The sequence below is a fragment of the Monodon monoceros genome, unplaced genomic scaffold (genome assembly GCF_005190385.1).
Source record: "Monodon monoceros isolate NGI ecotype Baffin Bay Population unplaced genomic scaffold, NGI_Narwhal_1 Super_Scaffold_18, whole genome shotgun sequence".
Taxonomy (NCBI): Eukaryota; Metazoa; Chordata; class Mammalia; order Artiodactyla; family Monodontidae; genus Monodon; species Monodon monoceros.
This window is the reverse complement of record NW_021703774.1, coordinates 6,178,066-6,250,154: the sequence shown is the minus strand read 5'-3', so window position 1 is coordinate 6,250,154 and position 72,089 is coordinate 6,178,066. Positions and strand designations below refer to the sequence as shown.

Below are 72,089 nucleotides of genomic sequence, written 5' to 3'. Positions count from 1 at the left end.
CATTAGATTTGAAACATGCAATGTAAATTATAGGTATTAAGTCAGTTCTGATTTTGTGTAGGATTTGACAAATTGATTAAAATAACAGACTATAGAGCAAAGAGTCAGATGTATACTTTTATGTAAATTCCTTTTATGATAAATATTTCTTTGCAGACAAATGTGGAAAGGATGAGCATTTCAATAAATTTGCTGGGGCAACTGATTTTCCATACAAAGAAAAAATGAACCCTGATCATACATAATCCAGCAAAAAATAATTTTAGGAAAGAATATGAGTTCAGGTAGGAAGATTTCATAAGTGACACATAAGACATGGACATAATAAAGGGAATATTTGACTTTTTAAAGTGCATTTTATATAATAGTTCATAATAAGCAAAGACATGATAAAGACAAGCAACAAATTTGGAGAAGTCATTTGGAGCAGTAACGATACATAAAGGGTTAAATATAAAGAATAGGTATATTGTCTGAATTAGTAAAAGAATATAAATAATCTACTAGAAAACAAAAGGAAGAGAACAGAAATTTTGAAAAGATGAAGCAAAAAAGCATCAATTTAGAAAAACATGGTATTAACCATTAAGGAAATGCAAAGAAAAACCATTATGACGTGTTAATTACTTCTTCAGAAAAAAATATCCAAGTCTGGTAACACTAAGTGGAGCAAAGAGAGCCCTCATTTTCTACTGGTTTTGATAATATAGACAAGTAGAACCTGTTTGGATACAGTCTGGAATTATTTAATAATTATAAAAACATTTATACCCATGAATATTAGTACGTTGGTCCACATTTGTACAGCTTAGTAAGTAGTTGATTGCTGGCCTACATTCTGATAGGGTGCTGCCAGTGACATTACAGTGGTTAAATATTCTGAATACCATTCCTGCCCAAACTTTATAACAGAAAGGCTGTTCCCAGGTGAATATCTGTAAAGTCTTGCCATTGTCTAAAGCAGTGTCATAGCCCATCTTGGATGCTATAACAAAAACACCATAGACTATGTAGCTTATGAACAACAGAATTTATTTCTCATAGTTCTGGAGGCTGGTGGTCCAATATCAGGGTGCCAGCATGGGCAGGTTCTGTTGAGAACCGGTTTCCTTGTTCATTGATAACACCTTCTAGCTGAAACCTCACATGGCGGAAGGGAGGAAGGAGCTCTTTCAGGACTCACCTACAAGGGCACAAATCCTATCCATGAGAACTCCCCCCTCATACCCTAATCAAATCCCAAAGACTTCACTTCCTATACCATCATCTTGAGGGTTAGGATATCAACATACGAATTTTGGGGAGACACAAACATTCAGACTATAGCACATAGACATGTCCAAAAATTTTTATAGTAGTATTTTTTAATAATAGCAAACTTTGGAAACAAAGAATTGTCTAGAAAAGAACAGAAAATTAAATTATTGTATATTTATCTATTGTCATACTATACAAAAGAAATGTCACAGAAAAATGTGAACAGTGTGATATTTATATACACTACCCTAACATGGAAAGCAGCCTGATACATTTAACATTCTATCATGGGTGATAGTGTCATCCATGATGTGATACTTTTTCCTAAATTAAGATCAACTTTTGATAAAGATCCAAATCAAAGTACAAACTTAATATAAATGCATTCCTGGAAAATTCAGTGTATGTTAAAACTGTGCAAAAAATATATCTATAGGTTAAATTAGGCTAGGATTTAGGATCAAATAATTATAAACCATTTTTCCCCTGCATAGAAACTGTGTACATATTTTCTATATGTAAATGACTCTCCTGAGCACTTCAGGAAAGCTAGAACTAGAACTCCTGGCCCTTGCCAACTGAATATCAATAAGGACCCCCAATCACTGTAACCAGAAAAGTACACCTTTTCCAACATGACCTCACATGATTACCAGCCCCATAGAGGATCACTGCACTAGTAACCAAGTAAAATCTAGGTGATTTAGGCTTTTTTAATGAATAGAATATGGCAAATAGTGATCCAGCTAGAGTGAAATGTCAGTACCCAAGAAAAGACCTATGGATAGGCTAAACGTTAGACTTCTTTCCTCAGACACTTTTTATTTTGGGGTTGCCGTGAGAATAAAACTGGAGAAGACATTTTACAGTTAACAAAAAATATGTGTAAGTTTGCCTCTCTGAGACTAATTTGTACTGGGCATTGCTTGACATCCAAGGTTTGGTAGCTTGGAATGTAGGCAATAATACATCCTGAAGTTGTTTGAGCTAAATCATGTCTCTCTATATTATCCTGAGACTTGGAGTTGCCAGGGTAATGGCAGGATGAGCACTCCTTCTGGCAACAGCTAGATTTTCCACCTCCTGGGATGCAGTAAGTCTGGTCTGATAGTTCTAGAAAATTGTATGTATTCCATAAAACAAGGTTAAAAACTGAAAAGAAAATACTATGACATTATTTTTCTTCTTTGACAATAAAAATTACTTAAGGAAAATAGAGGGATGAAAATGATCAAAATGAAGACTGAAACATGAAAAAAATTCACTTTTACACCATAGTAATATCAGAATACATGCAGGAAAATTATAAAAATGAAAACTGAAATATGAAAAAAATGACTGCTACTCCCTAGGGATGACAGAATGGCAAGCCATCAAGAACATAAGTCTCTGATGACTTATTCTCTACCAGGCCTGGACAGCTGACTTCTGAATCTTTAACCCGGAGACTTAAACCTTATCAGTTTAAGTTTCTGTTATTTGAACTTTTATTCTTTCACTCATCACCAAATTGAACCTTAATTAATATAGAATTCCATACCTGGACACAGCTTATTATAAATGACTATAGTCTACATTAAAAATGCTTCACTTAAACAAAAATCTGTGGTATTAACTTAGTAGGTAACATGGACTTAAGTTTGTAAGCTGACAAAGTGATAATCTTTATTGCTTTGTAGAAATATTTGTAGAAAAATATTTGATCCAAACTTCAGTCAGCAATACCATGGTGCTCTGGTCTGGATGTTGACTGCTTCTACTAGATTTTTGCAAACTCCTAGAAATAGTCAGTTCATAGACAGAGATGACAGGAATATGTCTGCTCAGGGTGATCTCTGTTCTACAATCTAAGTTTTGCTGTTTTAAAACCATCTGTATCCCAAAGAGAAATGATGATAGTCAGTTGCTCATAATGGTGTCCTTAACATCACGGTCCCCATACATTTTTTAAACGCCTACATAAATAGTCCCATACCAGGCATCAGGGCCAGTATAGTGGCAAAGATCTGATTAAGAGTGTCATTTGCTTCAGATGACCACAGAAGAGCTACCAGTCAGGCTGTGGTGATGGTGGCCATGATACTAAGCCCAGTAAGTAAAAGACCAGGGTCTTCAGGCTTTATGTCTGTATAGTATTTGCCTATGGTTGCCCATTTGCAGAACTGCCCTGAAGCAAAACAACTGAAGTCTGGAAATTTTGTGGAAATTTATTGCCACAGAGATAAAAAGTCTAACCTGAAATATTCCATAGTTATTTAATCCCTGAAGAAACTCTTGGGCTCTCAAATGTGAACATATGTGTATGTATAACTGATTCACTTTGTTATAAAGCAGAAACCAACACACCGTTGTAAAGCAATTATACTCCAATAAAGATGTAAAAAAAAAAAGGCATAAAAAAAGTCATCAATTTATATACTTAAAATTTGTGAATGATATGTAAATCATACTTCAATAAGCATAAAAAATATAGGCACTAAAAGAAAACAAAAAACACCAGCAGGATAGAGGCCATAAAGGCTTTGTAGCTACCAAGACAATCATGTGCTCAACGCCCACTTCTTATTCTTCTGTGTGGGTTACTGAGGATAAAGACCTTCCCAAAAAGCAGAGTCATGGTCCCTGGAGGACGCTGGTGAAAGGAATTTCTTCCCAGAAAAGAAGCAGGCAGTGCCAAATGGGCTAAATGAGAAACTTCGTCCCCTGCACAGAAAGGGATCTTTACAATTTCAGCTCAGTGGAATTTGAGGGGACTCTACCTAATGCACTGTGGTAACCTAAATGGGAGGGAAGTCCAAAAGGGAGGGGATATCAGTATATCCTGTATATCTGTGTATGGCTGATTCATTTTGTTGTGCAGTGGAAGCTAACCCAACACTGTCAAGCAACCATACTCCAATAAAAATGAATTTTTTAAAAAAGGGCTATGGATCAGTGACTGCTCTGTTTCCCACACTCCTTTCCGCCAAGTAAGTCTTGCCAGGTGCAGTTGTTGTTTTTTTTTATTTGTGTTAGGGACAGTAATATGTCCTTTATTATAGGTCACAAGACCATGAAGAGTTACAGCTTTTGACGAGAAGGCTAAATATAATCCTGAGATCATGAACTTTGAGCTGAAAGCAGTAACTGGATTGCACGTCTTTTTTAGGGAGGCGAGTATAGGCATTTACGGGTATCCAAATAGAGAGGCTATGACAGAGATTGATAGTTGTTCCACAATATCTGTTCTCTTTTATTCTATCAAAAAAACCTCAAATTTTTTTGTGGGCATGTGGCTGCCCAAAATAAGAGTCCATTTCTTAGTTTTCTTAGCAGCTGGATGTAGTCATGTGACAAAGTTCTGGCCAACTGTATGTGAGCTGAACTTCCATGAAGCATTCTTAAAACCAGGGCAATGCCCTCCTCTTCCCTTTCTGACTTCCTGATGGCTAAGGGTGGGTATGAAGCCTGGAGCTGCCACAGTCATTCTGAAGCATGAGCATAACTGTCAGAGCTTAGTTAGGACAGAACTGAAGGGTAGAAAGCTTTTGGTTTTTTGACAACCTTGTGAACTGCCATAATCAGCCACAGAAGAGTAATTTCTGGACAGGAGAGATTTTTTTAAAAAGTGGTTTTCTGCAATTTCCAACCAAAGAGTAAACAGTATTCCTTTTGGTTTCTCATGATTCAGATAGTTTCTGAAGAAATTCTTTTAGAAGTACCAGCAGGAAACAGCTACTTGAAACAATTTGACATGCGGTAGTTCTATTTTCAGTTTTTTAAGGAACCTCCATACTGTTCTCCATAGTGGCTGTATCAATTTACATTCCCACCAACAGTGCAAGAGGGTTCCCTTTTCTCCACACCCTCAGCATTTATTGTTTGTAGATTTTTTGATGATGGCCATTCTGACTGGTGTGAGATGATACCTCATTGTAGTTTTGATTTTCATTTCTCTAATGATTAGTGATGTTGAGCATCCTTTCATGTGTTTGTTGGCAACCTGTATATCTTCTCTGGAGAAATGAGGTGTGGGATAGGGAGGATGGGAGGGAGATGCAAGAGGGAGGGGATGTGGGGATGTATGTATACATATAGCTGATTCACTTTGTTAGACAGCAGAAACTAACACAACATTGTAAAGCAATTATACTCCAATAAAGATGTTAAAAATAAAAACAATTTGACATCAGTTCGTATTTATAAACTTCAGCTACCATTTGCTTGGAGCATTTATTCATGATATATAGATGAGGAGTGACAGAAATCCTGTGGCTATTACTAGTAAGCAGTTTTGAAAAGTTCTGATTTTCATTATATTGTGCTAAACCACAAAAAACTCTATCGCTGAGATACTGTGTCATCCAAAGTGGAAGAAAAGTATTGGGCTGAAGAGGATTTGTGTGTGCTTTTATATTTTCCTCATTTAGTAAAATGTACATTGTCCTGACTATTAATTTTGTATGATGAGTTCAAAAAACAGAATATAAATATGTAACAAAGTGATGGTATTTTTATTAAAATATTTATCTACTTTCCAGGGGTAAATAAATGCTTAAAGCATAGAACAATCCTTATACCCTCTCCACCATATTATTCTACTCGACCACATTTCTTCTTTTTGGCCTGCCTGTTTATTTTATTATTATTATTTTTTTTCTAGTCTCAGATTCTTACTCTAGCTTCAGAGTGATAATGACTCTTATGGCTCTACGAATAGTCAAAATGGAACTGACAATAGTAGGTATTATATTTAAAAACACAATATAGCACAATATAAAATTTCATAAAAAACTCAAATGCTTCTCCACTTATGACTTAGATGGCTCAACTTCAAATTGGATAGGGCAGAGCAGTTTAATAAGCAGCCTTGTGAACAAAATCACTATAAATATCACTGTTTTGCTTGCCCAGAAAATTCATACTGCTGGTTTTAAAAGTTCTTCTGGCTCTCAAATGAAATTGTTTTTGAAAGTTCAAGTAAGTCTTTTCACAACTCAGAGGCTTCAAAATAATAATTATATGATGAAGAATGGGAGAAGAAAAATATAGGTATACCATAGTCTGTTCTTATTTCATTTATATCTGTGTATACTGATTGGATGCATATACCTAGTTTATAAATAAGATTCTTCCCCTGGAATTTTTGGTAGCCAACAATGGATGTGATTTGTGATTTTTCTGAGATTCTATTTGATGTAGTTTATAAGTGTTATAGTTATGGCATATAGAAGTCAAAATTATGAAACCATACTTTTAAATTCAGATACACTTAATATTAAAATTGAAACCAAAAGTCAGACAATTTTCAGTAGCAGATTCCTTGAGAGAACTGGAATCAATGTTTTTAATACAAGTGCTTTGATGCTTATATGCATGTCCTTGTAGGAATTTGTATTTATTAATTTTTTAAATAAGAAATTTATTTTGAATTTACTCATTAGCCTTATAATTGTCAATCTAATAATTAAATCTCAGATCTCATACTAACAAAATCATCCAATAAAATACTGTTTATATTTTCTTGGTATTGGAAGAAATGCTTACTGCTCTACTATCAAGTGTCAGTTGTAGTGAAAATTTAAAAATTTTGACAATAGAAAATACATTTTTAAAAGACCATACAGACCTTCCATTTTTGCTTAATAAATGGAGACATGGGATTCCCTGGAACTGCAGGCTCTCCTTGAAGGAATATAGTAGAATTTCTTAAACTTTAGGTTAAGTTGAGGAGCATAAAAAATGAAGATTCTCTGGAAACAACCATACTGACTGACTGAAATTTTTATTCCATGGACCTGAAATCTGCATTTGCACAAGCTCTCAGCGTTATCATGAGGTCCACTGAAGTTAAAGAATAATCATATTAAAATGCAGGATCATCTTTTGTTGTTGTTTTTTCTCTTGTCATTTCATTCTCTTCGGACCAGCACCACTTAAGCACTGTAATATCTGCCAGGAGAAGACAGATTGGGTCACACACTTTGCTGCTCATGAGCTGTGTGTGCCCCTGTGTTAGTATTTCCTCTTCTTTATTCCCTCCCCTCTACCTGCTATTACGCATTTATTATGAAACACACTGAAAATAGGATGTAACTTGACTGTAGCTGGGGGAAACCTCTCTGATCCTAGGGGCATGACAAGCCTCACACAAAGAAGGCTTATTTGATGGTGGAAGTTACAAAAGTATATATAGTGTTTCATACCTTACCTCTCTATTCCTAGTATGTTACTTGTACATATACTCATCAAATTTCCTTTTAAAAATATCTTAAAGTATCACAAGTTGTCATAAACTCTTAAACTTATCACTCAACATAAATTTATCAGCGCAGATGCATTATATCTTACCTGAATGTTACATCCTTTAACTTTAGGTCTTTGAATTAATTTTGTTTTTTTTTGCGGTACGCGGGCCTCTCACTGTTGTGGCCTCTCCCATTGTGGAGCACAGGCTCCGGACCTGCAGGCTCAGCGGCCATGGCTCACGGGCCCAGCCGCTCTGCGGCATGTGGGATCTTCCCGGACCGGGGCACAAACCCGTGTCCCCTGCATCAGCAGGCGGACCCCCAACAACTGTGCCACCAGGGAAGCCCTCTTGAATTAATTTTAAATCTCATGTTTATATTCTTATTTTAAAAAATTAAACTTTAATTCCTATTAAATGATTAATGCAGAGAAATCTATAATTCAAAAAGAGCCATGCACCCCAATGTCCACTGCAACATTATTTACAATAGCCAAGACATGGAAGCAATCTAAACATCCAAAGACAGATGAATGGATAAAGAAGATGTGGTACATATATACAATGAAATATTACTCGGCCATAAAAATGAATGAAATAATGCCATTTGCAGCTACATGGATGGACCTAGAGATTATCATGCTAAGTGAGGTAAGCCAGACAGAGAAAGACAAATATCACATAGTATTGTTATATATAGAATCTAAAACAAACAAACAAAAAGAACAAATGAATTTATTTACAAAGCAGAAATAGACCCACAGACATAGAAAACAAACCTATGGTTAACTAAGGGGAAAGGGTGCGGGGAGGGATAAATTAGGAGTTTGGGATTAACATACACACACTACTATACATAAAATAGACAGCCAACAAGGACCCACCACATAGCACAGGGAATTATTCTCAATATATTGTAATAACCTATAAGGGAGAAGAATCTGTAAAAGAATATATATATATAACTGTACACTGTGCTATACACCTGAAACTAACACAACATTGTAAAACAAATATACTTCAATAAAAAAGACTAATGCTTTTATAATTTATGGCATTTTAGTCTTTAAAGATTTTTTTCATCCTATTTTTCTTTTTTCTATAATTTTTCAACGTTTTATTCTCCATTTATAATTTAAAAAATACTTTGCCATCTTTTATGTTTTCCTTTTATGTGTACACATTGATTTTTGTTTTTTGGTCCTTGTTTAGTATTTTGGTTTTTGTTTTTAATAAAGGGTAGCAAGAAAGAACACCACAGCAGTGGTGGCAAAGAAGACAGATGATACGGTGAATTAGAAAGTCTTTCTTCCCTCAGGTTTTCTCAGCACACAGCTCTTTGGTTTTTTCTTAGTGGTTTTGCAAGACAATAATATACTTTAAAAAGTCACTATGACTGTAGACACTCACTGTTCATCCCCACTGTATTTCTTCTTGCAATTGGAACATCTGTTTATTAATAAAGTGATTTTTCTCAGATATTTCAGCCTGTCTAATCATTACAAATACAGCATCATTGTCAAACTCCATTCTCTTCAATAAGCACAGTGAAGATTATAAAAGTTGGCAAAGTATCTCCAAAAAGGTCTTACATGCAAAATATTTTAAAATCATGTTCTATCAAACATTCAATCAAAGATATAACTGATGTTATTTAAATTATTAGACCTCTTGCGAGGGAGGAGAGACAAATCTAGCCAATTTCGCTGGTTTGTTTTTCTTTCCCTTTTTAGTAGTTTAGTGGAGAAATGGTTCAGCAGGTTTGAATTGAATCAAGAGGAAATTAGGCTGACTCCGGCCGCTGAGAGATTAAGGATTCAAGAGAATGCTTAATATTCATGAGGTTACTTCCTGGATCAGGGACTTACACTGTTACATGATTCCTAATGCTTCCTACCCCGATCGGTATACATAAATAGATGATTATGGAGCATAGTGTTTCTCAGTCAGGATACTGGTCGTGGTCCCTGCAGACCATCTGCGAGTAATGAAAATTTGGGAGTTTGTGTGTGCTCTACCGACTTATTACTAGTAACATTTTTTTGCAAATAAACCCATTCTGTATGTGCATTGTGCAGTGCTGCTGGTGCACACTCAGACCCATTTATACAGATGAAAGGAAAAGATGAACTTGTCTGATGCTGAACTGCTAAGCCGAGCCTTTCAGAGCACAGGTGAGACCAGTCAGGACCTGAAACCCGCAAGGTATGGAGACTTAGGCTCCACTGATTGACAACCATTTTGATAGAAGGTGGGGCGGTAAAGCAGGACGGGAGACTGAGATTCTCACAGGCCAAACAGTGGCAACTTCTGGGCCAGAACCCCAGTCCTTGATATATTAGAGAAGCAATCGAAGCTGCCTCCATCAAGTAGATTAAAAACCTGTCACCCAGAGGTAGAATGCTGGGTATTTCCCAGATGAAGGGGTGCTACCACTGCTCTTGTCCCTGTAAGATTCTCCCAATAAAAGCTACACCTGGATTATATGCTGACCGTCATCTGCTACTGTTTGCTTGACACAAATACCCCCAAATGTACATACCAACATGTTAATTCAATCAGTGCTTCTAGCTGCCAAAACCTGAAATGAATGTCTGACAATGAAAACCTAATGGTAAATAACCATGCATTCATTCATTAAAATGCTATAAAGTCATTAAAATAATGTTAGACACATACTTATTGGATTCTAAGTAGCATCAGATTCTACAAACTATTAGAAAACTAGTTTGTGTTTTATGAGTCCATTTATATAATTACAGAGTTATATACCCAGATATTAACACTTGTCTGTACACAGATTTCCATTTTCCCTGTGTTTTCTAATGTTTTACAATAAGCATGGAATACTAGTAGAAACTGATAGGATATTTTCCTAATGGTAATTTAACTAAAAAGTATTTTTAGAGCTTCACTTTCCTGGTTTGCCTAAGATTATTCCAATTTTAGCACTGAAAGTCCCAAGAAGCCTTATCATCTTCCAGCAAACCAGGTGGTTGGTTATCCTATATACACAGCTCCGTTAATAAACATTCCAGGTCCATAGAAGGCACTTAATAAACATTTGTTGAATAACTTACTACGAAGTTAATGAAATAATCATCTCTGGAAACTGAAGTAATATGATCAGAAGTCGATCCAACAAACCCTATTTAAGACCAGAGATTAGTGTAACATGTGTGACCCAGAATAACTGGCGTTCCCAAGACCTCTGTTCCTCATTCTTCTCCCAGACATATAGCTACATCGCTTTTGCCAGCCTGCCTTGCCAGGTAAGTTCTGACTGCGTAACTGAGTTTGGGGTAACACAGTGTGAACATTAGTGATGTGCTCTGTGCTGGGCCCTGGCCCATACAAACCTTTTGTAAATTCTGCCATGTTTTATTGCCCCAACTTTTGCCAGAGGCAGAGTATCTAGTACCTACATGCAGAGTATGTAGTTCTAGCAGAGGGCTCTGAAGTTCCAGGTAATGGCCAAGCCCAACCTCAAGGGAACATGGGTCCCTGAATGACTGCAAAATGCCACAAGCAAATCAAGAGAAAAAAATAGACTTTACATGAGAAAAGAAAAATGAATTTTTGTTAACTTTAGTTACTGACTTTTAGGGCCTAATTCAGAAACCACAGTTATTTATCAAATGCAGTAACCATGTTACATAGTATCTATGGTTTGTTGCGTATGTTCTTTTACACAAGTCCATTTTAACAAACTATATAATTGTCACAAAAATGTATATTCATCCATTCTTAATGAGCCATTCTTCTTACTATTTTAAAAATATTTCCCCGTTAATTAAGGGTAAATACTTTTTAAAAATAAAATCCTAGTTAAACTTAAAAGCTTTTGCACATAAGAGGAAACCATAAACAAACAAAAAGACAACCCTCAGAATGGGAGAAAATATTTGCAAATAAAGCAACTGACAAGGGATTAATCTCCAAAATATATAAACAGCTCATGCAGCTCAATATCAAAAAAACCAAACAACCTAATCAAAAATGGGCAGATCTAAATAGACATTTCTCCAAAGAAGACATACATTTGGCCAAAAATCACATGAAAAGATGCTCAACATCACTAAATGTTAGAGAACTACAATGAGGCATCACCTCACACCAGTCAGAATGGCCGTCATCAAAAAAATCTACAAACAATAAATACTGGAGAGGGTGTGGAGAAAAGGGAACCCTCCTACACTGTTGGTGGGAATGTAAACTGGTAAAGCCACTATGGAGAACAGTATGGAGGTTCCTTAAAAAACTCAAAATAGAGCTACCATATGATCCAGAAATCACACTCCTGGGCATATTTCCAGAGAAAACCGTAATTTGAAAAGATACATACACCTCAATGTTCATTGCAGCACTATCTACAATAGCCAGGACATGGAAGCAACCTAAATGTACATCAACAGAGGAATGGATAAAGAAGATGTGGTACATGTATACCATGGAGTATTACTCAGCCATAAAGAAAAACAAAATAATGCCATTTGCAGCAACATAGATGGACCTAGAGACTGTCATGCTGAGTGAAGTGAGTCAGAGGAAGACAAATACATGATATCGTTTATATGTGGAATCTAAAAACAGGGTACAAAGGAACTTATATATTGTACAAAACAGAAATAGAGTCAAAGATGTAGAAAACAAACTTATAGTTACAGTGGGGGAAAAGGAGGGGGAGGGATAAATTGGGAGATTAGGATTGATACATACACACTACAATATAGAAAATAGATAACTAAGAAGGACCTACTGAATGGCACAGGGAACTTTACTCAATACTCTGTAATAACCTATATGGGAAAAGAATCTAAAAATGAACAGATATATGTATAAATGAATCACTTTGCTATACAGCAGAAACTAACACAACAATATAAATCAACTATACCTCAATAAAAATTTTTTAAAAATCCCAGTGGAATTTCTGATGGTCCAAGTAAGTATATCAGGAAAGCATTACTTTTTACCTTTGTAATTGATGTTTCATCAGGACTATTAACAACTACGTATCACCCAGCTTACAAACACACACAAATATGTACATGCTTAGTCACAAACACAAATAAGTTTTTCATTTATATAGAAACCTAAAGAAGTTTCTAAGCTTTCACTGAATTTATACTTACAGGATTACTGGAACTTGCCATTGTCTTAAGAACAAACTGGCTTTCCTAATCAGAATAGATATTTACTTTCAATTGAAATATGTGATTATGTGATCTATGAGAACAGTTTACAAGTAATGAGAGTTAATATTTTCCTTTTCTGCTTTTATTTTTTCCAAAAAGTAAAAATAGTTGGCCCTGTATCCTTATTTCCATACACCTATGAAACTGACCTTGTAATTATATTTTAATTTAACAATGAGAAACTTAATTCAAGTTTATGTCTAAAGAGTATAAGTGGAACTGTTTTCACCTTATCTGCCCAATTAGATCAACATAGTTAGACAGGATAATTTGTGCAATTTTTATCTAATGATATGCAGAAATCCATGGATTCTCAGATCTTGAAATGTTTACAGCACTGCCCACTTAAAAAGAGCAACTACATCATTAAGGTCATGATAAATTAAATGAGACAATTTAAATGTATTAAATGAGCCATGTGGCTATCTATATATCTATCATAGGTGCTAAACTGAATGACTCCTCTTTTTGTGTGTCCCTTGAATTTGATGTTGAGATTTGATTTCCATAAAGGCTAGCTATTTTGCCCTTTGTCAAGTTCTCTAGTTAAAAGGTTGTCTCATTTCCATAAATAAAAAGAACGTGCTTTTAAAGTTTAACTAGATTATTTTAAGGGCAAAAAGTGAATGTAACTGTGGTTTTTCAAATAGCTAGATTGATTGATCAACAATTATAAGTGTTTTTATGTACCACTCCCCTTTTTGTTAATTTTTTATTGTTTTTAATGATTGAAATTAAGGAAAATATATAAGTAGTGATTTTCAAATCTGAGCTCTAATCAAATGATTTAATCAAGTAAAATTGAACACAATGCAATAATAATCAAGATGAGTAACTTTACAAGTACAGCTATGGTTATTTTTATTGTTATGTAAATATATTTTATATTTACCAGTAGGAACAACGGAGATGAGTTGTATTCTGTAATAATAAAATGAAATTTAGAGAAAAACTCAAAAATCCTTGGTCAGGACTTGCTCAATAGAGGGCAACTTCATTAAATTTATGAATTCTTAAGATTTGCTTCGTCACAAATAGATTTGTTCTTACACCATTAGCCTATTTGTAAGCACAAATTGTAAATATTTATTTTTAAATGATTAACAATGATATCATTTACATTGGCTTTCCTAGTATTTACAATACACTTAATTTATCATACCGTATTTCACATGGGACCTCAGTGAATTCAATGGTCTTTATATCTGCATACGGGCATGTCTATCAGGTTGTTAGGGTGATGGTCACTACAATGTGTTTATGTTGTGTTGTCACTATCGTTACCTTAGTGTAGCTCTTGTTTCAACGTCTTCTGATGGTCAGCTATTCTTGCCTTGTGTTCAGAGTAGGGGCTGGGGTCCTGAGGGTTTCTCTCCATTTGACTGCTGCCCCTCAGCTTTTATCTGACCACAGACAGGGTCTCTCTTCATGCTATTGGCCCTCCTCCGCAGGTAGATTCAGTGTTGTCTGCTACTTGATGCAGAGCCTGTGATGGGGACAGGGGTGTTCTCTGTTGTCATGGTACAACTGCACTCTTAGGTGGAGTCACAGTTCTCAGGACTGATGTAATTTTGAGCCTTCCCCTTCCTTCAGCCCAAGGCAGTGAAACCCAAATACTTCTGCTTGGTCTTGGGCATCAGATCCCTAACCCCCATACACAGAGAGAAGACCACTGCTTGGTTTAGGTACCGGATCCTTTGTCTAAGATCCTTTGCTGTCCCTTCTCCGGGAAAGGCATTTTTTTTTTCTTTCTTCCTCTGAACTTCAAAGGAAATTTGACTTTATCTTGGGAGCCAGAGGGTTGCCTATTTGTCCTACAGAAGTAGATCAGTTTTGTTTTTACTCATCTCTTAGAATCAATTATGGGTTTTTTTGTTTTTTTTCTCTCCTGGGTTTTGAAAGACAGAGAATTTGCAACTTCTCCCTCCACAGCTTAAGAATTTTACTTCTTAGAAGAAAAGGTCATAGGTATATGAGTGGGGCTTTGTGCTTATCCTCTAGGGACCACCCATCACCTACTGAACAGCTGTTCCACCCAGGGAAGCTCTCTATGGACTCCTGCACTGCCCAGTCTTTTGCATAAGCACTCAGTGGAAAACCACAGAAGAGAGCTTTGTGAGGGTTTGGAACCCTCATCTTGACGTGATACACCCCAATTTTTGCAAACTCATATGACAGCTCAACCTTGGCTTTAACGTGTTTTTTAGCTGATTTCTTCTAATTTGGTTTTAAGATAGCTACCTTTTAATAGCTAAGCTTTTAATTTAAGATAGCTAAGCTTTTAATTTGGTTTAAGATAGCTAAGATAGTTTTCTCCCTTTCTCACTTCGCTCTGGCAAAATTGAAATGTACCCTGACACTATTTCAATGACTTTTCCCTCTTAGGAAGTCAGGGTATTCTGCTGTCCTCTGAAGTCAACTCTCTGATGTGCTCAAGATAAGTTATAATCAGAAACAGGCACACAAAGAGGAAAGACCACATGAGGACACTGCAAGAATGTGGCTGTCTGCCAGACAAGGAGAGAGGCCTCAGAAGAAACCAACGCTGCTGACACCTTGATCTGGTTAGATTACTGGAAGCAACATCATTTAAAATGTTGTATGCCTTAAATCTCTGGTTGCTTTTAAGTTTTGTTCTTTTTCTCTGATTCTAGCAACTTGATTATGATGTGTCTTCACGTGCTTTTCTTCATGTTTCTTCTGCTTGGAGTTTGTTGAATTTATTGACTTATTGAATATGCAGGTTTGATAGTCAGAATAATGAGCCCCCAAAGATATCCAAGTCCAAATCCAAAGAAACTGTTAATATGTTCCGTTACGTGGAAAAGGGGGATTAAGGTGGCAGATGGAGTTAAGGCTGCTAATAATCTGACTTTAAGGTAGGGAGATTATCAAAGATCATCCAGAAGGGGCCACTGTAATGTTAATATTAAAAACAAAATGGAGAACAGATTTAAGAATTTCCTGAGCAGACACAACTATTTAAGCCACGTAAGCAAAAGTAAATCTAGTTTATTTCATGAACATAAATGAAACTTATGTTATTTCTTGTAAATGTCTCTGATAATCATAAAAGCAATTTTAGTCATCTCCCGAAAAATGGTATGAGATAGTCATGTTTAACCAATCCCCTGCCACCTGGAAACCCCCATGGGAATAGCCAATCATTGTACAGATTAAACAACTTCTTCATTTTCATTTTATAGTCATCCTGCAACTTCATGCCCCTGAACTCCAAAACAGTTTTTATTTTCGAAAGTTCCCAGTTTGTGAACTGTTCTTATATGCAAAATAAACCCTTACTAAATCCTATTTATTAATTTAATGGCTTTATTTTTTTACTATTTCTGGATTTGGGGCAGTAATTATAAGGGTCCTTAAAAGTGGAAGCTGGGGAAAGAAGAGTCATTATCAGAGTGATGCAATGTGAAAAACCTTCACTGGCCATTGGTGGCTTTGAAGATGGAAGAGGGGCACTTGCCAAGGAAGGCATGCAGCCTCTAGAAGCTGGAAAAGGCAAAAAATAACCTGATTGTAGAGCCTCTACCTGATTGTAGAAAAAGAAATGTGATACTGCTTACACCTTGATATCAGCCCAGTGAGGCCAATTTTGGAATTCAGATCACTACTAATTTAAGATAACAAATTGGTGTCATTTTAAGCCACCAAGTTGTGATAATTTATTACAGCAGCAGTGTGAAACTAATACACTGGGTTTATATTTCTTCAAAAATACATCTATTTTTCTTCAAATAACATATTCAAATATATTCAATTATTTTTCACTTTCCTTCCCCCACTCTCTCCTTTTCTTCTGGGATTCCGGTTGTAAGACGTTAGTCCAACTGATATTAACCCACAACTCACTGGTGCTCTTTTCACTGTTCCTTTTTCTTTGTTTTAGTCTGTCTTCTTGTCAGGCGTCTATTTGGATAGTTTCTTTTGTGATGTCCTTTAAGCACAGTAATTTTTCCTTCTAGAGTGTTCAGTGTGCTGTTACCCCGTTCAGTGTACTTTTCATTTAAGACATTATATTTTTCACCACTAGTAGTTTCATGTCTCTCCTCCTCACGTTCATGTTTCCGTCTACTTTCTTAAACATATGGAGTATACTCACAATAGGGGTATTAATATCCATGTCTCTCTGTTCTCTATCATCTGGGTTATTTCTAAATATGTCTGTTTTTGTTGATTTTTATCCTGGTTATGGGTCTATTTGTCTACTTCTGTAGATGACTGGTGGTTTTTTATTGGGTGCTGGCCACTTTAGATTTTACTCTGGTTGGCGCCAAATTTTCTTATACTTAAAATATAATGGACTTTATTCAGGTTTAGTTAATTTACTTCTAATATATTTAATTCTTTTTTACAAAGTTTTATTGGAGTATAGTTGATGTACAGTGTTGTGTTAGTTTCAGGTGTACAGCAAAGTGACTCAGTGATACATATACATATATCCACTCCTGTTTTTTTTTTTTAGATTCTTTTCCCATACAGGCCATTACAGAGTATTGAGTGGAGTTCCCTGTGCTATACAGCAGGTTCTTATTAGTTATCTATTTTATATATGGCAGTGTACATGTCAACCCCAATCTCCCAGTTTATCCTCCCCACCTTATCTCCTGGTAACCATATATCCGTGCCTCTACTTCTGTTTTATAAATAAGTTAATTTGTACATTTTGCTTTAGATTCCACATATAAGTGATATCATATGATAGTTACTTCTTTAGAGAGCTCCTGTTAAGTTTTGTTAGGGGAGGTCCAGAGCAGCCTTTACTCGAGTGCCGATTTTATACATCAAGTAAAACAAAAATATTCTGAACATTCTATGAGGTGCCACATGATTGAGGAGGTTTTTCTCTCTGGTTGATTGGAGCATGATCTAGTCACAATCTCATGAGAGCACCAGGGATTATCCTGCCAACTTGTTCTCTGTCCCTCCTTCCCTGGCCAAGGAAATTTCTTTCCATTCATGCATAGTTCAGAACTCTGCTCAGGACCCAATTGGACAGTTAAATGCAGATCTCCTGAGCTCCTCTCTTTGTGCAGTATCTTCATCTCCACTATGTTTCCCTCTAAATTCGACCCATCTAAGTTTCTCTGAACTCTGTCTCCTCAACTCATCAAGCCCCCCAAACTCTGTGTGAGTTCTCCCTCTCTGTTTTGTAACATGGAAATTCTCTCTAGGCAATAACCTGGACAAATGGAGGGTTTACCAACTTCATGTCCCTTTTCTCCTGAATCAATTTCCTGTGTTGCCTGTTTTCTAGCATTTGAAACTGTTTATCATACCTGTTTTTGATTTTCTATTTAAAGGAGAAGGGCAATTCCAGCCCCTACTATTACATGGTGGCCAGAAGCACAAATGCAGAATATTTTTCTTTCTCTGTCCTCTATTTATCCAGGAAATATAAACTAGTTTCAAATAGCCTAAACAGAATGAAATTAAAATAACAAATCTAAATGTTACCAAAAGTCTTAGTATATATCAAAACCAACAAAACAATTCTATTTTTTAATAAAAGTCTAGATTAGAAACTGGAAAAATGTACTACTCTAAAGTAGCACATATATGCTAATTTATATTACAGAATATATTTTATTAATAAGCCCCAAGAGTACATCTATTTTCCAAGAAGAGCATAAATGATATACAGTGATACATTAAAAAACATTGAATTATGAATGAACAAAGAGTTCACTTAAGAGTTCACTTAGTCTCCAAATAATTTAAACCATGTATATGTAAATAGAGAAACTCTATTAATATTGATTATTATCTAAAAGTAGACATCTAGTGGGGGCTATCAGCAAAATTATTTTATTTTGCAATTTTAATCACTATCGTGTAAGATAAATCTATTATAAAATAATAGCTATTTTGTACAATACATTATTGTAATAGCCGTAATGAATAAAATAAAAAACAATTGTAAATAAATTGCGTTTAAAAGTTTTTCATTTATAAGGCTATTTTTTTTCCTTAGGAAAATGGGGACAAATTAACTACTTAAGCAATATCATTGACAAATAAAGTTAATAATTATTAAAACAAAACTAAGCTTTAGTTTTTCTTAAATTGTATTAAATACAATTATTACATTACAGAGACACAGGTAATAATCTCACCAATAAGATAACCTTACAAAACTGACACATTAGTTTTGTAGTTACCTCCCTTCTATCTTATATGACTTGAATAATCAAAAGGTTATAAAAAATTCATAAACTCAGAAATTAGCAGTGCAGACAGAAAAGTATAATTGTATATGATATTTTCCTATGAATGTTAATATACAAATTGTTTATAGAGAAAAAACCTTAACTTGTTTGAACCTTTCTATATTCTTAATTTCATTATGACTATATATGAACCAAAATGAAGAGACAATCAAACTAACTCAGCGGGATTTTAAGGCATACTACTTTCTAGCCATTGGACCTACACTGTAGCCAGTTGACTGACTCTTTTGATATTAAAAAAGACAAAGAGCCATGGAATATAATGGTATACCACTATACCATGAATACTTTATCTGTAAAGATTTCCAGTGTTTTGGCAATATCTAAACCTTTGTCAAATATTGAGTAGTGCTATAAATCTCATCTGAGCAGGAAGAGGAAATAATTTATTCTTACCATATATCTTGTTGATGAGTAGGCTTTTTTTTTTCCTCTTTCTCTTTTCTGTTCATGAAAGTCTGTATTTTCTAGTGAATTCTGAATTTATTCACTAAAGGCAAATATTTGTGTTTTCAGACTGCTTGAAATGGAATTAGAACAATTATTTTGGAAATCCTGAGGGGGAAGGTGGGGAGGTGTGAGGAGAAATGAGCCCCCATAAAAAAAAAAACAAAGGATATTCTCAAGACTGAATATTCTTTACAGGGTCAGATTTGTCTTTTCCTTGACAATATATAATTGGTGTCAGATTCTTTTATAAATACTTTCCCTTCCAGAAAATGTTATCTTTGGCCAAAATACAATTTGCATTTCTATGGCATTATTTGAGGGAAGTTAGTAAAGCTTTCATGAATGAAAATATATCATCCTCAGAGTTACACAAGTTTTATTATTCATACATATGCTCATTCCTATTATCTCATTTACTTAAAAAACACTGCAACCTCCATCCTGGTGGTGTTTCCATCCTTTCTCTTAGATCACTATCTCTGGGGGGAGCAAGCTGCCATATTTCAGCAGCTCTATGAAGAGGGCTTCATGGTGAGAACCTGGAATCTCCAGCTGGCACCAGAGAGGATGGAAGCCTTGCCAAAAATCACAAGTGGATCTCTCTACCTCAGTTGAGTCTCAGGTGACTATAGCCACATACTAGATAGATTTTCACCTCATAAACGACCCTGAGCCAAAACCCCCAGCTAAGCTGCTCCTGTATTCCTGACCCTTAGAAACTTTGAGATTGTAGAGGTCTGTTGCTTTAAGCTCCTAAATTTGGGGATATCTTTTATGAGTCAGTAGATAACTAATATAACTCATAACTAATTTATAAAGAAACTGAGGGTGAGAAGAATTAATTGACTTCCTAACATTACTCAGGCAGCCAGTGACTATGTTAGACACTCATTCTTGCCTAAAAATATCAATTTCTCCCACCGTATCCCTTCCTAATATAAACCCAATAAAATTGTGCTTCAGAGAAAAATAAGCCTTTCACAAAACCCAGGCAATGATTCTTAATTAAGCTAATACCTCATGGTAATTCTATTACCTTTACGTTGACTGGTTGAAATTTTAGAGAAAAGGATGTGGCAAAATACTAGCAAACAAGAGGATGTCTGATGAAGAGCATCTGAGTCAGGATATTTTTCTGATTAAAAAGAGGTGCTAGGGTAGAAAAGCTTCTTTTACTTTTGCTTGACATTGTCATACCTGCATCCAATACCTGAAAGCACAGCAGATATCTTAGGGACATTGAGAAGTGGCAGACTTGTTACAGATTAAATGTTTGTGGTTCCCCAAAATTCATATATTGAAGCCCTAACTGGAGTATGATGGTACTTGGAGGTGGGGCCTTTGGGAGGTAATTAAGTTTAGATGAAGTCATGAGAGAGGGGCCCCCATGATGGGATTCGTGTCCTCATAAAAAGACAAGACGAGAACCTAGAGACATTTAGTTTTGTGTATCAACAAAGCTTGTGTCTCAATTTTAAATCATAAATGCAAATGTGGCTTCATCCTTAATTTTTTTTCAGTGTGGAAGATTAAGATAAAAGAAAAAAAGAAATCCCCATAGTCACGAGTACCATGAACATAAGCTGTGTTACCTACGTGAAGCTCACAGGGAGTGATAATAAAAAATAAACGAGGGGGCTTCCCGCGGAGCAACTAAGCCCGTGAGCCATGGCCGCTGAGCCTGCGCTCCGGAGCCTGTGCTCTGCAACGGGAGAGGCCACGACAGTGAGAGGCCCACGTACCGAAAAAAAAAAAAAAAATAGAGGAGGAACTATTTAGACTTCCAAATCCACTGACTAAATGATGTAGCATTTTGGGAAAATTATCTATCCCTAAAGAATTTATATTTTTGAGTGTAATTGATAGTGAGTATAAATTAACTCATTTAATAGGCCATTGTGTCCTTTAATTGTTTTTCTTAGCGATAAGTTTCATTAATATACAAGCAGTTATCTCTCATGCCTCTCCAAAGCTCTGCTCTATGCTGAGTTTCCTTGCAGTATCAAATTACCACAAACTTGAAAAAAACAAACAAGTAAAGCCCAAAATATGAATTGACATTAGAACTATAACATAATTCAAAATGGATAAAATATTGAATACAATCCACTATGTTAAATAAATACATGAATTAATTAACTCAACCTATGGATTGGTTTTCTGAGCTAGAGACCAGGACAAATATAACAGTGTTAATAATGAAAGATCTAATATTTAAATAAACCTGTAGTAAGCTGAATAAAGTCCTGTGTTTCTAGATCAAAAAAGCTCACTGAAGAGCAGGCAAAGTAAGTGAAATAATACAAACATTTACACATAATGGGCAAAACATTTAAATTTAAAACTGAAGAAAAAATATAGCCAGAGATTTGCCAAGGAAACATATTAAGTTTTCATTAGGACTATCCTCCAGAACACTTCCATCCAAAAGACCACAGCACAAAATATCTAGTGTTCTAAAGGAAGAAAGATTACAAAGTAAGAATTTGATAAGCAAGTAGACATTCATTCTCTAGTTAACAGGCCATTTTTGTTATGCAAAATCATTTAAAAATTGTCTAATAACAATCCTCCGTAAAAACAACACTGAGTTTCAGGCAGTGTAAAACTTAATTGCTCAACCATTTAATGTTTTAAAAAAATGCTTTGCGTGTGGATTGCATGTAATCATGCGATTCTGTGGAATCCTGGAGATCCACAGTACAAAGGATGTATGGTATTATGTTGCCCTCCTACTGGAAATGTATTTAACTTCATTAAATATTTAAGGTGTGGTTAAGTGTTACAAAGCTGCCATTAAACTTTGACTAATATGACTCAATAACTTAAAAATTCTAAACTTCTGGATAATGATATAATTAATAGAATGGCTCTTTAAAATTGGTATAATGTTTTAATAAATGGTGTTACTATAATAGGCTATATTAATTTAGAAATAGAGAGTTATTTCATATCATGAAGATATATCTTTCCTAAGTGGCATATTCTGTCATTATAAATGGCAGGAAACAATTTTGTATATGGTCTATACACATCTATAATTAGACATACTAGTAGCAAAAGAAAAAAATTAAAAACAAGATTTAAACTTACTTTATACATAGTGTTATATGTAACGATTATAAACCAAAATATTCTATGTAAAATATATTGGTATATGGTATGTTATTTTTCCAAGAAAAAAATGTTACTTTCCATTGTTTTTTAATCTACCCTATAAAAATTTTACCACAAAAAGTATGACTGATAAAAATGAATGTAACCACACATACTTTTGCGGTACGCGGGCCTCTCACTGTTGTGGCCTCTCCCGTTGCGGAGCACAGGCTCTGCACGCGCAGGCTCAGCGGCCATGGCTCACGGGCCCAGCTGCTCCGTGGCATGTGGGATTTTCCCGGAGCGGGGCACGAACCCGTGTCCCCTGTATCGGCAGGCAGACCCTCAACCACTGCGCCACCAGGAAAGCCCTAACCACACATACTTTTGAGAAAGTTGCCTTCATATGGAGCAATAGCTTTTCAATTGTTTAAATTGTATTTACTTAACAATCAAAAACTTAATTCAGTTTTCACAGAGGTTTAAAATATAATATTAAAAGTTGACACTTTCTTTTAATTGCATAAAACAATTTACAACTGTTATTTTTTTTTTGACTCATAAGAGATGTTTTCTATAAATCTGCTGTCAAATTACATGGTGAAAATAAATCTTTCCAGCTTGTCATGAACTTTGCTATCAGAAGTATATATTTATATGGAAATAATCAGTTATATTATTCAATAAATGGATGAAACTTGCTACAAAATATTAAGGCAAGGTTTTAGATTTTTTTTTTCTGAAGCCAATATGGTAGAAAGTGAAATTAATTAAATCAATGGACAGAATATTTCTACTTAAGTTTAAATATTTTGCTGATAGATATACAATTATGAGCTGTTAGTAGCTAACAAAAAGCAGTCTCTCATAGAAATTCAAGAGGGATATTTTCCTGTTGCCTCCAAGAATTTACTCATTCTTTCCTTTATTTGACAAATATTTGTTGGATAACTACTATTACATTGTCTAACAAATATCTGTTGAGTGCATACTACTCCAGCATGGCAAGCGCCGTTACAGACTGTGGGTATACTGAAACCATACATCTTAATCGTTGAGCTCTTGGAGTCTACAGTTTAACAGGGAAGAAGTAAAATATACAAATAAACATATAAATAATGGGTTCCAAGTGCAATGAAGCAAAATGAAATAGGGTAAGGGTATTGACTACCAGAGAAAGAAATTGTTTATATCACGTGATGAGACCAAATTTTTCATAAGTGACTATAGATCGTAGGGCTAAGATAAAAGGAAAGATAATTGGGAAAATAGTATGATGACTGAAATAACAGAAAATGCAAATATGCTACAATGTTCTAGATGAAAGGGTAAACATTAGCAAATTGAATGTAAAATATAACCAGATAAAGATGTATCTGGTGTACCACTTGGAAAAGATTTATATTGTAAAAATGATATATTTATAGGAGCACACTGCTGGTAAAGTGGGAGTGTGCAGATTTGGAAAATGTTAAGGGGTCAGGGCCTGATAACATGACGTGAGGAAGGAACCTCACCTGCTCAGTCATCACGCTTGGTGAGTAAAGCAAGTTGGAACTGAAGAGGCCCCCAGGCTCAGGCTCACACGCAGAGTTCAGACTCGAGGCTTGCTGTGCAAAATAAGCTTATCTAGTCATTAAACTTCTGAATAACATTCAAAGCTAGAACTGCAAAATACTGCCATGGATATATCCAAACACCACAAGTACACTGGCAACATTTACAACTTGGGACCTTCATAGCCTACTGGTTTCATTCCCTTCGTAGGAAATGCTTCCAAAGCAGAGTAAATTAAACACTAAAATATTTTTAAGTAAAATATCATCTTTACATATATATATGTGTGTGTGTGTATGAATGCAGTTTTGTGTCATCCAAGCAAATGTGCAAGTGCTCACTTTCTTTTAAGGGCAATCTTACTCTCACTTTATTGAATCATTAGAGTGATTTGAATGCCTTCATGGGTAGCATATAAATTAAAATAACTCATGAAAATGTGGAATCCTTTCTCTCATGGCTTTGTCATATTCAGCACAACCCGTACTTAAGTAATTGCTTCTTTGACAAATGAGGAATTAACTAAATTCCCTGTGATTAAAAGATTTCAGCAGAACTTCTAGGACTTTATTAAGCAGAGTCACCTTTTTTTTTTTTTTTTTTTGCAGTACGCGGGCCTCTCACCGCTGTGGCCTCTCCCGTTGCGGAGCACAAGCTCCGGACGCGCAGGCTCAGCGGCCATGGCTCACGGGCCCAGCCGCTCCGCGGCATGTGGGATCCTCCTGGACCAGGGCACGAACCCGTGTCCCCTGCATTGGCAGGCGGACTCTCAACCACTGCGCCACCAGGGAAGCCCTCTAGGTAATCTTTTGATGAAGATTTCCAGATTCTTTTGGTTTTAAATCAAGATTAAGATTTTGGGTTTGCTCTTTTGGTTTGGGGTTATTTGGTACTATTTTTCTAGAAATTAGAACTTAAATCCTAACATACCTTATTTATAAATTATCAGTCATTCCTCTGCAACTTGTTCATCATTTAATACCTGGGTATTATTAACATTTGGAAGGACTATTGTACAGTATTAGGTCATGTGGCATCTATTAAAATAAGATAAACCTCCAAATATCTTTTCATCAAATGACATATTATGAAGAGAGAAGTTCTTGGAGCCTTCCATAATTTCATATTTCAAAATTTCCATGATATATCATTATATAACTTGAAACAAACTTTATATAAACATTGTAATCACCCTGACATTTCATTTCCCTTCTTTTTTTTTTTTTTAGCCTACATCTTCCAGATTCCCAACCTATGATATCCTATTAAATGATACTGAGGCAATATCATAGAAATTGCACTCTTATCTCAGGTCCAACATTCATTAGCATAATAGCTTGGATTTCTCCAAGTCTCTTCTATAAAATGAAGTGATGATAACTAACATACAGAAATAAATGAGATTTTATTTATTAGAAATCAGTACACAGTAAATGATAAAAAAATAGTACTACTCTTTTCTTCTTAAACATGGGATGATTTTTCTATGAAATATTTGCCTTTATTAATTTCAATTTCTGTTGTTTTATAGCATCTCTTACTAAATGGCTCTTGTAAATACTCAAGGAAGATAAATCCCTTTCTTCTTCACACACTCTCAGAACTTTGGCCACCCCTTCCTAAGGTATTAGCTGGTTTCTTATGTAGTGACATTGAAGGTATTGGTCTTTGGAAAAGAAACTGGGTTTTAATTACAGATTGCATCTTGAGATACAGCCAATCTCTTCACCTCTATGAAATTCCAATTTTATCATTTGTTAGTCCTGTTAACAATGTTTATATATTTATGGTTTGATTCTATTTTGTTTTATTTTTTATACTGAAGAGAAGGACTTTTTAAATGGTTAACATTTAGTCTCAGAATTAAATACCTTAATGAACAAAGCTGGTTAAGTACAATCTATTCTTGCCTATTGACTTATTTCTTTGATAGGTACACTTTTTAAAACTTTTACTTAAATATAGTTGATTCACAATGTTGTGTTAGTTTAAGGTGTAAAGTGATTCAGTTATACATACATATATATATATATATACATGCATTCTTTTTTTTTTACATTCTTTTCCATTATAGGCTATTACAAGATACTGAGTATATAGTTCCCTGTGCTATACAAGTAGGTCCTTGTTGATTATCTATTTTATATCTAGTATTGTGTATATTTTAATCCCAAACTCCTAATTTATCCCTCTACATTCTCTGCCTTTGGTAACCATAGGTTTGTTTTCTAAGTCTGTAAGTCTATTTCTGTTTTGTAACTAAGTTCATTTGAACCTTTTTTTTAAGATTCCACATATAAGTGATATCATATGGTACTTGTCTTTGTCTGGCTTATTCACTTAGTATGATAATCTCTAGACTCATCCATGTTGCTGCAAGTGGAATTATTTCATTCTTTTTTATGGCTGAGCAATATTCCATTGTATATAGTTACCATATCTTTATCCATTCATCTGTCAATGAACATTTAGGTTGCTTCCACATCCTGCCTACCGTAAATAGTATTGTTATGAACATTGGGGTGCATGTATCTTTTCAAATTATGTTTTTCTCTGGATATATGTCCAGGAATGGGATTGCTGGATCATATGGTAGCTCTATTTTTAGATTTTTAAGGAAACTTCATAATGTTCTCCATAGTGGTTGTACCAATTTACATACCCACAAGCAGTGTAGGAAGGTTCCTTTTTCTCCACACCCTCTCCAGCATTTATTATTTGTAGACTTCTTGATGATAGCCATTCTGACAAGTGTGAGGTGACACCTCACTGTAGTTTTGACTTGCAGTTCTCTAATAATTAGTGATGCTGAGCATCTTTTCATGTGCCTTTCGGCCATTTGTATATCCTCTTTGGAGAAATGTGTTTTTAGATCTTCTGCCCATTTTCTGATTGAGGTTTTTTTGTTTGTTTGTTTGATATTGAGCTTTATGAGATCTTTCTATGTTTTGGAGATTAAGCCCTTGTCAGTGGCTTCGTTTGAAAATATTTCCTCCTATTCTGTTGGTTGTCTTTTTGTTTTGTTGATGGTTTCCTCTGCTGTGCAAAAGCTTTTAAGCTTAATTAGGCCCCATTTATTTATTTTTTATTTCCATTACTCTGGGAGTCAGAGATGAAGAATACAATAACTGAAATGAAAAATACACTAGAAGGAATCAACAGCAGAATAACTGAGGCAGAAGAACACATAACTGACCTGGAAGATGGAATGGTGGAATTCACTGCCACAGAACAGAATAAAGAAAAAATGTTGTACACTGGGACAACATTAAATGCAACAACATTCGCATTATAGGGGTCCTAGAAGGAGAAGAGAGACAGAAAGGACCTGAGAAAATATTTGAAGAGATTATAGTAGAAAACTTCCCTAACATGGGAAAGGAAACAGCCACCCAAGTCCAGGAAGCACAGAGAGTACCAGTCAGGATAAATGCAAGGAGGAACAGGCCGAGACATATAGTAATCAAACTGACAACAATTAAAGACAAAGAAAAATTATTGAAAGCAACAAGGGAAAAATGACAAATAACATACAAGGGAACTCCCATAAGGGTAACAGTTGATTTCTCAGCAGAAACTCTACAAGCCAGAAGGCAGAGGAATGATATATTTAAAGTGATGAAAGGGAAGAACCTACAACCAAGATTATTCTACCTGGCAAGGATCTCATTCAGATTTGATGGAGAAATCAAAAGCTTTACAGACAAACAAAAGCTAAGAAAATTCAGCACCACCAAGTCAGCTCTACAACAAATGCTAAAGGAACTTCTCTAAGTGAGAAACACAAGGAAGAAAAGGACCTACCAAAACAAACGCATAGCAATTAAGAAAATGGTAATAGGAAAAAACATATCGATAATTACCTTAATCATCAATGGATTAAATGCTCCAACCAAAAGACACAGGCTAGCTGAATGGATACAAAAACAAGGCCCATATATATGCTGTCTACAAGAGACTCACTTCAGACCTAGGGACACATACAGACTGAAAGTGAAGGGATGGAAAAAGATATTCCATACAATTGGAAATCAAAAGAAAGCTGGAGTAGCAATACTCATATCAGATAAAATAGACTTTAAAATAAAGAGTGTTACAAGAGACAAGGAAGTACACTACATAATGATCAGGAGATCAATCCAAGAAGAAGATATAACAATTGTAAATATATATGCACCCAACATAGGTGTACCTCAATACATAAGGCAACTACTAACAGCTATAAAAGAATAAATTGACAATAACACAATAATAGTGGGGGATTTTAACACCTCACTTATACTAATGGACAGATCATCCAAAGAGAAAATTAATAAGGAAACACAAGTTTTAAATGACACAACACACCAGATAGATTTAACAGATATTTATAGGACACTCCATGCCAAAACAGCAGATTACACTTCCTTCTCAAGTGCACATGGAACATTCTCCAGGATACATCACATCTTGGGTCACAAATCAAGCCTCAGTAAATTTAAGAAAATATAAATCATATTAAGCATCTTTTCTGACCACAACACTATGAGATAAGGAATCAATTACAGGGAAAAAAACATAAAAAACACAAACACATGGAGGCTAAATAATATGCTACTAAATAACCAAGAGATCACTGAAGCAATGAAAGAGGAAATCAAAAAATACTTAGAGAAAATTACAACAAAAACACGATGATCCAAAACCTATGGGATGCAGCAAAAGCAGTTCTAAGAGGGAAGTTTATAGCAATACAAGCCTACCTCAAGAAACAAGAAAAATCTCAAATAAACAATCTAACCTTACACCTAGAGGAACTATAGAAAGAAGAACAAACAGAACCCAAAGTTAGTAGAAGGAAAGAAATAATAAATATCAGAGGAGAAAAAATGAAATAGAAACAAATAAAAAAATAGCAAAGATCAATAAAACTAAAAGCTGGTTCTTTGAGAAGATAAAGAAAATTGATAAACCATTAGCTAGACTCATCAAGGAAAAGAGGGAGAGGACTCAAATCAATAAAGCTAGAAACGAAAAAGGAGAAGTTACAACAGACAGCGCAGAAATACAAATCATCCTAAGAGACTACTACAAGCAACTCTATGCCAATAAAATGGACAACCTGGAAGAAATGGACAAATTCTTGGAAAGGTACAACCTTCCAAGACTGAACCAGGAAGAAATAGAAAATATGAACAGACCAATCACTAGTAATGAAATTGAAACAGTGAATAAACATCTTCCAACAAACAAAAGCCCAGGGCCAGATGGCTTCACAGGCAAATTCTATCAAACATTTAGAGAAGAGCTAACACCCATCCTTCTCAAACTCTTCCAAAAATTTGCAGAGGAAGGAACACTCCCAAACTCATTCTATGAGGCCACCATCACCCTGATACCAAAAGCAGACAAAGATACTACAAAAAAAGAAAATTACCGACCAATATCACTGATGAATATAGATGCAAAACCCTCAAAAAAATACTAGCAAACAGAATCCAACAACACATTAAACGGATCATACACCATGATCAAGTGGGATTTATCTCAGGGATGCAAGGACTCTTCAATATATGCAAATCAATCATATTAACAAACTGAAGAATAAAAAGCATATGAGCATCTCAATAGATGCAGAAAAAGCTTTTGACAAAATTCAATACCCATTTATGATAAAAACTCTCCAGAAAGTGGGCATAGAGGGAAACTACCTCAACATAATAAAGGCCATATACAAGAAACCCACAGCAAACATCATTCTCAATGGTGAAAACCTGAAAGCATTTCCTCTAAGATCAGGAACAAGACAAGGATGTCCACTCTCACCACTATTAGTCAACATAGTTTTGGAAGTCCTAGTCACGGCAATCAGCGAAGAAAAAGAAATAAAAGGGATACAAATTGGAAAAGAAGAAGTAAAACAGTCACTGTTTGCAGATGACATGATACTATACATAGAGAATCCTAAAGATACCACCAGAAAACTAGTAGAGCTAATCAATGAATTTGGTAAAGTTGCAGGATACAAAATTAACGCACAGAAATCCCTTGTATTCCTATATACTAATGATGAAAAATCTGAAAGAGAAATTAAGGAAACATTCCCATTTACCATTGCAACAAAAAGAATAAAATACCTAGGAATAAACCTACCTAGGGAGACAAAAGACCTGTATGCAGAAAACTATAAGACACTGTTGAAAGAAATTAAAGATGATACCAACAGATGGAGAGATATACAATGTTCTTGGATTGGAAGAATCAATATTGTGAGAATAACTATACTACCCAAAGGAATCTACAGATTCAATGCAATCCCTATCAAATTACCAATGGCATTTTCTATAGAACTAGGACAAAAAATCTTAAAATTTGCATGGAGACACAAAAGACCCCAAATAGCCAAAGCAGTCTTGAGGGAAAAAAATGGAGCTGGAGGAATCAGACTCCCTGACTTCAGACTATACTACAAAGCTACAGTAATCAAGACAGTATGGTACTGGCACAAAAACAGAAAAATAGATCAATGGAACAGGTTAGCAAGCCCAGAGATAAACCCACACGCCTATGGTCAACTAATCTATGACAGAGGAGGCAAGGATATATAAAGGAGAAAAGACAGTCTCTTCAATAAGTGGTGCTGGGAAAACTGGACAGCTACATTTAAAAGAATGAAATTATAACACTCCCTAACACCATACACAAAAATAAACTCAAAATGGATTAGAGACCTAAATGTAAGACCGGACACTATAAAACTCTTAGAGGAAAAGATAGGAAGAACACTCTTTGACATAAATAAGAGCAAGATCTTTTTTGATCCACCTCCTAGAGTAATGGAAATAAAAAAATAAGTAACTAAATAGGACCTAATGAAACTTAAAAGCTTTTGCACGCAAAGGAAAACATAAACAAGACAAAAAGACAACCCTCAGAATGGGAGAAAATACTTGCAAATGAATCAATGGACAAAGGATTAATCCCCAAAGTATATAAACAGCTCATGCAGCTCAATATTACCAAAAAAAAAAAAAAAAATCAAAAAATCGGCAGAAGACCTAAATAGACATTTCTCCAAAGAAGACATACAGATGGCCAAGAGGCACATTAAAAGCTGCGTCAACATCACTAATTATTAGAGAAATGTAACTCAAAACTACAATGAGGTATCACCTCACACCAGTTAGAATGGGCATCATCAGAAAATCTATAAACAACAAATGCTGGAGAGGGTGTGGAGAAAAGGGAACCCTCTTGCACTGTTGCTGGGAATGTAAATTGATGCAGCCACTATGGAGAACAGTATGGAGGTTCCTTAAAAAACTAAAAATAGAATTACTATTTGACCCAGCAATCCCACTACTGGGCATATGCCCAGAGAAAACCATAATTCAAAAAGACACATGCACCTCAATGTTCATTGCAGCACTATTTACAATAGCCAGGTCATGGAAGCAACCTAAATGCCCATTGACAGACGAATGGATAAACAAGTTGTGGTACATATATACAATGGAATATTACTCAGCCATAAAAAGGAACGGAATTGGGTCATTTGTAGAGATGTGGATGGATGTCGATACTGTCATACAAAGTGAAGTAAGTCAGAAAGAGAAAAACAAATATCTTATATTAATGCATATCTGTGGAACCTAGAAAAGTGGTACAGATGAACTGGTTTTCAGGGCAGAAATAGAGACACAGATGTAGAGAAAAAATGTATGGACACCAAGCGAGGAAAGTGGGGATGGGGGTGGGGGTGGGATGAATTGGGAGATTGGTATTGATGTATATACATTAATATGTATAAAATGGATAACTAATAAGAACTTGCTGTATAAAAAAATAAAATTAAATTAAAAAATTAAAAAAAAGTGTTTTCTTTCTTTTTATTTTAAAACTTCTTTTGATACAGGTTATATCTTTAGGATAAAGAAGTAACTTACATCATGTATATAATATGTATTAAAAATAAACAATATCAGAATTCTACACAAGGTGGCAGAATAGAATGTTCCTGACTTTCCCTCCTCCCATGGACACACCAAATACACAGTTATATATGGATTAATTCCCTTGAGAGAAGTCTGGAAACTAGTTGAGAGACTCTTACTCACTGGTTTTTTGAAAACAAAAAACAAACAAACAAAAAATAAAATCAACTAATTTTTAGGTAAATTAAGTAAAAAAATAAAAGGTAAAAGAGAAGACAAAAAAATAAGAAATGAAGGAGGGAATATTACAATGAATTGCTCATAAATAAAAAAGGATCATAAGGGATGATTATGAAGAATTATATGTGGAAAAACTGGATAATCTAGGAAAAGAGGATAAATTCCTAGAAACATACATTTTACCAAGACTGACTTAAGAGGAAGTAGGAAGTCTGAACAGACCAATGACAAATAACGAGATTAAAGTAGTAATCAAAATTCACCCAACAAAGAAAATCTCAGGACCAGATATCTTTATGGCTGAATTCTACCAAATAGTTCAAGAAGAATGACTACCAATTCTTAAACTTTTCCAAAAAGTAGAAGTGAAGAAAATACTTCCAAACTTATTTTCAGAGGCCAGCACTACCGTCATACCAAACTCAGACAAAAACACCACAAAAAAGAAACCTACACGTGAATATCTCTGATGACCATAAGTGCAAAAATTCTCAATAAAATACTAGCACACTGAATTCAACAACACATCAAAAAGATTATGTGCCACATCCAAGTGGGATTTATCCCCAGGATAAAAGATTGGCTTGACATGTGCTAATGAATCGACAGAATACACCACATTAATAGAATGAAAAATAAAAATATCATCTCAATAGATGCATAAAAATCTCTTGAAAAGTTCAATATCCAAGCATGATTAAAAAAAGCATTCTCAACAAAATAGCTATAAAAGGAAATTTCCTCAACACAATAAGAGCATTTATAAAAAGGCCACAACTAACATGAAAAGCAATGGATAGAAACTGAAAGCTTTTCCTCTAAAGTTTGTTCAAAGCCAAGATATTCACTCTCACTACCTCTATTTAACAAAGTACTGGAGGTACTAGCCAGAGCAATCAGACAAGGAAATGAAATACAAGGTATTCAAATTTGAAAGAAAGAAGTAAAAATATCTTTGTTTGCAGGTGACACAATCCTATATGTAGAAAATCCTAGAGATGTCATTTAGAAAAAAAAAAAAAAAAAAAGCCTGTTAGAATAAATGAATTTAGTACAGTTATAAAATCAACAAAGGAAAATTAGTTTTATTTATTTACTCAAAAACAATATATTTAAAAAGGAAATCAAGAAAATTATCCCAGCTGGTCCAAGTGCAGTGGTTTTTACAATTTATTGATCACAGCCAATTACAGATTTCTTTGTTTCTTTCTCCACTCTCACTGTTTCACTTGACTTGCCTTTGAAAGAAAAAAAAATAAAAGGAAAATCCCATTTATGATGGTATTAAAAGGAATAAAGTGGTTAGACATCAACTTAATTAAGAAGGTGAAAGATCTGATAAGTGAAAACTATAAGACACTGATGAAAGAAACTGAAGAAGACACAAATCAATGGAAAGGCATCCTGTGTTCATGAACTGGAATAATTAGTGTTGTTAAAATTTCTCTACTACCCAATGTGATACACAGAATCAACTCGATCCCTATCAAAATCCCAGTGGCATTTTTCACAGAAATAGAAAAGCCAATTCTAGAATTTGTATGGAACCACAAAAGACCCTGAATAACCAAAGCAACACCGAGAAAGAATAAAGCTGAAGGTATACTTCCTGATTTAAAACTATATTACAAACCTGTATTAATCAAAATAGTGTGGTACTGGTATAAAAATACATATAGACACACATATGACACAATACACATACAGAACAATGGAACAGAATAGAGTCCAAAAATAAACCCACATAATACTGTCAACTAATTTTTGACAAAGGCACCAAGAATACACAATGGGGAAAGGATAGTGTCTCTGGGCAATGGTATTGGGAAAACTAGATACTCTTTTGCATCTGAAAAAATAAGTCAGCAAACATGAGACTATAAGATTCCTAGAAAACATAGGAAAAAATGCTTTGGCATGATCTTTGCAATTATTTTTTGGATTTGACACTAAAAGTTCAGGCAACAGAAGCAAAAATAAGCAAGTGGGACAATATCAAACTAAAAAGTTTTTGTACAGTAAAGGAAACAATCAACAAAATGAAAAGCAAGCTACAGAACAGGAGAACATATTCTTAAACCACACATCGGATAAGAAGATAATATCCAAAATATATAAGGAATTCATACAGCTAAATAGCAAAAACAAACAAACAAAACAAATAATTGGATTAAAAACTGGACAAAGGCCCTCAATATACATTTTTCCAAAGAAGACATACAAAGGCCAACAGGTACATGAAAAGTTGCTCAACATCACTAATAATCAGGGAAATGCAAATCAGAACTACAATGTAATATCACCTCACTCTTGTTAGAATGGCTCTTATCAAAAAGACAAGATACAGCAAGTGGTAGAGAAGATGTGGAGAAAAGGAAACCCTGATAACTGTTAGTGGAAATTTAAATTGATATAACTGTTATGGAAAACAGTATGGAGGTTCCTCTAAAAATTAAAAATAGGACTACCATATGATCCAGCAATTCCACTGGTAGTATATACCCAAAGGAAATGAAATCACTACCTTGGTGAGATATCTTCACACTTAGGTTCACTGCAGCATTATTTACAATTTTTAAGATATGGAAATTGTCAGTCATTTGCAACAAAATGGCTAAACCTGTAGGAAATTATGCTAAATGTAGTAAGCCAGATACAGAAACAAAACCAAACCCTGTGAGATCTCACACTATATGCAGAACCTACAAATACACATAGAATTGGAGAGTAGATCCATTGCTACTAGAGGCAGGGAGGTGGGGAAAATGGGGAGATACTGGTAAAAGGTTAAAATATTGCAGTTATGTAATATGAATACATCTAGAGATCTAAACTATTGAATACAACATGTTGGCTATAGTTAATAATACTGTTTTTAATACTGGAAATTTGCTAAGAGTGTAGATTTCAGGTTCTCTCATCACACAAAAAAAATGGTAACTATGTGAGGGCATTATATGTGAATTAACTTGACTCTAGTAATCAATTCATTATGTATACATGCAGCATACTTCAGGAATCACTCAGTTTCCATTCCAGACCACCACAATAAAGAGAATACTGCAATAAAGGGAGTCACATGAATTTTTTGGTTCCCCAGTGGATATAAACATTATGTTTACACTACACTGTAGTCTATTAAGTGTGCAATAGCATTATGTCTAAAAACACAATGTCCATACTTTAATTTTTAAAAAAACCTTTTGGTTAAAAATAATCATGCGATATTCTTATGTACGTAAATACTTCTTACATATTTTCTGTTTTTGAAGACAAGTTTCAATGCATGACCTGCTGAGAAAAGAGATCACAGTGAAGTGAAATTAATTAATGTTTCCAGGAGGCCTGTGAGTTACTTCAATAAATTGCTCATTGAATTTAAATAATATTATAATAATCATAAGCTAGCTAATATCCAGCTGAGTAGAAACCTATACATACTGTTAGAAGACCAAAAACGTTGTTAAAAAGCCCTCAGAGACAAACTTTACTTTTTAAATGTAAATAACCACTTTGCCAATTTCAAAAGATGAAATTTTAATATCCAGTGGACACTCTGAGGGCATTATACATTAGAAAAGAAATCAAACACTTTCATTGAGAACAAATATCAATAGAGAAACAATTTACTAACATGCTTATCCCAGTGAACAAATGTCAGTAGTGGTACACACAATAAATATGCTATCTCAAAACACTCTTGCAGTTTTCTCAATGAAAGTAATAAAAAGATTTGGGGTAAGAAAATGTGCTATTACATAGAAATAGCCTGCACAACATAGGATATTTAGTAATCTGAGTTAAAGAAACGAACATTTGCTATTGTTAAAATCAGCCACCTCCCCAGCTATACCCGGATTCTACATTGTCTGTCCTCTGCTTATTTGATCCATTTCCCTTCTGATTTTCTTCTTCTCGTCACAAAATTTGTTTAAGTCTATATTTCACTAGTGACACCCTAAGCCCTCATTCTCTGTTTTTTAAACTACTACATGTTTAGTTCAGTGTTGGGAGACAAATGTGTGTTAAGTTTCTACCTCACTGGGTTGAATCAGAATATTTTATAAAGACAGTATTTAAAATCAATAACTACATAAAATTTTTACCATAATAGTAATTTAATGTAATATATGCAGATTGCAGTTTGTGCCATGTGACCAAAGCACTTAAAGTCATTTGTATTCATTACCTCTAGTTTCCAATTTTATGGCTTGAATGAATTTCTAAAGTTATATTCTATGGATACAAGTTATAAAGTAATACTACATCATGAAATAGAAAGAGATACACTTAAGTATATTTAAAAACACCCTCAGGAATTCCATATTAACTAAACATCCTGGAAGACATAAAACTCAAACAGAATTGCATTTGGTGAATAATGAAATTTTGCCATTGACCTGAACATGATTCTCTAATTATGCAATAACCATAATTTGGTCAAGGGGTAAACAATACAATTGCTCAAGTGAGCAGCAGTAAATTAAAATATATGGTAAACGTTAATCTTGCATTTCAAAAACTCCTTTGTTTAAAATGAAGTTATGATTGGTTCATAGCTAATTTTATATTCATTTGGATCTGGTTATTTTTGTAATGTCTAAATTGTAGCAGATCAGTTTGAGTTATCCCAAATACCTTTTCTTTTTCTTTAAATCCCGAGCACTCTCTGTCCCAAACTCAATATTAATATGTTCTGTTCCTATTTTTAATGCTTGTGTTAGCAAAGATACTTATTTTAGTTACTTTGCGTCACCCTGTTCTGCATCTTTGTTCCTCAGACCCAACAATTAATCTGCAGCCTTGTTTCAGCCTGTGCGGGAGAGAAAGGCCCTTTTCTTAGTCAAGCAGTTCCAGATCCGCCCCCCCTCCCCGGCCCCCTGCACTAGACATTCGGCAACTCGAAATAGTTTCTTCTTCATAAGAACTGCAGCTATCCGATACATCAGTATTCACTTCCAAATGTCATCAAATGGTCACAGGTTTTACTGGTTGACTTGGGAGAAAGAACACGCGGGAATGCTTATTTGACAGTTTTAAAGCTAGAAACCTTTACAGGATCATCAGTTTGATTATCAAAGTAATTTTTAAAATAAACAAGTTGCTTAGCTACAGGTGTCAGAATCCACTCTAGAAAGTTTCAGCAGAAAGGGATTCAGAAAGGATGTTAGGAGAGTCACAAAATCCCTGGAAAGACCTCCAAATCAAGCTTACTATTAAATAATCAGGAAGAAAGCGAGCAAAACATCACAGGCATAGCAGTCCAGGCATGTCGGGCTCCACCAGAGCTGCCCTGAAAGGCCCAGGCGCTTTCACTCCTGCATCGTTGGAAGGCCTCGGCGTCAATCCTACCTTATCCACGTCGTATGCACATTGCTTTACCAAGTATGAAAAGGCTTTTCTTTTTTTTCCTTCCCCAAGGATTATAGATTGTTTTCCTTAAAATATCATAAAATGTATATTGAAGTATAATATGAATAAAGAAAAGTACATAATTTACAATTTTCCAGCTTGAAGAGATATTACAACGTGAATACAACTAGGTAAATACCATGACAACATCAAGTGTAACAGCTCCATCATCAATTATAAAACCTCCATCACCCCACAAGCCTCATTCTACCCTCTCCTCACTACTCTTCCACTTCTTTTTCGCTAATTTAACTGCTGCTTTGACTTCTAACTCTATAGTTTATTTTTCATTTTTAAAAATATATATAAAAGGAAATATGCAATATGTAGGTTTTTTTCTAGCTTTTTTTTTTAACTAAACATATTTATAAGTTTCACCCAGTTTGTCGGTGTGGCTGGAGATTAACCATTTTCATTACTGCATAGAGTTGCTAGGTTATAGAGTCTACCTACGTTCAACATCAATAGATATTACAAAATGCAGATTACACCATGAAAAGTGGTAATTTTGTTTTATTTTTACCCGAGAAAGTCATAATTCCTAAAGTGGAAATGTGAGAGAACATTAAAAGGATATTCAAAGAATATTGGACAAGGAATAGCAGATCTGTATTTGTAATCAAATGGAATTTTTATTTTACTTAGCAAATGCTCTCTTTGTTAAACCTAGTGTCTCCACAGACTATCATATTTTAAAGTATAATTTAAAGGTATATATATTATTGATATTCACAAAATAACCATCTTTTTCTATCCATTTGAGTTTATTTAAATACATTGACTCTAAGATTTATAATCACATACACTAATCTTCTCTTTTTTCAGCAGTATTCATGCCAAAATCAAATCATCTTCTTCTGAGAAAGACTTGAAATTCTAAGCATAGTGATCTCAGTTTCTATAATAAATGTAATAATGTCTGTTAATTTTCAGATTCTCAGAAGCAGCTTGAAATCTTTGCCTCTCCCCTGGAGTTCTTAGTCAAGGAAATAAATATTAACAAAACCAAGACAATTTTTAGAGAAACCAGCTAAATTAAAGGCAGGTTTTAGAAGAGGAGGTTGTAGCCTGAGTGAGACAGGAGAATAAAAAACAGGTTTATGTGTGATAAATACATCACTTTATGTGACCTAGTTACACAGTGAAACTATCCTGACACTTCTTAGGATTTTATCAAAGCAACTTTTGAATATTTCCAAGGAGGAAGCCTACAAGAGCAATACTGCATTATTTGGGAAGGTGCTGCAATGATTTTGCTTATATACTTTTGTTTCTCAAAGGAAGTAAGCTAAGATTCACATGTGAAAGCATTTGCATGTCCAGATAAACCTACTTCAGAGTGGTGGTATGCAATATAGTACAAGGCTTACCCATCCCTTCCAAATATTTTCTCCTCATTGTAGGAATGTGCTATTGTAAGGCCTTCCATTTTGGGGAATTGTGTTTTAATGCTATTATGTGCTTTTATAGACATTATTTAAAATGGTTTAATCCACCTAAATTTTAAGTCAATTAATGCTTGTGTGTAAATATGACAAAATGGTCATTTAAATAATTGAACTGCTTTTGTGTTGTATTAAAATCCATGGTGGCAGGATTTTCTATTTTTTTCCTTTTGACTTTTGACCACCTTCATCCAATCCCCCTTCCCCCCACCTCCTATCTCTGGTAACCACAAATCTGACCTATTTTGCTGTTTGTTGGTTTTTTTGTTTTTGAAGTATACTTGACCTACAACACTATGTTAGTTCTTGGTATACGACATAGTGATTTGATATTTCTATACATTTCAAACTGATCACCATGATAAGTCTAGTTTTCATCTTTTACCATACAAAGATATTATGTAATTATTGACTATATTCCCCACACTGTACATTTTATACCTGTGACACATTTATTTGTAATTGAAAGTTTTGTACCTCTTAATCTGCCTCACCTATTTCACTCATCCCCCCCAACCCATTTCCACTTTAGCAACCACCTGCTTGTTCTCTGTATCTATGGCTCTATTTCTGTTTTGATATGTTTGTTCATTTGTTTTTTAGATTCCACATATAAGGGAAATCATACAGTATTTGTCATTCTCTAACTTATTTCACTTAGCATAATATCCTCCACATCCAACCATGTTGTCTCAAATGGCAAGATCTCAGTCTTTTATATGGCAAATATTCCTGTGTGTGTGTGTGTGTGTGTGTGTGTGTGTGTGTGTGTGTATACCACATCTTCTTTATCCATTTATTTATTGATGGGCAGTTAAGTTGCTTCCATATCTTGGTTATTGTTAATAATGCTGCAATGAACATAGGGGTGTGTATATCTTTTCTAATTAGTGTTTTCATTTTCTTGGGGTAAATACCCAGGAGTGGAATTGCTGGATCATGTGGAACCTCCATACTGTCTTCCACAGTGGCTGCATTCCCACCAACAATGTACGAGTGTTTTGTGTTGTACTAGATTAAAATCCAGTGCCAGGATTTTTTAACAGCATATATACACACAGGGTTTTTCTCAACTGCTCTTTGCAAACCTGAGTTTATCTCTAGACATGCCTGAAGCCATACTGCTGATCCTTGGCCAATCAAAGATTAAATGTGCTGATTAGTGATTTAAACAGTTCTGTACTAGAGTTTGAAACATGTCAAGGGGCAGCCTGTATCTATCTTGTAAATATATACACACATATGCACATATATACGTACATATATAGTATCATATGAGTTTCAGATACATGGTTTGCCTCTGGTTTCTGCTATTTTATCTTGTTTTAGTTGTTGAGTCAGATCATGCAGCCAAATGTTGACTGTATAACTACATAGCATATATCATACCCATTCTCAGATAAGGCTGTGGCTTCTGAGACCAAAGTAACTGGAATCTATCTTGGTGATTTTGGCCCAGAGATAAAGGGTGTTCTGTGACACTGGGGTAACAATTTGAAAGCTGTTCTTGAATGTTTCAGGCTTGCTAGATGATTGCCTGTTCTTTTCTCCTTCTACTGAATAGTAAGCATCCTTCATGTTTATGTTTGTAGAGTCTTATGAATCCTTAAAATAATTCAAAAAAGCATAATTATTTTACATGGCATAGTATGTTGCTATAATTTTGCGTTTGATGGATAATTATTTCTCCAACAGCCCAATTCTAATTAAGGTTGAAAGGAAATTGAAAATTAAGTTATGGGACTTCCCTGGTGGCACAGTGGTTAAGAATCTGCCTACCAATGCAGGGAACACAGGTTCGATCCCTGGTCTGGGAAGATCCCGCATGCTGCGGAGCAACTAAGCCTGTGAGCCACAACTACTGAGCCTGTGCCCTAGAGCCCATGAGCCACAACTACTGAAGCCCGTATGCCTAGAATCCGTGCTTTGCAACAAGAGAAGCCACCACAGTGAGAAGCCCGCACACCACAATGAAGAGTAGTCCCTGCTCGCCACAACTAGAGAAAGCCTGTGCACAGCAACAAAGACCCAACGCAGTCAAAAATAAATAAATAAATTTTAAAAAGACAATTAAGTTACAATTGATAATAGACTTCTGATTGGATAGAAGAAATTATTAAATATGCTTTTTGTGGTTTTCATAATTTTTTTCTGTATTTCCTATAATATTCTATGAAAATCGATTTTAAAAGGTATTTTAATTCTACATATTTTACTTTAATTTTAAACACTGGTTAATATCAATAATAGATATTCATAAAATATGTAGAGTAATTAAATGATAAATAGTCAATTGTCACCTGACCTTTTGGTAATTTTCTAGTAGAGCTCCCTGGGTTGTTTTTTTTTTTTTTAATAAAGGTAATACAATTACTCAGAAATAAAATACATAGTGACTTGCATCATCATATGATTGCTGTTTTTCCTGTCATTTAATTCACCTCCTTTTTTCAATTTTATTGTGTTCATAAATTAATTCAGTCTCCTGAGTCTGAGCTAGATACTATCCAGAGAAAAGAAAGAAAAGCACCAGAGAATAAGTTTAATTAAAAAGAGATATTGTTTAGGATCCAGAATTTTTCAATCACAGTCCATAGAATATAGCAGATGAGTGGTCAAGATGTGGAGACATGAAGGTCTGGATTTGAGTCCCGTGTCCTGGCAATGACTTGTTCTGTGACTTTGGACAAATTATCAACACCATCTAAATTCTAATGTTCTCATGTATAAGGTGGCAGTAATATTGAAATAATTAAATGGCATAAAACATACATATAGCTTTGCACATTTTATAGCATGCAGTAAGCAGCTACAAAATATTAACTATCATTTTATTAAAATAATTCTTTAGGCTCTTCTACGGTTTCTAGAAAGAGGTTCAATTCTAAGGCCATATATTTCTTTTCTTGCCTATTTCATTATCTGTTCTTTTGCCCCTACAATTTATTTTACCAGTCTTAGTTGAATAGCTTCTTTTCGTATATATTGTCATATGCTCAATTGTAAATGAAATACTTGTGAAATTATAGAAGCTTATTTTATCCCTAGCTGTAACTTGTAGGAACTTATTGAAAATCATCAGAGCTTTTATTGTTTTACTTTATGGCATTGTTATTATCTGTTTTCTTGCTGTTTTTGTAACTAGACTCCCATTACCAACATAACTCACAAAATAGTCTTTATTTTTACCATATAATTGGACCCAAACGATAGGCTATTGATACTGTGGGGCAGAGACTATTTTTTTCTGTTCGCCAATCTTTATCAGTAGCCTAGCACAGTGCCTGGAACATAGTAGCTGTAAAATAACTATTGGATGTATGAATAAAACTAGCATACCTAGACTACTATTTTTGAGAGAATCTGTAAAGAAACTACGTTTCTGTACATTCAAAATTATTCTTTTAGGCTTCCTTGAATATATTACAGAAAGATAACTTTTCATTGTATTTTGCCTATTGTCTTTGAATAAATTAAATTACTTAAAAGTTTTAATTATTATACAATAAAATATTGTTAATAATTATAAGTTCACATTTAGTTCTTATGGTGTGCAGTGAAATATGTATTGCTTTACATAAATTGGTGCATAGGATATTTAAGACAACACTGTGATCCAGTTTATATTATCCCCATTTTAGAGAGGTATAGTTTATCAAAGTTTATACAGGTAGTAATTTAGAACTGTGATTTACATGTAATCTACATTGAAACTGCTCAACCTTAGCCACTTTATGACCAGATTTCTTAAAATGTTTCTAAAACTGAATTAATTTCTCTACCAATATATTATGAATCTGTATACACTCATCACTGGTTGTAAAAAATATCTTTGCTAATACTGCATTATTATTTTTAATATGTAAACAAAAATCCCTTTTAGTTTGTAGATATTTATAGGCCTTAGTTTTTGTGACACTTAGGTTTTCATACCTACTGTACCAAAGTGAAATGCATGGTAACATCTAGTGATTTCTAAATGCTAGGAAGCTGCATTTCTTTCTTTTCTGCTTTTTAAACTGGAACATAGTATTCATAAGTATTAAAGGACATAATTATTTTTGAAACAATACTATTAATAGGGTTTACTGATTCAGACTATTTTAGAGATCCTTTTCTCTCTCTCTCTCTCTCTCTCTCTCTCTCTCTCAAATAAAAAGCTCATCTTGACTTAAGTGGGAGACTGTACACAGCACAGTTACACTGGTGGCACTAGTAGGGTGGCAATACCCCCAAACTACCTATCAGAGAAGCTGAATGCATTTGGAAGCCAAAAAGCAAGCTGGTTCTCCATTGATATTTATACTAAGAGTGGCCAATTTGTGAAGAAACAAAGTAAAAGGCCAATCTCTGTATCATGTTTTCTGATTCTCTCTTGATTTAAAGAGATGCTGTGTACCAGTTTTGTGTAATCTTTTCTGTCGTACTTAACCTCTTTGTCTCAGCTTACCAGTTTTTAAAAGGATGACTGTGATAGTGGTGTCCGGTGGCAGCAGATGCATACTAAATGCATGAGTAGTCGTACTAATTGTAATAGTCATCGAATAGGAACAGCACTAGTGGTGTGATTTTGCAACGAGGAAGAAAGAACATTTTATATTCAATACTCATAAAATGCACTTAGAAAACATTTTAAACATAATCTTTGTGGTGTTGCATCTGCATGAAGTGTGCAGTTGGGGGAGAAGAAAGCTCTTTTTCATCTACTTCGATCCCACTCAGTATGGATCCTTTGAAAAAGAGGGAGTTCCATGTACTAAAAATAAGTCCTCCTTTTTAAAGTGTGTTGCCTAAGCAATGTAAGTGGATTCACGGGACTTTGTTGGAACTGTTATGAATATACTTGATGTTCATTCGCTTTCAAGGAGCTGTTCCAGGGCTGCATTAGGACCTGGGGACCATGGTGGCTGACTTTAAGTTGGGGTGTGAAGGGACCACTCAGCTTCCTAGTGAAGTGAAACAGAACTGTTCAGAGGGCAGTCTCTGCTTATTAGGAGCTGAAGAAGGGAAACACTTCATCTAAGAAGAAAAAGATACTGTGTTAATTTTATTAGAGATTTATCATATTGCACATGAGCTGTTAATTCTAAACTGGAAACAAAACTGTCCTTGGAACAATATCTTAGCATTCTAAACTTGTCTTATGTAGGAAATATATTTTAGTTTCGCTCTTCTTAAACAAGTTTCATTGGGTCAAAAATTTGAAGTGAGAGATTGAATCAAAAGGAAATACTCTTTAGTCTATATATATAAAAGTTTAGAAAATGTGTGGCATGGCTAAAAGGATACCCAATTACATAATATTATTCCTGGGACCAACTTGCTCCTCAAAACTCGATTTTTATTAGTTCTATAAAAACTTAAAGGTATGAGGGACATTTCTTTGCAAAGAAAGTACTTTCATCCTTCAGGTTTGAGAAATTTAAACTTAGTTTTCACTGGTATAAACTTTTAAGAAAAGAATACGAGTTTAGATAACAATGCTATTGGCTCATAGAACAATCTTTGAGTCTTGATAAAATCATAGTCTTACTTTCTTTGAGAACGGTTTTGAGGGTCATGTGGTCCTATTTACCCCTGTGCTGTCTTTTCTTCTATTACATCTCCAGGGGTTTGTAGCTTAGCTTCTATTTGAGGATTTTCATAATGCATTGCTTTACAACCCAGCACATTCCATAATTATTCCTTTTAGACAATAAAGTTAAGAAGTAAAACACTGTATAACAATGTTAATAATTGACCAGAATGCTCTATTTCTCCAACTTCCATCACCCCATCTGGATATAAACAACTGCATATTTATGATAATCTACATACTCATATAGGAACATGGTATATCTTTCTGTTTGTTCCATTTCTATTCTATAATTTTTAAATAAAATTTTATATATTCCTTGTATAATTCCTGTTCTTCCTGATTAAATTTTTCTGGATATTTTAGGGTTTTTTTTTCTTGTTATGTGAACACAATTTTCTCCCTCTTATTAACAAAAAGAATAAGCATTAAAAAAATTTAAATGATTTCCCAAGCCAGTGGAAGAATTCATAATCCAGTAGAAGAATTCTTTATTCAGGAGCCTCACATGTGTGAGTTGTGTCTGTGTGTATCCATGATAGGAGTGTTTGTAGTTTATAAAGTGAAGGGGCTAGCATATGTAGACTAAATATATTCATTCCACAAATAAATAACTTAAGCAACCTTGAAATATAAGACACTGTGTGAGACAATGGTAGGAGTAAAGAAATAAAAGTTTAGTCATCCTAGGAGTAAATTTGCTATTCATAGAACTAAGAAATGCTCATAGAAATAAAATAGAAGAAAAAATTGCTAACGGCCACAATGGGTGGAACAAACACCTTATAATTTATAATTTGGGAACTAAAGCAACAAAAAATGTATTATGAACCTAATATGAACTGGGATTTACATACAGTTACCTCCCCAAGTCTGCACAATAAGCCTATGAAATGGGGATCACTACCCAAAAACTTAGAAACGTTAATAGAAGCCTAGACAACACAGACAACAGCACAGCTAGATTGTGATTCCAGACCTGGTGAAATAACTGAGGAAAGTTCCATGGTGGGAATTAACCTTAAACAGTAGAGAAGATTAAGGTATATATAGAGAAATTGGGAGCATGTTATTTTATTTACAAATATAATTATTTGCCAATAAATCATTTAATTATTTACCAATTTAATCAATTTTACTGAATCTTCCAGATAGGTAGATAGATAGATAGATATAGATATAATGTTTCTAAAGTCTGCTACAATCATGTGATTGATCCTTTGAGTAGCGCAGAAAAAAAAAAAACTTTTAAGATTATGATTCCCAAAAGTTTGTCTTACTTGTCTTCATAGACCCTAATCCCATCAAAGAAAATTCTCATTAAATATTTGCTGACTGACTGCCTGAACTCATTTGACTGATTACAGAGTGAGACAGATATGAAAATAAATAAATTTGCTAGATGTTTTAGGGGTAGAATGTACAGGAAATAGTGAGGTCCCAAAGGAAAAATTAATCATTTCATTTGACGAGTTCAGGAAAGGTAGCAAATTAGTTGAATGCTGGTGGATGAGAGGTTGCTGGTCAGTAAACAAAGTCATTTTTGAAATGAAGGATAACCCCCAAAATCACCTGAGCCACAAAATATGGTGCCCTGCAGAACTATAAAAATTTGGATAAGGTTGAATTGGAGAGGTTTGGGGTAAAGCAATTAAAGTCCTGGGCATTTGGAACACCCAGATCACAGAAGGTACAATGCACTAACAGTTTTGAGTTTTATACTGTAAGAAATTGTGAAGATATTTGAGCAGTGGAGTAATATGGGAAATCTTGCATTTTAGAAAGATTACCCTGGCAGCCATGGAGAGGACAAACAAAGAAATTTAAGAGGCAGAGGAACAATTTTGGAAAATATGACAATAGTTGAGAGAAGAGAAAATGAGAGTCTGAACTAAGGCATTAGCTGTGGAGTTGGAACCAAACAAATGAACAAAAGGTACAAAAATACAAACCTTAGAACTTGTGGCAATAGGGGTAAAGCAAAGTAAAGATTAAATATAGCTCACAAGTTTATTTCCTGAATGACTGGATGAAGAAAAGCATCTGTAATCGAGAAAAGAAAGACAGGAATAGTAAAGAGATATCTGTGGATTTTGTAGTGGAGTTGTCAAGTAAGCACTCTGATATAGAGGACAAAATTTTGAAGATGCTATGGGCTAAATAAGTGATCTAAAATCACCTACAAAGAGATGATATTTGACAACATGGGAGAGAACAAGTTCAAAAGTGAAGGGTGCGTTAGAACAGGATAAGAAAAAGGTTTTAGGGAGGAACATGGGATGTAGCAATATGTAAGAAGCAAACAAAGAAAGCATATTGTTAAGTTTTCAATCCAGGGATTATAATTAATGATAAGAGAGATAGTAGGAGATAAGGCAGAATACGTTGTACCAGAAGCCAAACAGAGGCAGTGCTTTAGAAATACAAACTTTAAAACCTCTCAAGTCTTCTGCTGAGCAAACCATAGGCAATAATGATGCCTGTGATTAAGACATCTGAAAGTGAAATTCTGTGTGAAGAGGATACTTGAGATTATTTTTTTTTTTTTGCAGTACGCGGGCCTCTCACTGTTGTGGCCTCTCCCGTTGCAGAGCACAGGCTCCAGACGCGCAGGCTCAGCGGCCATGGCTCACGGGCCCAGCCGCTCCACGGCATGTGGGATCTTCCCGGACCGGGGCACGAACCCGTGTCCCCTGCATCGGCAGGCGCACTCTCAACCACTGCACCACCAGGGAAGCCCGACACTATGTTTTGAAGAATCTTGGTGATGAAATAATGAAGAAAGATGGAAAAGTAGGATCACAAGGCCAATATAGAACTAAGATTTTCAGATAGAGAAATTTTATATATGTCTGTAAGCTGAACAGAAGAAAACAGTGGAAAAGAAGACATTGAAAGTATAGGGGGGAAAGTTCTGAATAGTGTAATGCCTTGGTTTTAAGTGCTAATTATACCTCTCAAATTCTTATCTCCATTAAATGACTCACATTATGTACAAAAAATGGACAAATCTACACAGCTGCTTGAAACTAGATACATTTTGCGTGGTATACATCAGACAAAGCTACAAAAATCATGCCAAGACTGAGTCACAATTTGCCCTCCTGATGGAGAGCAATGCCCCAGAAAAATAACTGGAAAGACTTTACAAGAATTCCACTAACACAGAGGCTTGATAAGTGTGATCAGGTGGTAAGAACAGACAAAGCACAGGCAAATGGGGACAAGACTTGAATTCCTTTATGCTGTAGAACAGACACACTTATACAATCAACAGTGCTGGACGAAGTAGGGTTTGCCTGCTGCCTTCCCCAAGCAGGAAGCAGATAAAGGAGAGTGGGAAAGATTTTCTTCCTTAAAGGAATGGGGGCATGGACCCAGAGAAAAACTGGACTTTCACATAGTTAAATTCTCATAGGGAAAGATGTTTTGAAAGAAAGCTGTATTGCAGAAACTGGTCACAGCATAGAGTTCTACACAAGAGGAAGAAGTATAATGTAGATAAATTTATCCAAAGTCTTCAAACTGCAGTGCCCTCCAAATTTTTCCTAGGTTACTTAAGCCCTTGACAAAGCAACAAACAGAAATTGTCAAATCTCCTATCCAGAAACTGGGGTGTTATTGTTAAATCTTACTTTCTAATAAACCACAAAAGATGCTGTGATTCTATGATTCAAATGCAGGACATGGCCATCAAGCAACTTTAATATAAGGTCAGTTTCATAAATGGTCATTCTGTTTCCAGTCTTACAGTCTTATAATACGTTAAGCATAGAAGCAGAATAAAATTTTCTTAAGCATTATAAGGATATTATTTGTCTGCCTTCAATGATTCCCTGATGCTCTCATGGGTAAGTCCAGACTTCTCAGTGTCATTTGCAAAGCGCTCCCTGATTTTGCCCCTAAGTATCAACACAGCTTCACTCTTTGTAATTGTGTTCTTTGAATTTTATCCTCTAACCATTTATAGATCTCCTTACGGACCAGTAAAGAAGCCAGGCTGCATTCATACTTTGCACATTCTGTTATCACTTCCTTGGATATACTTTTCATACTCACAACCTCCTAAACTAGACTAATTTCTACTCTTTGAGAATAAAATAGAATTATTGAAGAATGGAAACTTTTGAGACAGTTTCTAGGTCTTCCATTTGCTAGAAATAGCATCAACCCATGTTTTATTGGGAAGATTAAATTAAATTAGATAATAAAACACAAAGTAAACCCTCAAGAAAGTACATTTTAGTAGGAGTAATACTTTTACTACTAACTGGTTTTGTGGAATGTGCTGATATTTATTGGAGTGCGAAGAAGAATTTGACATAATAATGTTGATTTGGGTTGTTTGATTTATTAGAGAAGTTGAGAAAAAGTGGTTCAATTGAACCTATATTTTAAAAAATAATTTATATATTCACCAGGGACCTTACACTATTTTATGTAGTTTAAATTTGAGAAAGTTACCAAAAAAAAGTCTATCACTTATTATCAATCAGTTGCAAATAGCTATTACCAACTCTATGAGTACAAAGTTGATACAACAAGCTATGAAGGTGTACTTATCTCAACCAAGGGATGAACGGTTTGTGACTTTTCAAATCACAGTCCTCTACATCAGTAAAGTAAATAGGAACAGAATTTATTGGACAGAAAAATAAGAGAAAAAATTTTAAATTCCATTAATAGTATTTAATCAAGCTATCCTCTCTGCATGAAGGATTTCTGTACAGTAGATTTCTCCTATTCTTTGTCCCAGGTGAACTGTTCTAATTATGAAAAAACAGAAATGTGTTTGTGTGAACCATAATGACAACCTACTTCACAGAGCAGAAATAATGATGGGTCCAGATGGTCCAGTGCAGGTGGTCGAAATTGCTACCTCAAAATCTACCATTATTAAGTGATTTTCAAAGGGCTCACACTTCGTCCACCACCACCAATCAAGAGACACTTGCTCAGGCCACATTCCCTTGGATAAAAACTAAGAAGTAATTACTTCCTTTAAGAGATCCACATCAATTTCATCACAAACAAAGTTATAAATATGAAGAAGGAATTTCTTTGCAATTCTTGTACAGATGTTATTAATTCTGTAAATATAGATGAATACGATGAAAGAAAAAACAAAATATCCAATATGGACAATGATTAACATATACTAGTGTATACACACACACACACACACACAAACACACATGAACACGCACATACATGCACACATACTACACATACACACATGCACACCCACATACATACATACACACGTACATACACACACATACACACACACACATACACACACACACACACACACATATTCACAGAGACAGAACACTACGTTAAAACACCAATTTACTAAGTAATTTTATCCTGAATTTTACATTTTTAACATTTGACTAAAGTAAAATGAATTAATAATTATCACATTTTATGATGGTTTAAATAGGATTGAGAACAAGTAAATCTAAAATACCTAATTTATGAAATAATTGTAATATTCATGTTTCTTTCTTTTTTTCTGAAATAGGACATCAAAAATTTTTATTACAATTCAACATGCTTTTCTAACAATGCTGTGGCCAAGCCACCCAATGTTTTCTTCACATTCCTTCCACACAAGTTAATTTGTTTCACAAAGTGGAACTAAAGTATATTCAAGTCATTCAAATGCAAGCTACATATATTCCTTATAAGTTACTGTATTAAGGTAGAAAAGAGATGCAAGAAAAAAAGACATCCCAGAACTTATAATATAGGTTATCAAAATATTGGTACACAATCTTTCCCAAGCTGCTTCATAATGATCCTAAAAATACCAGCAAGAAAAAATGGTACAAGAATGAGGTTTATGGCTCATCCGACTCCATGTCATAATTACTGTAATACTTATTGGTGTAATAATTCTCATAATTATCCTCAGAAGGATCTCTATGAGACCGGCAAAAATGACAGCTACATCTAAATCTTTGCACTCTTGAGGGAGTCTCAACGTCGTTCTGCAGTGGTTCTCTTTGAGAGTCAGATGGAGAAACTCCTTTGCAGTAGTGCTTTTTAATAGATTGAATCAGCTGCTCCATCTTATCTCTCTGATCAGTTAACATGGTCCTCACCCCTCTCCTACAGGGTATGTTTTCACCAAGTAACCGCCCAGTCGGTTGAGGTAGACATTGTGGTAGAATGAAGGGCAATTTGATACTAAGGTTGAGAGTCAAGTTACTGAGGTCCTTTATTAACACTTCAGACATAGTTTGAGAGGCAACTGGAATTTCCTGGGAATTTTCATCAATGGACATTTGAGGAGACTCCAGGCTCCAGGTTGGGTTAACCTCAGATGAATCCATTGGGAGCTTGAAGCTCCCCAGACCTTTGGGTTCCAGTGGAAGGTGATGCTTTAGAATGAAATTGCTACAAAGTAGCCTGGAAGAACTACAGAGCTAAGAAAGAGAGAGAAAAATCCAAGCTGACACAGAGGGGAGAGAAGAATCCGACCCATGATTCTTTAAATTAGTTATTTTCAATAGGAAGCACTGCTGCCCCCATCAGGCATCTAAAAATTTCTGAGGAAAACTTGGTTGCAAAATAATTGTTATAAACTACTGGAATTTAGAGGCAGAATACCCGGATTCTAAATATCCTCCACATCATAAAACTGTAACACACAAGGAAGACTTGACCCACATGATTTAGCAATGCCCTTGTCTAGCAAGCTAAACCATATTCTAGGCCACTAAACAAATCTTATTGAATTTCAAAGAATTAAAATTATTCAGACAATATTCTCTGACAAAAAGAGAATTAAACATAAAAAAAAAGCAGGATATCAGATACACCTACAAATATTTTAAAAAGCAAGCAAAACTCTACAAAATACTACATTGACCAAAGCAGAAGTCTCAAAGAAAAACAGAAAACATTTTGAACTAAATGAAAATGAAAAGACAACCTATCAAATCTGAAGAATACACTTACATCAAGATGGGAGGGAAATGTATAGTATTATTACTTGGCGACTTAGATGAAATGGATCAATTCCTTGAAAGACTCAAATTATCTAAACTCACCCTAGAAGAAATAGATAACATGAGTAGTACTAAATTTGTAGCTACAAGACTATACTTTCAGAGATCATTTCCATAGTTCATTACTAAATTTGCAGCTAAAACCTTTCTGAAAAAGAAAATGTCAGGCATAGATGGCTTCACTGGTGAATTACAACAAACATTTAAGGAAGAATTAATGCCAGTTCTTAAAAATGTCTCCCAGAAAATTTAAGAGACAGCAGCCCTTCTCAACTCACTTGAGGAGGCCAGCATCTTTTGACACACAAGACAGAAATAATAATAAAAAGAACAATATGACATAAAAATAGATGTAAAATTTCTTAATGAAATACTAGCACATTTAAATAATATATAAAAACAAACAAAAAAGCACAATCAGGAGAGTTATGTTAGGAATGCAAGGCTAGTTCAACATTTGAAAGCTAATCAGTGTAATTCATTATCTTAAGACAGTTAACAAAGACAAAAACAAAGGATCATAGCAATAGGTGAGGAAAAAGTATTTGCCAACATTCAGCATCCATTCATGATTTAAAACAAAATTCTCAGCAAACTTGGAATAGAAGGGACCTTTTTTAATCTCACAAAGAAAAACCACAAATATCTACAGCTAATGTCAAACTTAATTTCAGAAGACAATGTCTTTCTCCTATAATCCATATCTAGGTAAAGACTTCATCTTCAACCACTTCTATTCAGACCTATTTAAAGTTCCTACACCTAATTTTATATCTTATTATTATTACCATCACCACTACACTACTACTACTCAAGAAACCCCAGAAATAATAACTGGACCCACCTCTGTCTACACCTTATGATCTCAGTTATAGATCTGACTCACCATAGGATGTGAAAACGCCATATACTCCCTCCGCAGCCCTTACAGCTAAGGGGTTCAAGTTATGTATCAAGGCTTTGCCAATCAGAATTAGCTTGATTTTGGGGCTAAAAAGGACCTCAATTCTGAACACTCCAGGAGATATAATTCACATAGATTTCCCTCACCCTGGAGTTCTTGATGAAAGAAAACTGTGTAGTAGAGTTCTTGCTTCTTCCATTGTAGCAGGAAAGTCTATAGGGTGTGTTTCCAGCAGGGAGCAACTTGTGGCGCTCAGTAGTCAGTGAGAAGGGAAGTGGTTTCCTCATCAAACCAGTCCTACAATATTACTGTTGTTGTTTTTGTTCTTGGGCTTAGTTCCCAACTGGAAGGCATTGAGCCTGGTTCTCGATCTTCATAAAAAATAATGAAATAATGCCATATGCAGCAACGTGGATGGACTTGGAGATTGTCATACTGAGTAAGGTAAGTCAGAGAAAGACAAATATCATATGATATCGCTTATACGTGGAATCTTAAAAGAAAGGGGGGCACAAATGAACTTATCTACAAAACAGAAATAATGTTACAGATGTGGAAAATAAACTTATAGTTACCAGAGGGTAAGAGGGGGAGGGATAAATTGGAAGATTGGGATTGACATATACACACTACTATATATAAAACAGATAACTAATAAGGACCTACTGTATAGCACAGGGAACTCAAATCAATACTCTGTAATGGCCTATACGGAAAAGAATCTAAAAAAAAGAGTGGATATATGTAAATGTATAACAGATTCACTTTGCTGTAAGCCTGAAACTAACACAACATTGTAACTCAACTATACTCCAATTAAAAAAAAAGTAATAAAAAAGTTACCTAGTATCCTTTTCATAAACATCTATTCTGCTCTAGTAACAACCCTGAGTGATACGTTCCATAACTTTTGAACAGCCACCTGAAGTACCTGAAGATTGTTTCAAGACTCTGCAAAGGAAGCTACTGCACAAAAGAAATACTTTTATAATCTACAGACAAATATCTAAAATTTGAATTATAGTCCCAATATCTATTCTCTCTGAATCTCATTTTCTGCATCCGTAAAAAAAGGGAAAAAAAGCATAATTGGCCCATAGGATTGTAAAAGAGACTGCTTTGCACATTGTAATGACATGTTATAAAAAAAAAAGTTTTTTCATGCAAAATTCTATTACAAGAACTCTCGAATTACTTTTTGTCCATTGAAAATTTAAAGTGAAGAAGAAAATTAATTACAAGTTTTTCAGCAAATATTGATTGCTCTGAGTGTATTGTAAATTAAAATGAAGGAGAATTAAGTTCTTCATCATGGTAGAGTAGGAGATATATCAATTAAGATTAAGAAAAATATCTGTATTTACCTCAAAGTTAAAGATCGAGGGAAAAGGTTATCTTGTGGTATATCAGGAGTTCAAAACTTTAGGTCACTGTTTTACACATTCAGAAGATATAAAAATATAAAACACCCTCAAGCTATCAAACTTAAATCTACAAAATACAGTAAAGTAAATATGAGTGTATTTGTGTTATTGATCTTTTTTTTCCCAAAATTGAACAAATGATTCGCAAACTGAGAAAAAAAAAAGTCGCTTAAAGTTTTAAGCCTAATAAGAAAAATAATTTCAATTCACAAATGCTATTTAGTGACTAGAGTTTGCTCTTGGGAAATAAATTTTATCATTTTAATAAAACATTCAGAAATTCTCACTGTTGTGCATTTTAAAGTAATCTAATTAAAACCTAACACATGTATATGGAATAAAAAAAAATGGTCATGAAGAACCTAGGGGCAAGACGGTAATAAAGACACAGACCTACTAAAGAATGGACTTGAGGACACGGGGAGGGGGAAGGGTAAACTGGGACAAAGTGAGAGAGTGGTAGTATATATATGGACATATATACACTACCAAATGTAAAATAGATAGCTATTGGGAAGCAGTCGCATAGCACAGGGAGATCAGCTAGGTGCTTTGTTACCACCTAGAGGGGTGGGATAGGGAAGGTGGGAGGGAGATGCAAGAGGGAGGAGATATGGGGATATATGTATACATACAGCTGATTCACCTTGCTATACAGCAGAAACTAACACAACATTGTAAAGTAATTATAGTCCAATAAAGATGTTAAAAAAATAAATAAATGCCACTCTGGGAAACTGTTAAAAAAAAAAGAAAAAAAATGTCCATTGACAGATGAATGGATAAAGAAGATGTGGCACATATATACAATGGAATATTACTCAGTCATAAACAGGAACAAAATTGAGTCATTTGTAGAGAGGTGGATGGACCCAGAGACTGTCATACAAAATGAAGTAAGTCAGAAAGAGAAAAACAACAGGAAAATGTATGCTAACATACATATATGGAATCTAAAATAAATGGTACTGATGAACCTAGTGGCAGGGCAGTAATAAACATGCAGACGTAGAGAACAGACTTGAGGACATGGGGAGGAGGAAGGGGAAGCTGGGACAAAGTGAGAGAGTAGCATGGACATATATACACTACCAAAAGTAAAACAGATAGCTATTGGGAAGCAGTCGCATAGCACAGGGAGATCAGCTTGGTGCTTTGTGACCAGCTAGAGGGGTGGGATAGGGAGGGTGGGAGGGAGGGAGATGCAAGAAGGAAGAGATATGGGGATATATGTATATGTATAACTGATTCACTTTGTTATAAAGCAGAAACTAACACACATTGTAAAGCAATTATACTCCAATAAAAAGTTAAAAAAAACAACCCAAAAACCTTAGGAGAAAATTGTTTAAACAATATATCCATCATTCATCATATTTGCATTGACAAATTTTTAACATAAACTGTCAAAATTTTAATTTTATAGACTGTATGTGCTGTTAAATCAGAAGTTCCAAATATAGTCTTCTACCTTGTATTGCTTTACACTAAACATATTTTCAAAACACGATCTTTAAAAAACTATCAAAGGTATCTATCTTAGAAGACAAGAAAATATGAGACAACATTCAGGAGGGCCCCCCAAATTGAGAAACAGAGAGGATTATTTTTTCCTTCCATAGGCCTACTGAAAAAAGTTATAAGGCCAGTGTGCCGTGAAGCTTAGTGAAATCACTTTAAATTATTTATTACATATGTTCTTCTTCCTTACAGTTTTTAATTATTTTGCTACAAGTTGTGTGATTTTATTCCCTATGGTTTAAGAAAATGCATAAGGCAAATTTTGGATGAACAGTGATAACTCAAATATAAGAACTTCTAGATTAAAATGATCATTTCAATTTCATTACTCCTCTTCAATGCTAATCAATTCAACTAAAAATTTCAATTATATATAGAGAAATGATAAGCTACATACTCATGTAAAATGACCACCAAAATACTGAAGGATTTAAGTTCTGAAATTTACCAAAAATGTTCAATTCTAAAATAATATTCAGTAATAATCTTTATTATATTTTATTATATTTCAAATTTATTTTTGAATAGAGACATTTATTTAGAAATTAATAAAACTATAGATGGTATATTGTTATACCCACAGATCACATTATTAGTTTGTTAGCTAAAAGAAAATGCAAGAAATAATCAGTGAATCCTTTTATAACGTTCCCAAACTCAAATTTACTAAAGAAAATTCCAGGCATTTTGTTTAGAAATAATGGCTTAAGAGAAAAGAGGGTATCTGAGCTTGAGAAGACCTCATTATTTCCCTGCCTCAGCATGAGGTATTACACATGTTATTAACATATAGACTCCTGGGGGAAACCTGGAAAGAAGTAGCCCAAAATTCTCATTAATTTTAGGAGGTGAAAACTGTGACAATCTGAATAAATAAATAGTGTTAATTGCATTTTTACACATTGGCATGCTACATTTTACAACCAAGAGAAAGGAATGAGTTGAAGGAGAAAAGTTTAAAAAACATTTTATGCATAATTGATCCAGTTTTGTTACAAATTATTTCTCAACCAAAAAAGGTATGAGCAATTACAGGATTAGAAGGAAGAGAAAATTGGAGAAAATAGTATTCAAATAATCTATAAATACAGAAACACATAATCCATTTTATTTGTATCAAATCTACATAAAGGAAAATTTATGAGTATGTTGGGTATTTGCATTTATTGAACCCTGAAATAAGACCAGCCTCTAACATCTGCAGGGTTGACTCAAGTATAAATATGAAGGCCCACATACCACGTCTCTAAATATTGGGCTAGCCAAAAAGTGCCTTCGATTTTTAAGTAAAAATAAAAGACACCTTTTTCATTTTAACTAAGAACTTTACTGAACAACATATTCACCCTTTTGTTCCACTACCTTCTGCCATTTTTCAGGCAATATCATAATTCCATCCTCCCAAAACTTTTTAATTTTTTGAGCAAAGAACTGTTCCAGCTGCCCTTTACAGTCTTCCAGGGAATTGAAATGTTTTCCTCTAAGAGAATTTTGTAAAGACCGAAATAAATGGAAATCTGAAGGGGCAATGTCTAGTGAATATGGCAGATGAATCAGAACTTCCCAGCCAAGCTGTAACAGTTTTTGCCTGGTCATCAAAAAAAACATGCGGTCTAGGCAGAACACTCTATGACATAAATCAGAGCAAGATCCTTTTTGACCCACTGCCTAGAGAATTGGAAATAAAAACAAAAATAAACAAATGGGACCTAATGAAACTTAAAAGCTTTTGCACAGCAAAGGAAACCATAAACAAGACCAAAAGACAACCCTCAGAATGGGAGAAAATATTTGCAAATGAAGCAACTGACAAAGGATTAATCTCCAAAATTTACAAGCAGCTCATGCAGCTCAATATCAAAAAACAAACAACCCAATCCAAAAACGGGCAGAAGACCTAAATAGACATTTCTCCAAAGAAGATATACAGATTGCCAACAAACACATGAAAGTATGCTCAACATGACTAATTATTGGAGAAATGCAAATCAAAACTGCAATGAGGTATCACCTCATACCAGTCAGAATGGCCATCATCAAAAAATCTACAAACAGTAAATGTCAGCGAGGGTGTAGAGAAAAGGGATCCCTCTTGCACTGTTGGTGGGAATGTAAATTGATAGAGCCACTATGGAGAACAGTATGGAGGTTCCTTAAAAAACTAAAAATAGAACTACCATACGACCCAGCAATCCCACTACTGGACATATACCCTGAGAAAACCATAATTCAAAAAGAGTCAAGTACTACAATGTTCACTGCCGCTCTATTTACAATAGCCTGGACATGGAAGCAACCTAAGTGTCCATCGACAGATGAATGGATAAAGAAGATGTGGCACATATATACAATGGAATATTACTCAGCCATTAAAAGAAATGAAATTGAGTTATTTGTAGGGAGGTGGATGGACCTAAAGTCTGTCATACAGAGTGAAGTAAGTCAGAAAGAGAAAAACAAATACTGTATGCTAACACATATATATGGAATCTAAAATAAATAAATAAATAAAATGGTTCTGAAGAACCTAGGGGCAGGACAGGAATAAAGATGCAAATGTAGAGAATGGACTTGAGGGCACGGGGTGGGGGTAGAAGGGTAGGCTGGGACGAAGTGAGAGAATGGCATGGACATATATACACTACCAAATGTAAAATAGCTAGTGGGAAGCAGCCACATAGCACAGGGAGATCAGCTCGGTGGTTTGTGACCACCTAGAGGGGTGGGATAGGGAGGGTAGGAGGGAGATGCAAGAAGGAGGAGATACGGGCATATATGTATACACATAGCTGATTCATTTTGTCATACAGCAGAAACTAACACAACTTTGTAAAGCAATTATACTCCAATAAAGATGTTAAGAAAAAAAAAAAGGGCTTCCCTGGTGACGCAGTGGTTGAGAATCCGCCTGCTGATGCCAGGAGACACGGGTTCGTGCCCCTGTCTGGGAAGATCCCACGTGCCGCAGAGCAGCTGGGCCCGTGAGCCATGGCCGCTGGGCCTGCGCGTCTGGAGCCGGTGCTCTGTAATGGGAGAGGCCACAACAGTGAGAGGCCCGCGTAGCGCAAAAAAAAATTAATAATAAACAAGCAAAAGATGGACAGCCACGGTGCCAAGGAATATATGCAAATGGCTCATAATAAAAAAACAAAACAAAACAAAAAAACACAAGCAGTCTTGCATTATCCTGATGGAAGATTATGGGTTTTCTGTTGACTAATTCCAGATGCTTTTCATCGAGTGCTGCTTTCAACTGGTCTCATTGGGAGCAGTACTTGGAATTAATCATTTGGTTTTCTGGAAGGAGCTCATAATCGAGGACTCCCTGCCACTCCCACCATATACACATCACCTTCTTTGGATGAAGACTGGCCTTTGGTGTGGTTGGTGGTGGTTCATTTCACTTGCCCCATGATCTATTCTATTCCACATTATTGTACAGTATCCACTTTTCATCACCCGTCACAATTTTTTTTAAAAAAGTAATGTTTTCATTACGTTTAAGTAGAGAATCTCATGTGGAAATACAGTCTAGAGGGTTTTTTTCGCTCAACTTATGTGGAACCGGAACATCAAAGTGATTCACATAACCAAGCTGGTGCAAATGATTTTCAGTGCTTGATTTGTATATTTTGAGTATGTCGGCTATCTCTCACATGGTATATCGTTGACTGTTCTCAATGAATGTGTTGATTTGATCGCTATCAACTTCAACTGGCCTACTCGACCATGGAACATCGTCCAGCGAGAAATCTCCCGCATGAAACTTCACAAACCACTTTTGACATGTTCAATCAGTCACAGCACCTTCTCCATACACTGCATAAATCTCTTTTTGTGTTTCAGTTGCATTTTTACCTTTCTTGAAATAATAAAGCATAATATGCCAAAAATGTTGTTTTCTTCCTTCTTCAATATTAAAATGGCTACACAAAACTTCATCAATTTTGATGTCTTTTTCTAAATGCACGCTGATATGACAGCTGTCACAGACAATCTAACAAAATTGTTTTGAATGAAGTTAAAGATAACTAAGTGCTACTAGAGCCATCTTATGGAAAAAAACGACCGAACCTTTTGGCCAGTCCCATATTTAAAATACAAAAATCAAAAAACAAAAACAAATCAAGACATCAAAGCATTATATGAAATATGTTCTATCATCCTACTTTGAAAATTATACTTCCATAACATCCTGGAAGGCAAGGATAGGGTTTCGAATTCTTGGACACTCCGAGTTTTATACCAGAATTGAAGACACAAAGAGAACCAAACAGAGTGGACATATCTCTTTAACTCCGTAGATTCCTCCTTCATACGTGGCAGGGCCAGAGAGAAACCCTTTAAATGATAGGGTACCACCTAAAAATTGGTGTTTTACATCTTAATAATTTAGTACAGAACTGTGAGGAACAGAACTAATTATATTTCGTGAGGGCTTGATATTGGGTTAAAAAGTAATGAATCATTTCTAGTTTGGGTAACATGATTCTGTGGTGTATACTTTTCATCACTCTACCCCTACTAGAAAATGTTAGAAAATTTCATTTCACGTATGTAACAGCATTCTGCTACTTTGCTTCTCCTTTCCCCCTCCCTCTCCAGATTTGTTTCCCCCATCTTACAAATTAGTTGCCCTTGAAACTTGATGCAAGTCCTTCTAGAATCTAGAAACTTGATAAGTAGGAGATTTATTAAGATATTTGTTCTCAAATGTGGGTCTCTACTTAAAGAAATAATTTGAGATGACTACTCGGAGAACACTTTTTAATCCAACTTATTGTATACTGTTCTGATGAGAACATATACTACACAAACTCATTATGGAAAACCTACCCTTGCCCAACTGTTACTTTTAAAATTTATACATTAGGTTTTGGTGAGTTCAAAAAAGTGCTGAATAAACTTTTAGTAATTTCTTATTTAAAATGAAATGCAAGTAAGCATTTCAAATAGCAATTTATTTTGCAGAAAGAAATTTAACTTTGGATCTGGCAAACTATACTCTTGTTTAAACTCACAAAAAGTTTGCACCAATGAAACATTAAAATGAGTGTTTTGGGCTTCCCTGGTGGCGCAGTGGTTGAGAGTCCGCCTGCCGATGCAGGGGACATGGGTTCGTGCCCCGGTCCGGGAAGATCCCACGTGTCGCGGAACGGCTAGGCCCGTGAGCCATGGCCGCTGAGCCTGCGAGTCTGGAGCCTGTGCTCCGCAACGGGAGAGGCCACAACAGTGAGAGGCCTGCGTACCGCAGAAAACAAAAACAGAAACAAAACAGTGTTTTATTTAAAAAAAGAAAAGACCTCCATGCAAACAGACATGAGTTCTCCACCCTACTATATATACTATCTACTGTTACCTAATTTCAGAACCTTGATTTCCACATTTGTAATATAATACTCACACACTGTACATTTTGTATTGTAAGAATTATTCATAAGGTATATACAGTGCCTAAAAGAGGGGGTACTTAATAACAGAATCAAAATAATGCTGTTTCCCTGCAAATTCAAACACATACACACAGAGACATAATTTTAATGTGCACATTTTTGAGTAAATGAAGTAAGCCAAACAAGTACCTGGACATATGTCCAAAAAACCATCAGTTTCAAAATATATCTCTTCAAATTAGATGTATTGGTTTTCTAATTTATTGTTCCAAATATGGGCCAATCAATATAATCAATACAGTGGCATCTTAAGGCTCAGTTATTTTACATAAATAAAGTAACTATCTTTTCCCATATATATAATGGTATTTAACTGTTAACAAAATTAACAGACTAAATCTGTGACTGTTACATAGAATTAGAACCATTCTTCAGAAAGGCTAATTATTTTAATACTAGGCCTTGGATTTGCCTGTCTAAAGTAAGTCACTTGCCATTGTGATTGATTGCAGGTTCATTTGCATTCTGAAGTAGTACTCCTCCATTCTTTGTTTCACCCTCTGAACACAGCTATTTAAGTGTATTCCATTCTAGAGTTTACATGGGCTGCAGGTGCCAGTTCCTGTTGCAGCTGTGCATATATTTTAAAATGGGCTACCACAGAACACAGAGTGCAATGATATACCACATTTAATAAAGGTCTAGTTTGATTTGTATTGGGTTAGTACTTCCAGAAAGCAAAAGCAGGAACTAAATGACAGGCTTTCAAACTCTTAGGCCATCTAAACCTCTGGACATTGATTACAGAGGGGATGCTGAAAGAGTCTGTCATAAAACAGCAAAAATTTATAAAACCATTCCCTTCAAAAGACTAGCCAGTGCATTGAATTATTAATGAAAGCATATTGATTAAATGGTCCATGGCTTTTTAAAGCAAATATTACCTTTACAAAGTGCTTTTTGCATCAGAGTTACTTTGTAGTAAAAAACATTAAGAACTAGAAACATTATTGTTTTGTGTTCTTTTACTTTCTAGAATAGCATGAACTATTCTGGCATTATAAAGTGTTTTTTTGTGATTTAAAAATATATTCATTCCTCTGCCAAAGTCAAAGAATTCCACTGAGATATTGTATTTTCTCCCTTACTGTTTGGCTCTATACCAATGGGGGCTAACACATCCAATGCATTCCCTCAGCTAGTGTTATGTGCCTTCCACCTCGATCCACCTTTGGGAGGTGTTGACAGAAGACTGGAGTCTGCAGAGAGAGAGAGAGAGAAGCCATAGTATTTGTTCCTTTCCTTCTCTATGTAGATTCTGTTTTTGGCAGTGGTTCTGTCTTCACCATGATTCTAGTTCCTGTTCAACAGCCCATGATGTTAGATTCTATTCGGTGATCCCTGCTCTTAGGGTCTTATAATCCATTGTGGTATATTGGACAATGTCCTCTCCCCAAATGTTTCCAAGTGTTAATCTCTGGAATCTGTGAATATGTTACCTTACATAGAAAATTAAACTTTGCAGATATAATTATGTTAAGAATATTGCAATGGGAAGATGACCTTGGATTATTTGGATTGGACCAATATAATCACAAGAGTCAGAGGAATCTGATAATACATTGAGCTGACGGAGAATGAAATTACAACATATCAAAATTAGTGGTATAGACTTAAAGCAAGGCAGAGAGGGAAATTTATAGCACTATATAGTTATATCAAAAATAAGGACTAAAATCAATATTGTCTCCCTTCTTCAAGAGGCTAGAAAAAGAAGAGCAAAATAAACCTAAAGGAGCATAAGTGATGACTGAAAAGATAAGAACAGGAATAAATTATTGAAAAGAGAAAAGCAATAGGAAAAAACAATGTTCTGGTTCCTTAAAAAGATCAAGAAAATTGACAAATCTCTAGCAAAACTGGTAAACAAAGAAAAAGAGGGGGAGTTGAGGAAGATGGCAGAAGAGTAAGAGGTGGAGATCACCTTCCTCCCCACAGATACACCAGAAATACATCTACAGGCGGAACAACTCCTACAGAACACCTACTGAGCGCTGGCAGAAGACCTCGGACCTCCGAAAAGGCAAAAAAATCCCCACGTACCTGGGTAGGGGAAAAGAAAAAAGAATAAACAGAGAAAAAGAATAGGGATGGGACCTGCCCCAGTGGGAGGGAGCCGTGAAGGAGGAAAGGTTTCCACACACTAGGAAGCCCCTTCGTGGGTGGAGACTGCGGGTGGCGGAGGGCGGAAGCTTCGGAGCCGCAGAGGAGAGCGCAGCCCCCGGGATGTGGGGGGCAAAGCAGAGAGATTCACGCACAGAGGATCAGGGCCAACCGGCACACACCAGCCCGAGAGGCTTGTCTGCTCCACTGCCGGGGCGGGCAAGGGCTGGGAGCTGAGGCTCGGGCTTCGGAGGTCAGATCCCAGGGAGAAGACCGGGGTTGGTGGTGTGAACACAACCTGAAGGGGCTAGTGCGCCAAGGCTAGCCGGGAGGGAGTCCGGGGAAAAAGTCTGGACCTGCTGAAGAGGCAAGAGACATTTTCTTCCCTCTTTGTTTCCTGGTGCACGAGGAGAGGGGATTAAGAGCGCTGCTTAAAGGAGCTCCAGACACGGGCGTGAGCCGCGGCTAACAGCGCGGACCCCAGAGACGGGCATGAGACGCTAAGGCTGCTGCTGCCACCACCAAGAATCCTGTGTGCGAGCACAGGTCACTATCCACACCCCCCTTCCGGGAAGCCTGGGCAGCCCACCACTGCTAGGGCCCCGTGATCCAGGGACAACTTCCCCGGGAGAATGCACGGCGCGCCTCAGGCTGGTGCAACCTCACGCCGGCCTCTGACGCCGCAGGCTCGCCCCGCACTCTGTGCCCCTCCCTCCCTGCAGCCTGAGTGAGCCAGAGCCCCCGAATCAGCGGCTCCTTTAACCCCCGTCCTGTCTGAGCGGAGAACAAATACCCTCAGGCGACCTACATGCAGAGGCGGGTCCAAATCCAAAGCTGAGTCCCAGGAGTTGTGAGAACAAAGAAGAGAAAGGGAAATCTGTCCCAGCAGCCTCAGGAGCAGCGGATTAAAGCTCCACAATCAACTTGATGTACCCTGCATCTGTGGAATACATGAATAGACAACGACTCATCCCAAATTGAGTAGGTGGACTTTCGGAGCAAGATAGATTATTTTTTCCCTTTTTCTCTTTTTGTGAGTGTATATGTGTATGCTTCTGTGTGAGATTTTGTCTGTATAGCTTTGCTTTCACCATTTGTCCTAGGGTTCTGTCCTTCCTTTTTTGTTGTTTTTATTTTAAAATTTTTATCTTAATAATTATTTTTTATTTTAATAACTTTATTTTATTTTATCTTACTTAATTTTATTTTATCCTCTTTCTTTCTTTCTATTTTTTCTCCCTTTTATTCTGAGCCGTGTGGATGAAAGGCTCTTGGTGCTGCAGCCAGGAGTCAGGGCTGTGTCTCTGAGGTGGGAAAGCCAAGTTCAGGACACTGGTCCACAAGAGACCTCCCAGCTCCACGTATTATCAAACGGCGAAAATCTCCCAGAGATCTCCATCTCAACACCACCACCCAGCTTCACTCAATGACCAGCAAGCTACAGTGCAGAACACCCTATGCCAAACAACTAGTAAGACAGGAACACAACTCCACCCATTAGCAGAGAGGCTGCCTAAAATCATAATAAGACCACAGACACCCCAAAACATGCCACCAGATGTGGACCTGCCCACCAGAAAGACAAGATCCAGCCTCATCCACCAGAACACAGGCACTAGTCCCCTCCACCAGGAAGCCTACATAACCCACTGAACCAACCTTAGCCACTGGGGACAGACACCAAACACAACAGGATCTACGAACCTGCAGCCTGCAAAAAGGAGACACCAAACACAGTAAGATAAGCAAAATGAGAAGACAGAAAAACACACAGCAGATGAAGGAGCAAGGTAAAAACCCACCAGGCCTAACAAATGAAGAAGAAATAGGCAATCTACCTGAAAAAGAATTCAGAATAATGATAATAAAGATAATCCAAAATCTTGGAAACAGAATAGACAAAATGTCAGAAACATTTAACAAGGACCTAGAAGAACTAAAGAGGAAATAAGCAACGATGAACAACACAATAAATGAAAACAAAAATTCTCTAGAAGGGATCAATAGCAGAATAACTGAGGCAGAAGATCGGATAAGTGACCTGGAAGATAAAATAGTGGAAATAACTACTGCAGAGCAGAATAAAGAAAAAAGAGTGAAAAGAACTGAGGACACTCTCAGAGACCTTTGGGACAACATTAAACACACCAACATTCGAATGATAGGGGTTCCAGAAGAAGAGAAAAAGAAAGGGACTGAGAAAATATTTGAAGAGATTATAGTTGAAAACTTCCCTAATATGGGAAAGGAAATAATTAATCAAGTCCAGGAAGCACAGAGAGTCCCAGCAGGATAAACCCAAGGAGAAACAGGCCAAGACACATATTAATCAAACTATCAAAAATTAAATACAAAGAAAACATATTAAAAGCAGCAAGGGAAAAACAACAAATAACACACATGGGAATCCCCATAAGGTTAACAGCTGATCTTTCAGCAGAAACTCTCCAAACCAGAAGGGAGTGGCAGGACATATTTAAAGTGATGAAGGATAAAAAACTACAACAAAGATTACTCTACCCAACAAGGATCTTATTCAGATTTGATGGAGAAATCAAAATCTTTACAGACAAGCAAAAGCTGAGAGAGTTCAGAACCACCAAACCAGCTTTACAACAAATGCTAAAGGAAATTCTCTAGGCAAGAAACACAAGAGAAGGAAAAGACTTACAATAACAAACCCAAAACAATTAAGAAAATGGGAATAGGAACATACATATTGATAATTACCTTAAATGTAAATGGATTAAATGCTCCCACCAAAAGACTCAGGCTGGCTGAATGGACACAAAAACAAGACCCACATATATGCTGTCTACAAGAGACCCACTTCAGACCTAGGGACACATACAGACTGAAAGTGAGGGGATGGAAAAAGATATTCCATGCAAATGGAAATCAAAAGAAAGCTGGAGGAGCAATTCTCATATCAGACAAAATAGACTTTAAAATAAAGACTATTACAAGAGACAAGAGAAGGACACTACATAATGATCAAGGGATAGAGCCAAGAAGAAGATATAACAATTGTAAATATTTATGCACCCAACACAGGAGCACCTCAATACATAAGGCAAATACTAACAGCCATAAAAGGGGAAATCAACAGTAACACAATCATAGGACGGGACTTTAACATCCCACTTTCACCAATGGACAGATCATCCAAAATGAAAATAAGGAAACACAAGCTTTAAATGATACATTAAACAAGATGGACTTAACTGATATTTCTAGGACACTCCATCCAAAAACAACAGAATACACATTTATCTCAAGTGCTCATGGAACATTATCCAGGATAGATCATATCTTGCATCACAAATCAAGCCTTGGAAATTTAAGAATATGGAAATCATATCAACTATCTTTTCCGACCACAAAACTATGAGACTAGATATCAATTACAGGAAATGATCTGTAAAAAATACAAACACATGGAGGCTATACAACACACTACTTAATAACCAAGATATCAGTGAAGAAATCAAAGAGGAAACCAAAAAATACCTAGAAACAAATGACAATGGAGACATGACGACCCAAAACCTATGGGATGCAGCAAAAGCAGTTCTAAGAGGGAAGTCTATAGCAATACAATCCTACATTAAGAAACAAGAAACATCTCAAATAAACAACCTAACCTTGCACCTTAAGCAATTAGAGAAAGAAGAACAAAAAACCCCCAAAGTTAGCAGAAGGAAAGAAATCATAAAGATCAGATCAGAAGAAAATGAAAAAGAAATGAAGAAAACGATAGCAAAGATCAATAAAACTAAAAGCTGGTTCTTTTAGAAGATAAAAAAAATTGATAAACCATTAGCCAGACTCATCAGGAAAAAAAGGGAGAAGAATCAACTCAATAGAATTAGAGATGAAAAAGGAGAAGTAACAACTGATACTGCAGAAATACAAAGGATCATGAGAGTTTACTACAAGCAACTCTATGCCAATAAAATGGACAACCTGGAAGAAATGGACAAATTCTTAGAAATGCACAACCTGCCAAGACTGAATCAGGAAGAAATAGAAAATATTAACAGACCAATCACAAGCACTGAAATTGAAACTGTGATTAAAAATCTTCCAACAAACAAAAGCCCAGGACCAGATGGCTTCACAGGCAAATTCTATCAAACATTTAGAGAAGAGCTAACACCTATCCTCAAACTCTTCCAAAATATAGCAGAGGGAGGAACACTCCCAAACTCATTTTATGAGGTGACCATTGCCTTATACCAAAACCAGACAAAGATGTCACAAAGAAAGAAAAGTACAGGCCAATATCACTGATGAACATAGATGCAAAAATCCTCAACAAAATACTAGCAAACAGAATCCAACAGCACATTAAAAGGATCATACACCATGATCAAGTTGGGTTTATTCCAGGGATGCAAGGATTCTTCAATATACACAAATCAATCAACGTGATACACCATATTAACAAATTGAAGGAGAAAAACCATATGATCATCTCAATAGAGGCAGAAAAGCTTTCGACAAAATTCAACACCCATTTATGATAAAAACCCTGCACAAAGTAGGCATAGAGGGAACTTTCCTCAACATAATAAAGACCATATATGACAAACCCACAGACAACATCGTCCTCAATGGTGAAAAACTGAAACCATTTCCACTAAGATCAGGAACAAGACAAGGTTGCGCACTCTCACCACTATTATTCAACATAGTTTTGGAAGTTTTAGCCACAGCAATCAGAGAAGAAAAGGAAATAAAGGGAATCCAAACTGGAAAAGAAGAAGTAAAGCTGTCACTGTTTGCAGATGACATGATACTATACATAGAGAATCCTAAAGATGCTACCAGAAAACTACTAGAGCTGATCAATGAATTTGGTAAAGTAGCAAGATACAAAATTAATGCACAGAAATCTCTGGCATTGCTATACACTAATGATGAAAAATCTGAAAGTGAAATTAAGAAAACACTCCCATTTACTACTGCAAAAAAAGAATAAAATATCTAGGAATAAACCTACCTAAGGAGACAAAAGACCTGTATGCAGAAAATTATAAGACACTGATGAAAGAAACTAAAGATGATATAAATAGAGAGATATACAATGTTCTTGGATTGGAAGAATCAATATTTTGAAAATGACTCTACTACCCAAAGCAATCTACAGATTCAATGCAATCCCTATCAAACTACCACTGCCAATTTTCAGAGAACTAGAACAAAAAATTTCACAATTTGTATGGAAACACAAAAAACCCCGAATAGCCAAAGCAATCTTGAGAGGAAAAAATGGAGTTGGAGGAATCAGGCTCCCTGACTTCAGACTATACTACAAAGCTACAGTAACCAAGACAGTATGGTACTGGCACAAAAACAGAAATACAGATCAATGGAACAGGATAGAAAGCCCAGAGATAAACCCACGCACATATGGTCACCTTATTGTTGACAAGGGAGGCAAGAATATACCGTGGAGAAAAGACAGCCTCTTCAATAAGTGGTGCTGGGAAAACTGAACAGGTATATGTAAAAGTATGAAATTAGCACACTCCCTAACACCATACACAAAAGTAAACTCAAAATGGATTAGAAACCTAAATGTAAGGCCAGACACTATCAAACTGTAAGAGAAAAACCTAGGCAGAACACTCTATGACATAAATCGAAGCAAGATCCTTTTTGACCCACCTCCTAGAGAAATGGAAATAAAAACAAATATTAAAAAATGGGACCTAATGAAATTTCAAAGCTTTTGCACAGCAAAGGAAACCATAAACAAGACCAAAAGACAACCCTCATAATGGGAGAAAATATTTGCAAATGAAACAACTGACAAAGAATTAATATCCAAGATTTACAAGGAGCTCAATCAGCTCAATAACAAAAAAAACCAAACCCAAACCAAAAATGGGCAGAAGACCTAAATAGACATTTCTCCAAAGAAGATATACAGATTGCCAACAAACACATGAAAGAATGCTCAACATCATTAATCATTAGAGAAATGCAAGTCAAAAGTACATTGAGGTGTCACCTCACACTGGTCAGAATGGCCATCATCAGAAAATCTGCAAACAATAAATGCTGGAAAGGGTGTGGAGAAAGGCATCCCTCTTGCACTGTTGGTGGGAATGTAAATTGATACAGCCACTATGGAGAACAGTATGGAGGTTCCTTAAAATTCCCACTACTGGTCATATACCCTGAGAAAACCATAATTCAAAAAGAGTCATGTACGAAAATGTTCATTGCAGCTCTATTTACAATAGCCAGGACATGGAAGCAACTTAAGTGTCCGTTGACAGATGAATGGATAAAGAAGATGTGGCACATATATACAATGGAATATTACTCAGCCATAAAAATAAACGAAATTGAAATATTTGTAGGTGGACCTAAAGTCTGTCATACAGAGTGAAGTAAGTCAGAAAGAGAAAAACAAATACCGTATGCTGACACATATATATGGAATGTAAAAAAAAAAAAAAAAAAAAAAGGTCATGAAGAACCTAGGGGTATTACAGGAATAAAGACACAGACCTACTAGAGAATGGACTCGAGGATATGGGGAGGGGTAAGGGTAGGCTGTGACAAAGTGAGAGAGTGGCATGGACATATATACACTACCAAACGTAAAATAGATAGCTAGTGGGAAGCAGCCGCATAGCACAGGGAGATCAGCTCAGTGCTTTGTGACCACCTAGAGGGGTGGGATAGGGAGATACAAGAGGGAAGAGATATGGGAACATATGTATATGTATAACTGATTCACTTTGTTATAAAACAGAAACTAACACACCATTGTAAAGCAATTATACTCCAATAAAGACGTTAAAAAAGAAGACACTAATTACCAATGTTAGGAAGGAAACGGGATATCTTTACAGACACTGCAGAAATCTAAAGGATGATAAGGAAATACAACAAACACCTCTACACACATAAATTTAACAACTTAGGTAAAATGGTTCAATTTCACCACAACTCACCTATATGAAAGAGATCATCTGTTTGGTCCTACAACTATTAAGAAAATTTCACCACAATTTCACCACAACTCACCTATATGAAAGAGATCATCTCTTTTGTCCTACAACTATTAAGAAAATTGCATCTGTAATTTAAAAATTCCCAAAATAAAATCCCCAGGCCCAGACTTTTTCACTTGAAAATTCTATCAAAACTTTTAAAAAGAATTAACACTAATTCTACACAATTTTTCTAGAAAGCAGAAGAGATAATACAGAGGGACTTTAACTTGATAAAGAGTATCTTAAAAATCTATGATAACATCATACTTAATGGTGAAAAACTGAATGTTTTGGGAAATCACTACAGATCCTATAGACATTAAAAAGATTAAAAATATTATGAATAATTCTATGCCCCCAAATTTGACAAACTAGATGAAATGGACCAATTATTTGGAAGACACAATTTGCCAAAATTCATACAAGAAGAAATAGACAATATAAATAGTTCTATGTGTATTAAAGAAATTGAATCAATAATTAAGAACATTCCAAATCAGAAAGCAGCAGGATTAATTGTGTTGATTGGTGAATTCCACCAAACACTTATGGAACAAATTATACTAAGTCTTTACAATCTTTTCAGAGGATAGAAGCAGAGAGCATATTTTCAAACTCATTCTATGAAGCCAGCATTACACTTACACTAAAACTAAACAACAACATTACAAAAAAAAAAAAAAAACTACAGACAAATATCTTTCATGAACATACATGAAAAATTCCTCAACAAAATATCTGCAAATGGAATCCAAGAGTGTACAAAAAGAATTATTCTCTGTGACCAGGTAGGATTTATCCTAGGTATGCAAGGCTGATTCAAAATTTGAAAATCAACTAAATGTAATTCATCACCTTCAACACGTTAAAAAAGAAAAAAAATACAACACATAATCATATCAACAGATGCAGGAAAAGCATTTGACAAAATTCAACACCCATTCATGATAAAAAAAAAAAACTCTCAGTAAGCTAGACATAGAGGGAAACTCCCTCAATTCCTTGATAACGAATAATCTTTAAAAAACAAAAATGCAGCTAACATCATACTTAATAGTGAGAAACCCAAACCTTCCCCAGTAAGATCACGTACAAGACATAAATATTCCCTTTCACCACTCTTTTTCAACATCTTACCAGAAGTTTTAGCTAATGCAAAGAGACAAGAAAAGGTGGGTGTTAAAATTATATATATTGGGAAGGAAGAAATAAAACTGTCTTTGTTCACAGATGACATCATCATCTATATAAAACAATTGAAAGAATTGACAAAAATTCTAGAAGTAATAAATAATAATAGCAAGGTTGCAAAATACAAGGTTAATATATAAAAGTGAATTGCTTTCCTATATACCAGGAATGAACAAGTAGAATTTGAAATTAAAAACACAATACTATTAATATTATCACCCAGATAAAAGAAATACTTAAGTATAAATCTAACAAAATATTTACAATTCCATATGAGGAAAACTATAAAACTCTGATCAATAATTTAAAATAACTAAATAAATGAAAAGATATTCCATGTTTGATAGAAAGATTCAACATTGTGAAGATGTCAGTTTTTCCCCACTTGATCTATAGATTCAGTTTAAACCCTATCAAAATGCCAGCAAGTTATTTCACTGACATAATAATTCTAAAGTTTACATGGAGACCCTTGGACCAGCACAATATTGAAAAAGGAAAACAAAGTTGGAGGACTGACATTACCCAACTTTAAGACTTACCATAAAGCTAGTGATTAAAATATGTGGTATTGGTAAAAGAATAGACAAACAGATCAATGGAACAGAACAGAGATCCCAGAAACAGACCCACGTAAATATAGTCAACTTATTTTTGACAAAGGTGCAAATGCAATATAATGAAGCAAATATAATAATTTCAACAAATTGTGCAGGAACAATTAGACATACATGTGAAAAAAAAAAAAAAGAAGGAATCTAGACAGACCTAAACCCTTCACAAAAATTAACACAAAGTGCATCATGGCCTAAATGTGAAACAAAAAACTATAAAAATACTGGAA

The 72,089-nt window shown here is 35.3% G+C and overlaps 1 protein-coding gene across 1 annotated transcript; it reads right to left on the bottom strand.

The window, feature by feature from the left end:
- Positions 1-50,460: 50,460 nt before the first annotated feature.
- Positions 50,461-50,955, bottom strand: LOC114898276 (developmental pluripotency-associated protein 3-like). Its single transcript, XM_029227503.1, has one exon. It carries the CDS (start codon positions 50,953-50,955, stop codon positions 50,461-50,463), a length of 495 nt encoding a protein of 164 aa, XP_029083336.1.
- Positions 50,956-72,089: the final 21,134 nt, after the last annotated feature.

Excerpts from the sequence above, each read along its gene's own strand:
- LOC114898276 (XM_029227503.1), bottom strand. The coding sequence starts at position 50,955 with ATGGATTCATCTGAGGTTAACCCAACCTGGAGCCTGGAGTCTCCTCAA.